The sequence below is a fragment of the Muscardinus avellanarius genome (genome assembly GCF_963383645.1).
Source record: "Muscardinus avellanarius genome assembly, chromosome: 11".
NCBI lineage: Eukaryota > Metazoa > Chordata > Mammalia > Rodentia > Gliridae > Muscardinus > Muscardinus avellanarius.
This window is the reverse complement of record NC_137797.1, coordinates 837,911-907,217: the sequence shown is the minus strand read 5'-3', so window position 1 is coordinate 907,217 and position 69,307 is coordinate 837,911. Positions and strand designations below refer to the sequence as shown.

The following is a 69,307-nucleotide window of genomic DNA, read 5'->3' as shown; positions in this document are numbered from 1 at the left end:
AAGACCAGCACCTCTCACCAGCACCCTGACTCAGCCCTCTGTGCCACCCATCTGTCTATGCAGGAGACTTAAGTGAATCCTTCCCTTGTGTGCTCAGAACCCTCCCGGCTCCCTTCTCTCTCAGAATGAAAGCCAGGGTCTCAACACCAAGAACCAAACAACCTGACTAAAAACCAGGCAAAGGACACAAATAGACACTTCTCCAAAGATGTACAAACGGCCAGCAAGCACTTGGAAGGATGCCCTGCATCATCAGCCAGCAGGGACTCGCAGATGAGAGACGCAGTGAGGTACAGTGCACGCTCCGGGATGACAAGACCCACCCAAAGGCCGGAGAGCAAGAGTGGACAGGAGCCACTGCAGCCCGCGGGCGCTGCTGGGGAGGGCAGGCAGGTGCTCAAAACGCCAAGTGCGGACTTAACAGATGATGGGGCCGTTTCACCCTAGCTACACACTCAGGGAAAGGGGGGCATAGATCTGGGGTGAGAGGTGTACCTAAGGATTCAGAACTGTGTGACTCACAACAGCCAACAAGTGGAAACACAGTAAAGTCCGGTATATCTGTAAGCGGATTGTGACTGGCACCCAAGGGAACCGCTGACATCTGCCAGGTCTGGGGACCCTGGAGAGCAGCGCGCAGGGAGGCCAGCCACAGAGGCCAGGCTCCCGAGGAGGCCACGCGTGAAGACGCCAGGCTCAGGGCGGGGCTGGGGCGGAGGTGGGAGTGCGGGCGTCTTCGTGGATGATGAGACTTTCCTAAAGCTGACTGCGGAAAGGGTTGCCGACCGCTCAAGAGCACAGAGGCGCTGAGCTGTGCATTGCAATGGGTGAGCTGTGAGTGTGCAAGGAGGGCCTCAGTGAAGCTATTTAAAAATACACAGTGGGGGTTTTCCCCCTCGGGGACCCCCTCCCCATTGGGGAGCTTTGAGAGAAGGTGGAGTGCAATGAAGGCATTTGGCCCGGGATGCTCTCGGGTAGTGACCTGAAGGCCTCTGCTGGACATCAAGGCCGACCAGGGCCCTTAGGGGTGACCTGCACTTTTCTGGCAGATTGCGTGGACCCTGGGAGAAAGTAGTTTGCAATTGACAGCCGGCCACTTTTCCCTATTCTCTGCTGCTTCCAATAAACCATTTACTCCCCTTAAAAAATAAAAATAAAAATAAATAACTAAAAAAAAAAAAATACACAACGGCCGGGCATGGTGGGCACGCTTGTAAGCCCAGCATGCGGGAGGCTGAGACTGGAAAATCGCAGTTCGAGGACAGCCTCAGCTACTTGGGGAGGCACTCCGTAACTTAGTGAGACCCTGTTTCAAAATAAAGAATAAAAGCTGAGCATGGTGATACACGCTTGTAATCCCAGCATTCGGGAGGCTGAGACCAGAGGATTGCAGTTCGTGGCCAACCTCAGCTACATAGTGAAGCCCTTTGCAACTCAGTGAGACCCGGTTTCAAAATAAAGAATAAAAAATAGGCCAGGGAGTGTAGCTCGGAGGTCGAATGCCCCTGGGTTCCATCCCCAGAGTTGCAAAAATAAATAAATAAATAAATAAATAAATAAATAAATAAATAAATAAAAATACACAGTGTAGCTGAGAGCAGTGACACTCACCTGTCACCCCAGAAACTCAGGGGCCAGGGCAGGAGGATCTAAGGTGGAGGCCAGCTTGGGCCACCTAGCAAGACCCTCTCAAGATAGGACTGATCAGTCAAAGTCACGCTTTGCTTGAAGAGCCCAAAAAGACTAGTCCACACCATCTACTCCTAAAATAGAGGTCCCTGGTGATGCTTTGAAATTTGTATTTATGTAATTATTTATTTAGCTTATTTATTTATTTACTTATTTATTTGGGTGCTAGGGATTGAACCCAGGGACATTCTACCTTTGAGCTACATCCCCAGTCCTTTTTATTTTTTGTTCTGAAGCAGAGTCTCACTAAATTGCTGAGGCTGGCTTCAACCCTGTGATCCTCCTGTCTCAGCCTCCCAAGTACTGGGATTACAGGCATGTGCCACCAGGCCCGGCTTAAACACAGCTTTTAAATGATACAGCTGGAGCTGGGAAGTAATTCAGTGGAAAGCACACCCTGGGTTTGATCCCCAGTACAAAAAAAGAATGCCAAAATAAAAGTTAAGCTCAAAAACCATTTTTAATGATGCATCAGAACCTAGAGCTGAGATAGGAGGGAAGCAGGCTGTTCCCGATTCTAGGATCGGAGCCTCCACCCGGCACCGAGAAGTCAAAGGCAGGGCAGGCCAACACCTCCTGACTTTCCAACCAGTGGAGGCCCCTCAGGAGAAGAGGAGCCCAAGTGCCCTCCCCTGCAAAGTCAGCAGGGGAGGCCTGTCCGCACCAGGCCTCTTGCTGCTGCTGCCGCTTCCCAGACAGCAGCCCTCCCTGGGCAGCCTGACAAGCACCTCCGCCCCTACAGGCAGCGCCTGCAGAAGTAAGCAGGTGTCTCAGCAACACCAGCCAAAAGAAACAGGCCAGGATAGGAATGCTAGAGCTCTGGGAACTGGGTCACCTCAGAACCGCAGCCCACACACGCGGGCTGGGATGTACTTCTCCACAGAGTGCCGCTCCTGGTTAATGACAGGGAAGGCCTAGGTAGGACTCCGAGTCTCCTAACGTACATCCAGCTCTGGAAAACTGGAAGATGACTCGCCAAACCAAGAGCCAGGAGCCTCATAGCTTAAAGAGAAAAGACCAATAAAAGATGTCAACGTGGAGGTGAATCAGATGTCGGAATTAGCATACAAGGCCTTGAAGCAACCATCACAAGAATACTTTAACAAGCAATTATAAATTATCTTGAAACAAATGAAAAAATCTTTAAAAATTGAGAAAAAAAAATTCAATGTAATCCAATGAAAACCCTAGACGTTTTTTTTTAAGAACCAAATGGAAATTATGGAACTGAAAAATACAATAAACCAAAACTTAAAAATATTAAAAAGCCGTATGAATATCACAGAGGAACCACAACAACACAATCCATGGCCTGGGAAAGCAGAACAGGTCACTAACGCAAACAACAGAGAGAAAGAAAAATTGAACACAGCCTCACGAACTTAGGGAGCTTTTTCCTTTTTTGGTGGTACTGGGGTTCCCGGAAGCCCTTCTAACCCCGGGCTACACTCCCAGGCCTATTTATACTTTTTCTTATTTGGAAACAGGGTCTCTTAAGCCAGCGAGGCTGGCTTCGAACCTGCGCGATCCTCCTGTCTCCGCCTCCCAAGCGCGGGGATGACGCGCGCGCCACTGCGCCCGGCCTTATGGAACTCTTTTTTAAGTCCAACTTTTGTTCCATTGGAGTCCAAGTAGAGAAGAAGCTAAGTGCAGGCTGAAAAAGAGTTTAAGAAGTAATTACAGAAACTTCCAATATGTGGTGAAAAACATAAGCCTACTCATTGAGAAGCTTAGGAGCCCAACAACATAAACCTGATGAAACATGTTACACACATAATAATTAAAGTCCTGAAAACCAATGGCAAAGCAAAAGCATTGAACGTGGATGTAGGGAAACACGGGGTTGCACGAAGGGAAGAACCGTCGGAAAGAGCAAACCATGAAGGCCGGGGTGGTGCACGCCTGGAATCTCAGCACTTGGGAGGTGGAGATAGGAACCACAGGCTTGTGGCCAGCCTCGGCAACTAAGCAAAGCTCTCAGCAACTTAGCGAGACTGTTTCAGAGATGGCCAGGGCGGGGTGTGGTGGTGCACACCTGTACTCCCTGTACTTGGGAGGCCGAGACAGGAGGACTGCAGGTCGGCCAGCCTCAGCTACTCAGTGAGGCCCTCCGCAAATTACTGAGACTCTGTTTCAAACTAAAGAATGAAAAATAGGTCTGGGGGTGTATCTTGGAGGTAGAATGCCCCTGGGGATATACCTGAGAAGTAGAACACCCCTGAGTTTCACCCCCAGTATCAAAAAAGCAGAGCCACAGATTGTTCAGAGTGATTTTTTCAAGAAACTGACCCAACTTTATGTTGTCTAAAGGAAGCTCACTAGCCTGATGCTAGAAGTAAGTTAAAAATTAAAAGAAGGGCGGGCATGGTGGGCATACTGCAACCCCAGCATTCGGAGGTGAGACCGGAGGACCACGGTTCGTGGACAGCCTCAGCTACTTAGGCCCTCCGCAACTCAGTGAGACCCTGTTTCAAAATAAAGAATAAGCCGGGCGTGGTGGCGCACGCTTGTAATCCCAGCGCTTGGGAGGCTGAGACAGGAGGATCGCACAGGTTTGAAGCCAGCCTCGGCTACTGAGTGAGGCCCTGTTTCTAAATAAAATATAAAATAGGTCTGAGAGTATAGCCCAGAGGTAGAAAGCCTCTGGGTTCCACCCCCAGTACCACCAAAAAAATAAATAAATAAATAAATAAAAAAGAATAAAAAATAGGGCTGGGGGTGTGGCTCAGAGGTAAAATGCCCCTGGGTTCCATCCCCAATACCACAAAAAAAAGAAATAAAAAAAGAAAGAAAGAAGAAAGAAGGAAAGAAGAAAGAAAGAAAGAAGGAAGAAAAGAAAAGAAAGGAAAAGAAAAGAAAAGAAAAAAGAAAGGAAAGGGTATGGTGGCTCATGCTTGTAATCCCAGCATTCAGGAGGCTGAGACAGGAGGATCACAGGTTTGCAGCCAGGCTCAGCAACTTAGCAAACCCCTCCACAGTTTAGTGACACCCTGTTTCAAAATAAGATGGTTGAGCCGGGCCTGGTGGTGCACGTTTGTAGTCCCAGCACTTGGGAGGCTGAGACAGGAGGATCACACAGGTTGGAAGCCAGCCTCAGCTACTGCGTGAGGCTCTCAGCAACTTAGTGAGACCCTGTTTCCAAATAAAGTATAAAAATGGTTGGGGGTGTAGCTCAGAGGTAGAATGCCCCGGTGTTTGATCCCAATAGCACAAGAAAAAAAAAAATCTCTTTGGCTATTGTAGTTCAGCATTTACAAGCCCCAGCGCACGCGTGCACGCGCACACACACACGCACACGCGCACACACAGGCGCACACACGCGCGCACACGCACGTACACACACACGCACGCGCACACACACACGTACGCGCACACACACACACACACACACACCCCTCTGTATTTTATCTCTATAAAGAAAAATAGAAGCTGGGCGTGGTGGCACACACTTGTCATCCCAGTATTCCGGAGGCTGAGAGAGGAGGATCCTAGTTCTCGGCCAGCCTCAGCTACTTAATGAGGCCCTTTGCAACTCAGTGGGATCCTGTTTCAAAATAAAAAATAAAAAATAGGGCTGGGGGTGTGGCTTGGAGGTAGGATGCCCCTGGGTTCCATCCCCAGTACCTTAAAAAAAAAAAAAAGAAAAATAGAGACCCACATACATATATACCTATATACTGGCTCCTATTGGTTCTGTTTCTGTAAAGAAGCCTGACACATATGCCGGGCTTGGTTGCACACACTTGTAATCCCCCGCGCTTGGGAGGCGGAGACAGGAGGATCGCACAGGTTCGAAGCCAGCCTTGCTGGCTTAAGAGACCCTGTTTCTAAATTTAGCCGGGCGTGGTGGCGCACACTTGTAATCCCCCGCGCTTGGGAGGCAGAGACAGGAGGATCGCGCAGGTTCGAAGCCAGCCGCGCGCGCTGGCTTAGGAGACCCTGTTTCCAAATAAAAAATGTAAAAATGGGTCTGGGAGTGTAGCCCGGAGGTAGAATGGCTTCCAGGAACCCCAGTACCACCAAAAAAAAAAAAAAAATTTAAAAATGCAAAAATAGGTCTGGGAATGTAGCCCGGAGGTAGAAGGGTTCTAGCCCAGAGGTAGAAGGATTCCATCCCCAGTACCACCCAAAAAAAAAGAATCCTGACACATACAAAGAAGAGAGACAGAGAGGAGATGGATATCCAATCGTCCTGTCAGCACTATCACAGCTATAACCTAAAAGATCGACTATGTAACTTAGAGAAGATTTATTTTCTTATGGTTTCGGGCTCAGTCCATGGAGCCTGGGGCCTGGGGATCTCAGGGCATGGCAGTGGGGGTTGGAGAAAGAGCACACGGGCTGTTCTCCTCACATCATGGAGGCTGAAAGCGAGAGGGGGGCCGTGGAAGGGGGAACTCTGTATGTGATTTCCAAGGCCGCACCCCCAGGGGCCACCCCCCCAGCCACACCCTATGGCCCACCACCACCCAGGGAGTCCATCACAACTGACTTATCCGCTTCTGGGATTACAACCCTCATGACTCAATTACATCAGCTCCAAACAGAAGTGAGCTCTTGTGGACGTTTTATATCTAACTAACATTCTGCCCCTGGTCCCGAAAGAGCTCCCAGCTCAGAATGCAAATGCATTTCGCCCTCTGCGAGAGTTCCCAAAGTCTTAACAGTTCCAGCATTGCTGAAAAGTCCCCAAGTCCAAAGCTCCTCTGAGATTCAAGGTGAACTCTTGTGTGCCCAGCTCCGCTTCTGGCATCCATGCACATGGTGGTGAGACGTGATCTCCAAGGGCCATGGCAGGCCTAGTCCATGACCTGGCTGACTGCAACGGGCCGTTATTGCCTGCCTCTTCCAGCCCGGCTCCATGCTCCCAGAGAGCAGCCTTTCCTCATGGTTGTTCCAAGTTTCCGGTGTTTCTAAATCTTGGATAGTTTTTCTTGCAACATTGGCTTCACCCTCGTAGCTTCACAAAGTGCCCCATCTGCGCCTGCTTGCAGGGATTCCAAGCCCGCCACACGTTGGCTTCTGGGGCCCTCCTCTGAAATCGGAGGGGAAGCCTCCATGGCTCCTATTTTCTAGCAAAGCTAGCACTATGTGGGCTCTGAGATGGACTGCCAACAGAAAAAGTAACACCCTCCTTAATCATTGCTGCCGGCCTTTCCAATACCAACCCCTAAGTCTGCCACCACTGGCCCCAAGTCCATCTGGACTGCCCCTCGCTCCAAGTCCCCTTGCCGCCTCCATCATGGCCACACTCTCTCCTTCCTTCCAGCCATCTTCCTTTCTTCCATGACATCACGTCTCTGAGCTCCATCTTACACATGCGTTTCTGGCCAGACAGCCAATCTATGAAGTCTCTCTGCTTCACTTTCCGCTTTAGAAATTCAGTGTTCAGTTTGCTGAATGCTGACATCAATATCCATAATGCAGCTTAGGTGTTTTGCTATTTGGATATTTCCTCTGCCATTTTACGTAGCCCACCATTTTTAAATTTGGCCTCACACAAAGTTTCAGGCCACAGGCAAAATACAGATACATTATTTGCCAAAATTGTAATACACATGATGTGTACTCCAGGTCCTTTTGGAGTCATCTTTGCCCTCTATAATCTGAGCACAAACTCCACCTTTCTAGCCACATTCTAGTTCTTCCAATTTCCTCTCACAAACCAGTTCCAAAAACTCACAATCCATGTGGTCAGACTTATATACAGCAGCACCCCCACTCCTGGTACCATTGTTTGTTCTAGTCAGCATTCTTGCAGCTATAATCTAAAAGGCTGAGCCTGTAATTTAGAGTAAAAAAGATTTACGTTCTTATAGTTTTAGACTCAGCCTGTGTTAGGCTGGGGATTGCAAATTTCAGGGCACAGTAGCAGCAGCTGAAGGAGCACAGGGGCCATGTTCTTACATCATGGAGGCTGGAGCAAGCGAGTGAACTGGAGGAAAACGAACCATTTATATAATCTCCAAGGCCACATCCCCGGGGACCACCTCCTACAGCTGCACGCTACTGGGAGTACAGCCCGAAGGTAAGAAGCCTTGGGTTTCATTCCTAGTACCACAAAAATAAAATAAAAAATAGGGCAGGGTGTATAGGTCAGAGGTAGAATGCCCCTGGGTTCCATTCCCAGACCCGCAAAAAAAAAAAAGTGAATTCATAATTTTAAGAATAAAAGAAAGAATGAAGGAAAAGAAAGAACAAAGGAAACAATAAAAGAAAAGAAACCTTCAGGTCTAGATGACCTCACTTGAGAAAATTTCCAGACATTTGAATAAGAATTGTTTGATGAGTTCTACAAAGTCTTCTTTAGAAAATTGGAAAGAAGGGAATCGATCTCAACTCATTTCATGAAGCTACTCATACAATAACAAGACCAAAGACAGCAGCAAAAGTAAGACGACAAATCACTGCCACTTGTGAATACAGGCACCAACCCCTGAACAAGTACTAGGAAATATATATCAACATTATATTAAAAATTACACACTATAACCAAATACGAGTATTCTAGGGCTGCAAATCTGGTTCAATAGTAAAAAATAAATTAATGTAATGCTGGGTGTGGTGGCACATGCTTGTAAGCCCAGCATTTGGGGGGGCTTTTGCAACTCAGTGAGACCCTGTTTCAAAAATAAAAAGGACTAAAAAAAAATGGGGCTGGGGGTGTAGCTCAGACATAGAATGCCCCTGGGTTCCATCCCCAGTACCATAAAAAAATTAATCAATTAATTAGCTAATTAATGTAACCCACCATTTTAACAGTCAAAAACAGTTCAAAATAGAAAAATGATATGGTTGTATCAATTGATGTAGAAAAGACACCTGACAGAATCCAACACTCATTCATGAAAACAGCTCTGAGAAAAATGAGAATAAAGGGAATTGGAAAACCAGGTATGGTGGCACATGGCTTGTAATCCCAGTACTTAGGGGACTGAGACTGTAGGATCACAGCTTCAAAGCCAGCTTCAGCCACTTAGCAGGCCTTCCCCAACTCTGTGATCCTGTTTCAAAACAAAAATAAAATATGGCTGGGGGTGTAGCTCAGAGGTATAATGCCCCTGGGTTCAATCCCCAGTACCACAATAAATAAATAAATAAACAAAAAATAGTGGCTACATAAATAGTCCAGGAAAGCTGCTAGCAAAATTTGTAGAACTAATAAGTGAGTTCAACAAGTTCTCAGGACACAAACATTTTCTAAAAATCAATTGTATTTATACCCACTAGCAATTTTTAATTCCAGGGACACTGGAATTAAAAATACACCACCATTCACAATAGATTAAAATAAAATGAAATACTAGAAGTAAATTCAACGGAACATGTATACAACTCTGTATGGTAAAAACTGTAAAATACCAATGAAAGAAACCACAGATCTAGCTAGAGATGATGGCATACACCTGTAATGCCCATACTTGGGAGATTGAAACAGGAGGATCACAGGTTCCAAGCCAGCCTCAGCAACTTAGTGAGGCTCTTAGCAACTCAGGGAGACTGTGCTTCAAAATAAAAAGGGCTAGGAGTATAGCTCAGAGGTAGAACATCCCTAGGATCAATCCCCAGTATATTAAAAAGAAATTTCAATTTTAAAAGGGGAAAATAAGCGGGGTGTGGCGGCACACACTTGTAATCCCTGCTCTTGAGAGGCTGAGACAGGAGGATCGTGCAGGTTCGAAGCCAGCCTCAGCTACTTAGTGAGGCTCTCAGCAACTTAGTGAGACCCTGTTTCCAAATAAAACATAAAATAGGTCTGGGAGTGCAGCCTGGAGGTAGAAAGGCCCTGGGGAGAATAAATGAAGAGACGATTCATTGAAGAGGATGTGCAGAACACACACACAGCAGCGTTTGGCATCATTGCCACGAGAGAGGGGCAAAGAAGAGCACGGTGACGTATTGCAGCTATTAAAGTGACTAAAACAAGAAGGAATGACAACGTTAGCAAAGAGAAACTGGACCACTCACTCATGGCTGGTGGAAATGCAGCGGCACAGCTTAGGAAGACAGTTCGGCAGTTTCTTCAAAACCAGAGAGCAACTATCACATGACCAGCAGGTGTACTCATGAGACTCATCTCAGAAGTGAAGACTTCTCATCATAATTGTGCTTGGATTTGTGTGTGTGTGTGTTTGTGGGTCTGGGGATGGAACCCAGGGGCATTTGACCTCCAAGCTATACCCCCTGCCCTATTTTTTACTCTTTATTTTAAAACCGGGTCTCACTGAGTTGCAGAGGGCCTAAGTACCTGAGGCTGTCTGCAACCTGCGATCCTCCGGTCTCAGCCTCCCGGATGCTGGGGTTACAAGCGTGCCCACCACGCCCGGCTGTGCTTGGATGCTGAAGGCAGCAGTTTATAATGACTCAAACTGAAATACACCCGTATGTCCTTGGACAGGAGAATGGCTAAACAAATTCCATTCCATGGGCCACTACTAAGTATTAAAAAGGATCAAACTGAGCCAGGGAAGGTGGTGAGACTTTGTTTTCAAATAAAATGCTTGTAATCTCAGTACTTTGGAAGATGAGACAGGAAAATCACAGGTTCAAGGACAGCCTCTTGCTGGGCATGGTGGCACACACTTGCAATCCCAGCATTTGGGAGGCTGAGACTGGTGGATCGTGGTTCGTGGGCAGCCTCAGCTACTTAGCAAGGCCCTTCGCAATGCAGTGAGACCCTGTTTCAAAACCAAAAAGACTAAAAAATAGGGCTGGAGTAGCTCAGAGATACAATGCCCTTGGGTTCCATCACCAGTACTGGAAAAAAGAAAAGAAATAGACTCTCATCAACCTAGGGAAAATCATTTCAAAATAAAGATAAAATCAGGCTGGGGATGTAACTTGAATGCCCCTGGGTTCAGTCTTCAGTTAGGAGGAGGAGGAGGAGGAGGAGGAGGAGGAGGAGGAGGAGGAGGAGAGGGAGGGAGGGAGGGGGAGGGGAAGGAGGAAGAGGAGAAGGAGGAGGAGGAGGAGGAGGAGGGAGGAGGGGAAGGAGGAGGAAGAGAAGGAGAAGGAGGAGGAGACAGGAGGGGAAGGAGGAGGAGGAGGGGAAGGAGAAGAAGGAGGAAGAAGAGGAGGAGGAGGAGGAGAAGGAGGAGGAGGAGAAGAAGGAGGAGGAGGAGGAATAAGAGGAGGAGGAGAAGGAGGAGAAGAAGGAGGAGGAGGAGGCTGAGAATGGAGGGCCACAGTGTGGTGCGCAACCACACCTGCCTGACAACCTAAGACTTCTTAAATGAGAATTTTGGAGACAAAGAATAGGTTAGTGGAAGGCCACGGTTCCTGACAGGCCAGGGGACAGGAGGGGTGAGGGTGGCTGCAAAAGGACAACTGAGCAACCCTCATGGTATCAGAGCACTCGGCATCTTGCCTGTGGGCACATGCACCTGTCTGGGTGACCCAACTGTGCAGACTTTTTTTTAAACTGGTGATGGAACCCAGGGGCATTCTACCCCTGGGCTACACTCCCAGATTTATTTTATATTTTATTTGGAAACAGGGTCTCACTAAGTTTCTGAGAGCCTCACTAAGTAGCTGAGGCTGGCTTTGAACCTGTGCGATCCTACTGTCTCAGCCTCCCAAGCGCTGGGATTACAAGTGTGCGCCACCACGCCCGGCTAAGATCAAAGTTTTGAAGCAACTTAGTGAGACCTTGTTTGAAATAAAAATTAAATAGGGCTTGGAGTGTAGCCCAGAGGTAGAAGGTCCCTGGGTTTCATCCCCAGTAACACACACACACACACACACACACACACACACACAGAGAAAATAATAATAAAATAAAATCAGAATGAGGGTATAGTATGGAGGTAGAATGCCTCTGAGTTTCATCCCCAGTACCAAGAAATAAGAGAAAGAAGGAAAGGAAGGAAGGAAGGGAGGGATGGAGGGAGGGGTCCAGAAGCCACATGTAATACATTCTAGCAAAACAAAACAAAACAAAACAACTTATCCACATTTGCTCATGTCTTTGGAATTTCTGTGAAGCTAAATTTAAAGTTGATAACTTATTTGGATGTGGTGGTACATGCCTGTAATCCCTAGTACTTGGGAGCTGGAGACAGGAGGATCACAGGTTCAAGAACAGTCTTAGAAAATAGTGAGACTCTCATCAATCTAGCGAAACATTGTTTCAAAACAAAAAAATTAATCCTGGCATGGTGGTGCACGCCTGTAATCCCTGAATTTGGAAGGTTGAGACAGGAGGATTGCAGGTTTGTGGCCAGCCTGAGCTACTTAGTGAGGCTCTCTGCAATTTAGCAAGACCCTATTTCAAAATAAAGAATTAAGCCGGGCGTGGCGCACGCTTGTAATCCCAGCATTTGGGAGGCTGAGACCTGGAGGATTGCGGTTCACGGACAGCCTCAGCTACTTAGTGAGACCCTCTGCAACTCAGTGTGACCCGGTTTCAAAATAAAGAATAAAAAATAGGGCAGGGGGTGTAGCTCGGAGGTCAAATGTCCCTGGGTTCCATCCCCAGACCCGCAAAAAAAAAAAAAAAAAAAAAAAAAAATTGGGCTGGAGGTATAGCTCAGAGGTAGAATGCCACGAGTTCCATCCCCAGTACTGCAAAAAAAAAAAAAAAAAAAAAAAATATATATATATATATATATATATATAAAATTAAAAAGGCCTGGGAGTGTAGGTCAGAGATAGAATGCCCTGGTTTCAATCCCCAGTCTGGTGGAGTACATTTTAACCAGGTAGAACATTCAGGTAGTAGCGTGGTGATTGCTAGTGGCTTTAACCAAGGTCTACAGACACTCAGAAGAAAAAGAGGAGAAAGATTTAAACATTTTGCAGTTTAGCCAGAAAGGTGTGTATAACATTGGGTCCAAGGAAGGTTCAGTTACTAAAGAGAGTAACATCAACCAAGACACATTAGAGCCAGGCATGAGGCGCACAGCTGTAATCCCAGTACTTGAGAGGCTGAGAATGGAGGGCCACAGGTTCAAGGCCAGTCTAAGCAACTTAGCCCTTGTTTCTGAATAATACATAAAGTAGAGCTAGGAATCGCTCAGAGTCAGAATGTCCCTGGGTTCAATCTCCACTGGAGGAGAGAGAGGAGAGAGGAAGATAGGGAGAGGGGAGAGGGATGAGGCTGGTAGGCCTCTGGGGAAGAGGTAGTGAAACTGCAAGCTCAAGGCCCTGAGGTGGGGCATCCCCCAGACAGGGCAGCCGTGGATCTCTGGCTTCTGCCCCTACCGACGCAGTGCCGGAGAGACCGGGAGCAAAGTTTCTCTGCACAGGCCCCGGGTGATGTGTTGTGTGGCCTTCCCCTGGAAGGCGGGGCCAGGGGTAGAAGCCCCGCCAGAGCAGGCATAGCTGCATTCCAGTGAAACCCCATGTAGGGCAATTACAACTTTATGCTCACGTGTTATGAAATTTTGATTCCCCCATCAACCGTTTAAAAAGGAGGAAACACGCCAGGCGTGGTGATGCACGCTTGTAATCCCAGCATTCGCTGTTTGCGGACAGCCTCAGCTACTTAGTGAGGCCCTCCGCAACTCAGTGAGACCCGGTTTCAAAATAAAGAATAAAAAATAGGGCAGGAGGTGTAGCTCGGAGGTAGAATGCCCCTGGGTTCCACCCCCAGACCCGCAAAAAATAAAAATAAAATAAAAATAAAGGAGGAAACAATTCTCTGCTCAGGGCTGTACAAACACATGCAGCAGGCTGGATTTGGACTTGGGACAGTCTGGTCCCTGGGCCAGCAACAGTAGGGTGGGCTGGCGGGAGGGAGTCTGGAGGACATGGCGGAGGCGGGTTTGCCCTGACAGAACCCCGCAGGGAGCCAGCAGTTGTCGAGTCTTCCAAGGCGAACAAACTTGTCTCGTTAAACCGCGTCACCAAGGAGGGACCTCTCTCCCGACCAAAGTCGACCTGCAGTGTATTTGTTCTGCACGGGAACTCGAGTTGGGAAATTCTACATTCAAAGTCCAGATTCCAGGCCCTGCGTGCTCAGCACCTGCAGTCGCGGCGCACCTGGGCGCGCGCCCCCCGCTCCAGGGCAGCCCGGCTGGGGTCCCCGCCGCCCCCAGGCCGCTCGCGGCGTCCCGGGCTGGGGATCGCGCGCGCCCTCCAGCCCACCAGCCCGGAAGCCCGCGGCCGGACGTTGGGGGGACGCCGACAGCGCCAACGGCCGGCCCCGAAGAGAAACCGCGGGGACCGCGCCCTCGGCACCTACACCACCCAGCCCGGCCTGCCCCGCCCAGAGGGCGCCTGCGCGGAAGGACGGTCGAGCTCGGAGGCGTGGCGCGGCAGGGGGACGGCGCCTGCGCGGGCTGCCTGCCGGACTCGGGGGCGGGGCGAGCGCGCCGGACTGCGCCTGCGTGACCCGCCCCGCCCCCCGGGCCCGGGCGGGGCCGTGCGCGGGGAGTGCGCCTGCGCGCGCCCGCCCTCCCGCCCCGCCCCCGCGCCGCGCGGGGCCCTGGGAGGGGCGCAGCGTCCGGCGGCGTCGCAGGCGGCGGGGCCGGGGCGGCTGAGGGGCGGCGGGGCAGACAAAGCGGCTAATGAATGGGCGCGCCCGCTGTGCGGTCCGCCTTCCGCAGCCCGCGCGCCGCGCCGCGCCGCCGTCCAGGTGAGTGCGCCCGCAGCGCGGGCCGCCGGTGCGCGCCGCGCGGGGCGGGCGACAGCGCCATTGTCCGCGCGGGCGGCGGCCTCCCCTGCGGGCGCCGTCGGCTGACAGCCGCCCCGCCGCGGAGGCCGGGGCCGCCGGGGCCCGCCCCGCCCCGTCCCGCGCGCGCCCGGAGGAGCGCGGCGGAGCCCCGGCCTCGCACCGCACCTCCCGCCCGGCCCCGGGGCGCCTGCCTCCGGCGCCTTTTGTCCGGCCTGCGCGCCCGCTCGCCGCTCGCCGCTGGCCCCGCCGCGCGGGAAAGGGAAGTTTGTTTTGAAGTTAACGCTGATCAGATTAAGTGCATGGTTAAAAAAAAAATCCACCCGCGGCCTCGCAGTGAGGCCAGTTGGCTTAAGCCAGGGCATCCCTGTGACTGTTTGCGGGGAAGTACTAATTTTTGGAGTTTTTTTAAGTGCTGTGAATAAGCCGTTTCAGCTGTGAGTTAATTCCAGATAACAGTTATCTTGGAAGGGGAGACTTGACCACAGTTTGCGCGCCCTGAGGGTTTCCAGTGGGCTGACTGGAGGGTGCTCACTTCCTGTAAGCCTTAAGCAAGACATCTGCTCTTTAGGATTCGCCTTTTTTCAGGAAAAGATCTGGGGCACGTTAAGAGAGATTCTTTGAATCTTCAAAAGGTTCTAGAGTCTCTGTGGCAGAGGACACAGTTTGCCTCCTATAGAGAAAGAAAGCGTAAACTCGGGCCTCTGGACGGGCGGCTGCTGCCTCCCAACCTTTGTTCCAGTTAACTCCATAACTGATGATGGCTGATGTTTGGGGCGTGAAGTCCTTACATCCGATGTCCACCGGTGCACACACGGTGTTCCCTGACACCGCGGAGAAGTGGCCGAATTCTGCGTTCGTGCAGTGGGGTTGATATGCAGTATTTACTGAAGAAGCTGTGTCCATTCCAGATCCTTGGTGGGCCTAGAGTGGAGAGGGACGAGAACCGGGAACTCTGGAAGCATGCCCACAGTAAGTGGCCCTGGTCAGAGCCTCCTCTTCACGGTGTCTCTGCATTTCCTCTGCGCCTGGCTTTGCCTTGGCTTTTACTTCTGGTCTGATTTTCTTCTCCTTTGGGGCAGTAAGCGGCCTGGAAAGGGGAGGGAGCAGGAGAATGACTGTTGGACTTGGTACCTGGTACTTAACCCTCTGGTGGAGGCTGCCCTGAATTAGAGGCCAAGCTAGTAGAGGCCGCCCTGGGTTAGAGGACAGGCAAGCAGTTACTTCTACTAGCATCCTGTTATTCTCTCTCCCTCTTTTTTTGTACTAGGGTTTGAACCCAGGGGTAGTCTGCCTCCAAACTATACCCTTACCCTTTTATATTTTGAAACAGGGTCTCATTATGTTGTTGAGTCTGGCCTGAACCTATTGTCTCAGCCTCCCAAGTACTGGGATTACAGGTGTGCACCATATGCCAGGCTGCATTCTGTTTCCTTCTGAGGAGCAATTGAGCCACTGACTGTCATTCTTTGACTTTTGTCCCTCTTTGATTTTAAGTTTAAGGCCTGAGGACATAAGCTGCAAGAATCTGTTGTGACTTCATCTGCACAGACTGGTGGTGTGCCCTTAGCCCGTACCATCCCCACTGTCTGGTCTGGCCTCCCTCTTGGCTCTGTGCAGTGCAGCGACTGCAGGCTCACCACCCTCTCCAGGGCTCCACCCTCTCTGCACCCTAATCTCCGTGCCCTTCTCTCCTCCCGCTTTCCCTGCCTGGGGCTTTCTTCAGCTGGGAATGCCCAGGATGTATTGAATGTGTGTTTGGTAGTTCAGATTCTGGAAGGCATTGCTAGGAATAACTCTTTCCTATTTTTGAGGCAGAAGGCACCGGGAGAGACAGAGGAGCTTCACTTTGTGTGGGGTGTCCATACCTCTCTTCTCTGCGCCTGGCACTCACCCAGCTGTTGGGGCAGCTGTAAGAAGGACCCGTCCTCAGAGCACATGGTAATGGTGGTGTGAATCATGTAAAACGGAAGAAAACTCAACAGCCAGGTGCACCTGTAGTCCCAGCTACTCAGGAGGCTAAGGCAAGTCCAAGGAATTCTCCAGAAAAGCTCAGTAAGTGCTCTAGGAAAATACAGCAAGAGGATGGCATGCTTGGTGTGTCCGAGCGTGTGCTCTGGAAGACCTCCGGGAGGGACGCGGTCCGGTCCTGGGAGGCCTGTGGGCACAGGGAGCCTCCCATTCCCTGTGGCAAGCTCAGTGTGTGCAGCCCCTCCCCAGCTCCTCAGGAGGAGCTTTGGGGATTTAGCTTAAAATGACATGGGGTGAAATGCCGGGCCCGGTGCCAGCAAGGTGTGAGTTCTGCTTCCCCGCGCTGCATCCTTCCCTGTTGCAGTCTGTAGGGTCGCCGCAGCTGAGGCGGTGGTGGGCCTGGCCCGGGAGGGTGCTTGGTGTGACTGCTGAGGCCTGCCCCTTGACCTGGGGTGGTGGCTGCTAATTGAGGCTCCGCCTGCTTGCCACGCAGAGAGGAGGGTGGGGGCACCGTGAGGCTTGAGCTCTCTGGTTATATGCCACATCCTGTAAGTAAGAGGACATTCAAAGGTTTCCCGCAGCCTTCAGCCACAACTGAGGCAGGCCTGTCCCTGGCGGGCCTTTCCGGAGGAAGGGTCAGGAGGAGGGTGTGGTGGTAGTCAGGGGACCCACACGGAGAGCAGGCAGGTCTGTCCACGCGCCGGTATGTGACTGGAACATTTCTGGGGCAGAACAAGAACCGGCTGACCTTAACACGGGCTGTCTGCTTGCTGTGGAATGCGCTTTGTCTCCAAGGTAGCCTTATCAGGGTTTCTGACCACATCTTGTTGGATGTAGTACTGATTCTGGGTTTCTGAAGTTTAACCCTGCGCAGCTGTCTTGCCTTTTTTTTTTTTTTTTTTTTTTTGCGGGTCTGGGGTTGAAACCCAGGGGCATTCGACCTCCGAGCTACACCCCCCTCCCTATATTTTATTATTTATTTTGAAACAGGGTCTCACTGAGTTGCAGAGGGCCTCACTAAGTAGCTAAGGCTGTCTGCGAACCGCGATCCTCCGCTCTCAGCCCCTTCAATGCTGGGATGACAAGCGTGCCCACCACGCCCGGCTCCTCTGCCTTTGTTTTTAGCTGAGGGTTCTCTGTTGCAAATTGGCCCGGACCATGGGTTTTCACTGTGTGGACATAGCGGCTCTGTGTTGTTGCTGGCTCTCGGGCTTGACGCTGTGTGCCACCTGGAATGAGCAGTTCCACAGCACACCTTCAGAGTCGGTTAGGGTTTCCTTGAGGGGTGACCAGGCCTTACTCTAGGCCTCTAGAAGGGAAGGCTGCTCTTCCAGACTTAACTCCAGGAACCCCCAGTATGCATGGCAGTTTCTTGAGAGCGCACTAACTCCTAGCTGAAACAAATATTTAGAAAGTTTCTAATCTATAGGGAAAGTTGCTCCCAGACGGGGTCCCCACAGCTGCCACCTGTCTCCATTGGATAGACGATTTCAGATCTTTTTGAAGGAAATTGCAGATCTCAGGACACTTAAATCTTTTTTTTAAAATTTTAATATTTATTTATTTATTTTGTGGTACTGGGGGTTGAACCCAGGGGCTTTTCTACCTCCAGGCTATACTCCCAGACCTATTTTATACTTGATTTGGAAACAGGGTCTCACAAAGTTGCTGAGAGCCTTACTACGTAGCTGAGGCTGGCTTCGAACCTGTGGGATCCTCCTGTCTCAGCATCTCAAGCCATGGGATTACGAGCGAGTGTGTGCCACCACGCCTGGCTCACTTAACTCTTAAAGTCCTTTTCTCCTAAGAAAAGGAAAGGAGCATTCTATGCACAGCTCCATCCCAGAGGGCTCTACGAGGTGGAAGAACCAGCTTTGGTGCCACCCAGGAGCCAGCCCAGTCTCACTGCCCAGTGGCCCCACTTGTCCAAGTAGCTGTTTTCCCGGCCCAGATCGTGCAGCACGGGTGTTGGGTCTGTCCCTCCACCTGCGCACCTGTCACCTGCAGTAGACGGCTCAGCTGGCTCCGGGTGACACATTTTTGGGTGCGATCACATGATGCCTTGTGCTCCAGGGCTCTTCCACGGGGACCGACAGGACTTGCTCACAGGCCTCCCTGCCCCGCTGTGCGCATCATCTGTGGGCTGCCTGGTCCTTCTGGGACCACGGGCAGCCGCGTGTGGACTCTGGTGCACTCTCTTCCTCCTGTTCTTCCTGGCTCCTCACTGCCACCTCAGGAAACAGGACAGATGCTTAATTCTTTCCCTTCGTTGCCAGAGGGAGGGGAAGCACTTGGTGTACTAGAGCCCTCCACGTGGCAGGTGTCTCTGCTTCCCCTGTTCTGCGGTCTGTTGAGTGTTTTACTGTTGTGCCATGCTCAGATGGCTTGGGATGTGGCCAGTGGGAGCCCTTTGCGAGCTGGCTCCTGTGTTTTCTTAGACACTTGCTTTGTGATCTCGCCTCCCGGCTCCTCTTCACTTTCTTTTCCAGGCCTGCAACCAGCCACTTCTTGAGTGCTTTGGTGTCTTCTAGTGAAGAAAGGTGTCTCTTGTTTGTATATTGTTAATATGCTGCTGTTGCTGCTGCTGCTGTTGTTACAGTGCTGAGGATTGAACCCAGGACCTCATGCCTGCCAGGCACAGACTCTACCACTGAGCTACACCTGTTTGCATTTAGGTACTATTGCATTTAACTCTTTTGGTGGACAAATGCATTTTTTATTTTTTATTGTGTGGTACTGGAGATTGAAGCCAGGGGCATTCTACCTCTGAGATACAGCCCCACCCCTTTTTTCATTTTTTATTTTGAAATAGGGCTTTGCTAAGATGCTGAGACTGGACTCAAACCCATGATCCTCTTGTCTCAGCCTCCCAAGTACTGGGATTACAGGCCTATGCCACCACACCCAGCTGGAAAAAAATTAGAAGTGTTATTTTTTGTTTTGTTTTGCAGGTCTGGGGATGGAACCCAGGGGCATTTGACCTCCAAGCTCACCTCCTGCCTGATTTTTTTATTTTTTATTTTTATTTTTTTTTTTGCGGGTCTGGGGATGGAACCCAGGGGCATTTGACCTCCGAGCTTCACCCTCTGCCCTGTTTTTTATTCTTTATTTTGAAACCAGGTCTCACTGAGTTGTGGAGGGCCTCACTCTTAGCTGAGGCTGTCCCTTGAACCACAATCCTCCAGTCTCAGCCTTCAAAATGCTGGGATTACAAGCATGCGCCACCATGCCTGGCTTGGAAGTGTATTTTTAAAACATCATAAGCTGAGCATGGTGGCACATGCCTATATTCCCAGTACTTGGGAGGCTGAGAGGAGGATCACAGTTTGAGGCCAGCATGCAATGACTTCGTGAGACACTGTTTCAAAATAAAAACATATGGTATAGCTCAAAGATAGAATGAATACCCCTGAGTTCAATCCCAAATACCATACACAAATATTTTTTCAGGAAAACAATAGGTATGGCATATTGATTACATATGGGATTTTTTCTTGAACAATACAATGTAATTGCTACGTACATTATATTCGGTATTGTAGGTACTGTAGAGATGTATTAGATATTATAAGTACTGTAGAGATGACAAAGTATACAGAGGGTGTGTGCAGGTCATGTACAATTATTATGGTCCCTCTGGGGACAGAAGTGGTGTCCTGGTCCCCAGATACTGAGGAAGACTATATCAGTATAATTACTTGCTTTATGTAATACATATGTGTCATATATGTATATAATGTGTGTATTATTACAAAATAATATGCTATTATATCACTATTGATAAAACTACTTAGCAAATTTATGTTTTTAATGAAAAGTTCTTTTGGTCCTTAGTGTACAGTCCGCTTGATTGAGTACAGTGTTTTAAATTCCTAGACAGGTGTTCTCTGATTATATTGCCCATTTATATAAAACTTAAGTTTTGGTTTTTGCAGTCCTGGGGACGGAATCTAGGGACATTGTACCTCTGAGCTACATCCCCGGCCCTATTTTTTTAGTCTCTTTTTTTTTTTTCTTTTTTTTTTCTTTTGGTGGCACTGGGGATGGAACCCTTCTACCTCCGGGCTGCAACTCCCAGACCTATTTTTTATATTTTATTTGGAAACAGGGTCTCACAAAGTTACTGAGAGCTTCACTAAGTAGCTGAGGCTGGCTTCGAACCCGTGCGATCCTCCTGTCTCAGCCTCCCAAGCGCAGGGATTACAAGCGTGCGCCACCACGCCCGGCTAGTCTCTATGTTTGAAAAGGTCTCACTGAGTTGCGAAGGGCCTCACTAAGTAGCTGAGGCTGTCTGTGAACTGCAATCATCCAGTCTCCACCTCCCGAAAGCTGGGATTACACGTGTGTACCACCATGCCTGGCCTAAAACTAAGTTTATTATGAGATTTGGATTTTTTTTTTTTTTTTTTTTTTTTTTTTTTTTTTTTTTTTTGGTGGTATGGGGGTTCCTGGAAACCTTCTACCTCCGGGCTAACTCCCAGACCTATTTTTATACTTTTTTTTAATGTGGAAACAGTGTCTCTTAAGCCAGTGCGGCTGGCTTCAAACCTGCGCGATCCTTCTGTCTCTGCCTCCCAAGCATGGGGATTACAAGCGTGTGTCACCACGCCCGGCGAGATTTGGAGTTTTTAAATTTATTTTTATGTACAAAATAAGTGCATGGTTCAAAAGTCAAAACTATACAGACTATATAACAGAACACCTATCCTAATCCCTTCCCTCTTTTAGGCAGCTATTTTTACTTCTACTTTTTCTGTAAAAATAAGGAAACACACACCTACTCTACTTTTTTCTTCTCCTTCCTTCACAGAAGGGAGCAAGCACTGTTAACACTTGTGGTTTTATCTCGCTTGACTGCTGTTTGGGGGTTTCTTGATGTGGCACTGGGGATTGCGCTCAGGGACGTTCTACCTCTGAGCTACACCTCCGGTCCTAATTTTTGTTCTTTATTTTGAAACAGGGTCTCAGTTGTGGTGGGCCTCACTAAGTAGCTGCAAACCGAAATCCTCCTGTCTTAGCCTCCCAAGTACTGGGATTTCAAGTGTGTGCCACTGCGCCCAGCTCTGTGACTGTGTTTGACGAGCATGGACTGCTGGGTGAACGGTAGGTGACATTTTGAAGTATCCAGCGTCCCTTCTCTAAGCCTGCTGGCACCACTTTAGAGGGCAGAGGTGTTCATTTATGGTTAAATTTCAGGGGTTTTGTCAGGAGAAGGTAAGAAATGGAATCTTAGAGTAGTTTTCATCTGCGCCAATTTCAGTGTGAAAAATGAGAAAAAGCTGGGCATGGTGGGCACGCTTATAATCCCAACATTCGGGAGGCTGAGACCGGAGGATCACAGTTCGTAGCCAGCCTCAGCTACTTAGTGAGGCTCTCTGCAACTTAGTGAGACCCTGTTTCAAAATAAAGAATAAAAATCAGGGCAGGGGAGTGGAGCTCGGAGGCCGAATGCCCCAGGGTTTCATCCCCAGACCCACAAAAAAAAGAGAGAAAATGCTGAATGGGACTTAGGTAGAGTATTTGGGTCGTACACTGATCAGTAGTCTTCAGCGAGTCATTGAGGTGGGGCCACTGCAGCCTGAAGACACAGAAACGGCTGTGAGACCCCAGTGATTCTTCTGCATCTCAGGAGTTGGGAAGATGGATCCTGGGTTAGCTACCTTTAATTTTAAGTGTTTTTGTCTTTGAAACTACAAAAATGTAAGACCAGAAGCGTTGACTGCTTCCTTTCTGCCTCTCCCCTCCTCTCTCTTGGGTCTGTACTTAAAGAGCATAGGATTGCCAACTCAGTCCCTGGCCCAAGGGCAGCACTCTAGCTGTGGAGGTGGGCAAGGAGGCCAGGGGCTGAGGTGTGTCTGGAAGGAACTTGCTTGTGCCGGTACAGGAGGTGAGTCCTTGGGAAGGTGACCAGGCTGTGTGAGCCGAGCCTCCCGACGGGGAGTGCCCTCGTCCCTTCCTAGAGTGAGAAAGCGCCCCGGGCAAACCAGGAAGCGGGCCCTTACCGGGCACCGATACCCTGCTGGCCCCGACCGAGGTCTTGGACTTGTAGAAGTGTGAGAAGCAAGCAGCACGATGTGCTAGGGTGCCACTTGGGCTGTGGTCTTCTGTTGCAGCAGCCTGAGCAGACCCAGGTAATGGGTGGCATGTGCGACTTCAGGTTAGCAGGTAGTGGCAAACTTCCCGAGGGTGGCCGTGCGGTGTGCAGGGCTCCACAGGCATTTGGCATGGCGGTCAGTGCATGTGTGTGTTGGCTTGGGCGTGGGCATCTGTGTGTGCGGCTGTGCAGGAGTGAGTGCTGCGGTGCTCCCGTCTGCAACCTTGTTTTGTTTTCCTAGTGCCAGAGATGAACCCGGGGCCGGCACATGCCAAGTGAGTGTTCTGCCGGCGCGCTGCGTCCCCGGCGCTTGATCTCTTGATTTTTAATTAGTCAAGGTGCTTTTCCGCAGATAATTGGCGTTTGGAGAGATCCTTATTTGAGCCCACTTGTGCCTGTTGGACTCTTGCCCTTTTCCTAAGTCTTCTCTTCCTCCGCTTGTTCTAGTCTCCCTCTCTGCACAGCGCTGCTGGTCCTGTTTTATTCTCTTAATGTTTCTTTCTTCTTTGCAGTACTGGGGATTGAGCCCAGGGCCGTTCTTCTAAGCTGGGAGTCTAGGTATGTGTCGCCACTCCTGGCAGTTCTCTTAATGTTTCTTGGGGGAGGGGTTCTGGGTATTGAATCCAAGGTCATTTTCTCTCTAAGCCACATTCCTAGCCCTTTTTGTCTAATTTTTTATTTTTTTTGGTGGTAGTGTGGATGGAACCCAGGGGCATTCTACCTCTGAGCTACACCCCCAGCCCTATTTTTTTTTAATTTTATTTTGAAACAGGGTCTCACTAAGTTGCAAGAGTCTCACTAAGTAGCTGAGACTGGCTACAAACCTGCGATCCTCCTGTCTCAGCCTCCCAAGTACTGGGATTACAAGTTTGCGCCACCACTCCAGGCTCTAATTTTTAATTTTGAAACAGGGTCTCGCTAAGTTGCTGAGGCTGGCCTTGAATCTGTGATCCTCCCGTTTGAGTCTACAAAGTACTGGGATTACAAGTGTGCACCACCATGCCCAGCTCTTATGTTTCTTGAAGGACAGAGTCTCTTAATTTTATTTTTTTAAAGTATGATTTTTTTGTGTGTGTATGGTACTGGGAATTAAACCATATGCATTCTACCTCCAAGCTGCATCCCAGCCCTATTTTTATTCTTTTGATTTTGAAACAGGGTCTCACTAAGTTCTGGAGGGCCTCATTAAGTAGCTGGGGCTGGCCATGAACCTGGATCCTGTTGTCAGCCTCTCAGATACTGGGATTACAAGCATGCCCACCACACCGGACTGAGTCTCTTAATTTTAATGTTGCTGATTTATCCATCTGCCAGTAGCATTTCTGTTTTGCCCTAACTCAAGTTTGGAAGGAGTTTTTCCTATTTTGTATCCTTTACTATTTTGCCTTCAGCTCAGCTATCTACCAGGAATTGATCTGAGGGGTAGTGTGCACTGGAGAGTAAAGGGCATGTCTTCCACAGAGAGAGCTAACTGTCTTAGTCCCTTTTAGGTGTCTTCTTGTTTTTCTTTTAAGACGGGGTCTGTGTTGCCCAGGCTGGCTTCAAACTCCTGACTTCAAGCAGTACTCAGTCTTCTGAATAGCTAGCCTACAGATGTGTACACTGTGCCTGGAAAAGGGATTGTTTTGGCTTGTGGCTCTGGTCCCAGGTCAGGGGCTATAGCAGGAGTGGCATTCTATTTAGAAGAGACCCTGGCAGCACAGAGCATCACTTGGTGAGAGGCGGGAGTGCCAGCCCGGCCAGGCGCTCCTCTAGCAGATGCCTCGAGATGACCCGTTAATCCCCTAATCACGAAAATGGATTAGCTCATTCATGAGGGCAGAGCCCTGATCACCTCCCAGAGGCGCCACCTGGCCCACCTGGTCCTAACTCACGTGGGGATGAGCGGCAGAGGGAGCAGACTGTTGAAGCCCTGGCCTTGTCCTAGCGTGCTCATTTGAAAGCACCTGCTTTCTCAGCACTCTGCAGCATCACCATTACAGAATCGAAGGGTGTGCAGCCTCACGCCGGCTCCGACCTGAACTCTAACTGGTGTCAGTCTCAGCCCCAGGACTACTGGGCCTTAGTTATTATAGTCTTATAGATGTTTGTTTTTTAATTTGTGATACTGGAGCCGAGCATGGTGGCGCACACTTGTAATCCCAGCATTTGGGAGGCTGAAACCGGAGGATCGTGGTTTGCGGACAGCCTCAGCTACTTAGTGAGGTCCTCTGCAACTCAGTGAGAACCAGTTTCAAAATAAAGAATAAAAAATAGGGCAGGGGTGTAGCTCGGAGGTCAAATGTCCCTGGGTTCCATCCCCAGACCCGCAAAAAAAAAAAAAAAAAAAAGTTGTGATACTGGGGATGGAACCCAGGGGCTACCTCCAACTACACCCCAGCCTATTTTTTTTTTTTTTATTCTTATTGAACCCTTCACCGGGCTACACTCCCAGACCTATTTTATATTTTTATTTGAAAACAGGGTCTCTTAAGCCAGCAAGGCTGGCTTCGAACCTGCACGATCCTCCTGTCTCTGCCTCCCAAGCATGGGGATTACAAGCATGCGCCACCATGCCTGGCTTATTCTTTATTTTGAAACAAGGTCTTACTAAGTTGCGGAGGGCCTCACTCAGTAGCTGAGGCTGTCCGCAAACCGTGATCCCCCTGACTCAGCCTCCCACATGCTGGGATTAGATGTGTGCACCACCACGCTTGGCTTGTCTTATGTTTTTAAACCTTTTTTATTTTGAAGTATAGCACAGATGTTGAAACTGCATACAACAAATATATATCAGTGAGTTACCATACGGTGAACATGTATAACTGGTTCTTGGGTCCAAAGACAAGACACTGCCCTCACCCCGGGTGCCTCTGTGTGCCTGGCCAGCCTCGGTGAGAGACACAGCGTGAAGCCCTCAGATGCTGAGTCTTTCTGCTAGCTACGCTTGGCCTCTGTGTGGGGGAAGGCTGTGGGGATGGAACCCCGGGCATCCTCCGCCGAGGCCTACCCCTAGCCCTGTTTTATAATTATCTTGAAATGGTCTTGTTAGGTTGATGAGCGTCTCGCTACTTGCCGATGTTGCCCTTGAACCTGTGATCTTCCCCTCTCAGCTTCCCGAGTCCCAACCCACCTGGATTACAGGTGTGCGCCACCCCGCCTGGCTGTTCTGTTTGTTACCCTTCAGCCGCCTCTTCTGCGGGCTTTGTCCAGCTGCTCCTGTGGCAGTGTGTGAAGGACACGCGGTCGCGCTCGGGCTTCCTGTTGTGTAGAGCGGCTCGCAGCACCCTCTGGGAGCTGCCGGGTTCCTTGTCCTCTTGATCCTGTAAGTTAGTAACTGGACCTGGGGACCTGAGGCGGCTCCAGCTTGACCCCGGTGAAATTCCTCTTCGGGTGTGTTGTGTTACTCCATCGGGAAGCACGGTGTCTGCGTCTGCTGCTCAGTGTGGCGGCAGGTGCAGGGATCCGCGTGCTTTCGTGCACAGACGTGGCACAGCTGAGATGCTCTGCTCATAGTCGCTGCTTCGTCGTGTCTTAGACGGGCTTCTAGGAAAAGAAACCTCTTTACCTACTAATGGGCTGTCTACTGTCAGGCCATCAAAAACAAGAGACAAATGTTTGATTTTCTTTATCAATTCAAAAATCATTTTTTCGCCAGGCCTGGTGGCCCATGCTTGTAATCCCAGCATACAGGAGGCTGAGATCGGAGGATCACGGTTTGAGGACAGCCTCAGCTACTTAGTGAGGCCCACCACAACTCAGTGAGACCCGGTTTCAAAATAAAGAATAAAAAATAGGGCAGGGGGGGGGGTAGCTCGGAGGTCGAATGCCCCTGGGTTCCATCCCCAGACCCGCAAAAAAAATAATAATTTTTCGATCATCCGCCAAAGGTGACTGTTAGCTTTGTGTTACTATAGAAACATACCTGAGTGTGGGGAGGTTCGGGCTTGGGATTGGGTGGCCCATTGGAGTGGCCTTCTGTGAGTACTGGCTTGGTACGTGGCCCGCCTGGGTGAATGTGTGGGCATGAGCCATCATAGCTCAAGCTGGAACTTAGAGAAATGAGAGCACAGGACTCAGCCCTCCATCATGGGACCTCCCTGTGGGTCTTACCCCTCAAAGGCCCACAGCTCCTCCCAGCACTGCTGCAGTGGGACCACACTTGCCCCTGGACCTTTGCAGGACACTCAAATTGTACCCAATCATAGCAGTGGCCAGGTTGAGATTTCTTTGGTCTTGTGAACACAGAGGTTTAGGTATTTGTTGTGTGTTGGTGTGCTGCCCCTGTGATCCCAGCTCCTGTTCAGATCATCTCATCCTCGGACAGTTGGTTCTTGGCTCTTGGATGCCGTCCTGGCTCTGTCCTGGGCTCACCTTGTCTTCGTCCTCCCCAGCCACTCTTTCACCCAGTAAAGGGGACAGTAGAGGTGCTGCATGTGCTCAGGCTTTTGCACGAGCAGAGCCAGCAGGTGGAATCTCACTGATTGCAGGATGTTTATTTTTATTTTACGTATTTATTTCTTTTTCATTTTAGTACTGGGGATGGAACCCAGGGGCATTCGACCTCCGAGCTACACCCCTGCCCTATTTTTTATTCTTTATTTTGAAACAGGGTCTCACTGAGTTGCAAAGGACCTCACTAAGTAGCTGAGACTGTCCCTGATTTGTGATCCTCCTGTCTCAGCCTCCTGAAAGCTGGGATTACAAGCATGTGCCACCTTGCCCAGCTTTACTGATTTATTTATTTATTTGCGGGTCTGGGGATGGAACCCAGGGGCATTCGACCTCCGAGCTATACCCCTCTGCCCTATTTTTTATTTTTTATTTTGAAACCGGGTCTCACTGAGTTACGGAGAGCCTCACTAAGTAGTTGAGGCTGTCCGCGAACCGCGATCCTCCTGTCTCAGCCTCACAAATGCTGGGATTACAAGCGTGCGCCACCATGTCCGGCTCTGATTTTTTTTTTTTTTTTTTTTTTGTGGTACTGGGGTTCCTGGAAGCCCTTCTACCTCCTGGCTACACTCCCAGACCTATTTTATACTTTCTTTTTTGGAAACAGGGTCTCCTAAGCCAGCGCGGCTGACTTCGAACCAGCGCGATCCTCCTGTCTCCGATTATAAGCATGCGCCACCACGCCCGGCCTGACTTTTTTTTTTTGATACTGTGGCTTTAACTCAGGGCTTCTCTATCACTGAGCAATACTCCCGGCCCTTTTACTATTTTTGAGACAAGGTTTTGCTAAGTTGTCCAAGCTGGCCTTGAAACTATGATCCTCCTATCTCAGCTTTCCAAGTGCTGGGATTATAGGCATGCATTGCCATACCTTGCATGGGAGTTTACTGTTAATCTTATGTCTTTATGCCCCCCCAATACTGGGCTTGAACCCAAGGGCACTCTGCCTCTGAGCTATATTCCCATCCCTATTTTGTTTTTTATTTTGAAACAGGGTCTCACTAAATTGCTGAGTCTGTCCTTGAACCTGGGCTCCTCCTGTCTCAGCCTCCCAAGCACTGGGATCACATGTGTGGACCACTGTGCCCGGCTTGTCTGTGTCCTTTTACCCGCCAGTCCTGGTTCTCAGAGACCTGGGAGGTGAGAGGAGCAACGTATTCAGTGATCGCTCCTTTGCTTCCTCTCCCTGCACACTCCACAGTCTCAGAACAGTAATAGCAATAACACTACTTCTCTCGCTACTGAAAACCACTCGCCAGGCATGGCGCACGCCTACAACCTCAGCACTTGGGAGGCTGACACGGGAGGTTTGTGGTATGCAGGCAGCCTCTGCAAATCAGTGAGACCATGTTTCAAATAAAGAATAAAAAATAGGCCGGGCGTGGTGGCGCACACTTGTAATCCCAGCATTCGGGAGGCTGAGACCTGAGGATCGCAGTTGGCGGACAGCCTCAGCTACTTAGTGAAGCCCTCCACAACTCAGTGAGATCCTGTTTCAAAATAAAGAATAAAGCCGGGCGTGGTGGCGCACGCTTGTAAACCCCGCGCTTGGGAGGCAGAGACAGGAGGATCGCGCAGGTTCGAAGCCAGCTGCGCGCGCTGCCTTAGGAGACCCTGTTTCCAAATGAAAATGTAAAAATAGGTCTGGGAGTGTAGCGTGTAGCCCGGAGGTAGAAGGGCTTCTAGGAACCCCAGTACCACAAAAAAAAAAAAAAAAAAAAGAATAAAAAATAGGGCAGGGGGTCTAGCCTGGAGATAGAATGCCCCTGGGTTCCATCCGCAGTACTGCCAAAAGAAAATAAAAACTGTTGAAGTATCTTTTTTTATTGGTGCATCGTAGTCATACATCTTAGGTGTATAAGATGGTAGAGGCATTAGCTGGGCGTGGTGGGCACGCTTGTAATCCCAGTATTTGGGAGGCAGAGACCAGAGGATCATGGTTCACCGGACAGCCTCAGGTACTCAGTGAGGCCCTCTGCAACTTAGTGAGACCCTATTTCAAAATAAAGAATAAAAAATAGGATAGGGGGTGTAGCTCAGAGGTCGAATGCCCCTGGGTTGCAATAAATAAATAAAAAGACTAAAAACTAGGGTGGGGGTAAAATTCGGGGGCACAATGCCCTTGGGTTCCATCCCTGGTACTGCAAAAAATAAAAAGATGGTAGAGGGATACATTTAGCCCTTCCTCGATTCCTGCTCCATTCCGTCCGCCTTTTTCTCATGTTTGGCTTACAGTTGACTTTGATATGTCTGTGAATATGCATCATGTACATTAGGGAATTTCCCTCCTACCCCTTCCATCCCCTTCAGGTCACCTTGTTTGCTTATCTGTGGTTTCTGCTTCTTCGTCTAGAGTTTTTCCTATGACCTTTTTTTTTTGTGTGTGTGGGTCTGGGGATGGAACCCAGGGGCATTTGACCTCTGAGCTATACCCCCTGCCCTGTATTTTATTCTTTATTTTGAAACGGTCTTGCTACGTTGCAGAGGGCCCACTAAGTAGCTGAGGCTGTCCATGAACCACGATCCTTGGTCTCAGCCTCCTGAGACCACTGGGATTACAAGCGTGCGCCACCACACCCGGCCCTTTGATCATTTTTCTCCCCAGCTTCTGCATATTAGGAAGAGCATCTGATTTCTTACTTTTTGTGACTGACTAATCTCACCTAGCATAATGTCCTCCAGTTCCATCCATTTCCCTGCAAATGACATAATTTTGATCTTTACGGCTGAGTAAAATTCACTTGTGTACGTATCCCGTAGTTTTGTAGTCCATTCATCTATTGATGGACATCTTGGCTGGTTCCATAGTTTGGCATGTTGAAGTATTTTCTGCAAAGATCTTCCCTCCTTTTTCGCTGGTTGGTTGGTTGGCTGGTTGGTTGGTTGGTTGGTTGGTTGGCTGGCTGGCTGGCTGGTTGGCTGGCTGGCTGGCTGGCTGGCTGGCTGGTTGGTTGGTTGGTTGGTTGGCTGGCTGGCTGGCTGGTTGGCTGGTTGGTTGGTTGGTTAGTTGGTTGGTTGGTTGGTTAGTTGGTTGGCTGGCTGGCTGGTTGGTTGGCTGGCTGGTTGGTTGGTTGGCTGGCTGGTTGGCTGGCTGGCTGGCTGGCTGGCTGGTTGGTTGGCTGGCTGGCTGGTTGGTTGGTTGGTTGGTTGGTTGGTTGGCTGGCTGGTTGGTTAGTTGGTTGGCTGGTTGGTTGGTTGGCTGGCTGGTTGGTTGGCTGGTTGGCTGGCTGGTTGGTTGGCTGGCTGGTTGGTTGGTTGGCTGGTTGGCTGGCTGGTTGGTTGGCTGGCTGGTTGGTTGGCTGGCTGATTGGTTGGCTGGCTGGTTGGTTGGCTGGTTGGCTGGTTGGCTGGCTGATTGGTTGGCTGGCTGGTTGGCTGGTTGGTTGGCTGGTTGGCTGGTTGGTTTTTGCAGTAGTAGACTAGGGTCTTGTGCATGCTGGGTGAATGCTCTGCCACTGAGCTGCGTCCTCAGCTCCCCATCCTCTTTATAGTTAATGTGGTGTCTACCCTGTGCAGTGTAAGAGTCACTGCCTACTGTATTCTCTCCCATAAACTATTCCATCCTCATTCTGCAGGTAACTGCCAAATGCTGGCACCCAGTTCTCAGAGCGTGTTTCTCTTCATTGAGGTTTGTTGTTGCGCGCACAAGTGCGCGCACACATACACACACACACACGCATGCATGAACGCACACATTGGGGATTACCCGCTGAGCTGCATCCCCAGCCTCTGTTTGGAGACAGGCTCTCATTGGTTGTTACGCTGGCTTTGGACTTGGGGTCCTCCTGCTGCAGCCTCCCAAGTGGTGTGATTACGAGTGCGCTGCCATGCCTAGATGGTGGCAGTTTTCTGCATCCTTTATGCTTAGAAGTCAGTTTGGGTATAAAACTCTTGGTTTGCATTTTTTCTTTAAATATCTCTGGGGCAGGGGGTACTGGGAATTGAACTCGGGGTTATCTTATCTCAAGCTACATCCAGCCCTTTGTTTATTTTGAAACAGGGTCTCTATGTTGCAAAGGGTCTTTTTAGGTTGCTCAGAATTGTGATTCTCCTATCTTAGCCTCCCAGATTCTAGGGTCACAGGATGTGCCACCATACTTGACTTTCCCTTGAATGTCTTGAATATGCAATGCCATTGTTTTCTAGCATGGAGCATTATTGTTGTACATGTTTTTGTTTTCTTTCCTTTTAAGTGACTTTTGCTTAAGAGCCCAAAGGAAGTTTTCTCTCCTCCTTCCCTCTTTGTTTGTAGTACTGGGGATTAGACCTAGGGGCCTTCTCCTTGTGAGCTGTACCCCTAGCCCTGTTTTTAAAATTTTGAAACAGAATTTCACTAAGTTGCTGAGGCTGGTCTCCACCTCAGCTACTGGGGTTACAGACGTGCTACCATCCCCAGCTTCCTGCGTGGTGTTTTGTGTGTGTGCCCTTTGTGATCCTGCCCTTCTGCCCCATGTCCCTGGTAACTACTTTTCTGTGATTTGGTCTGGCTTCTTCTCAGCATAATTGTTGTGAGATTCATTCGTGTTGTGTCCGTAGTGTTTAATTTCTGGCTGTGTAGTAATCCATTGTATGGATCTATCCCAGTTTCTTTTCAAGTCTGGGAATTTCACATAACATCTGCTATCAAATTTGTAAGCGCAGTGTTTCATTTTTCTTAAGCCAGTAACTGGAAGTGGGATGCCTGGGTAAAGAAAGATGAGTGGGATAAATGGCGTTTGGTAATAGACCCACATGTATATGGGCTGATGAGTTTCAACGAAGTCATGAGGTGCTTGTCAACAAGTGGTGTTTGAGGGAATTAGATCTCCATATGCAAAAAAGTGAGTGTGAGCCTTCAGTGGTGTAAATGTAAGATATCATACCTCTAAAGAAAGCATCTCTGTCCTAGGTTAGACAGAGATGTCTTAGATCCACTCCCAAAATCCATGATCCAGGCTGGGCGTGGTGGCGCACACTTGTAATCCCTGCGCTTGGGAGGCTGAGACAGGAGGATCACGCACGTTCAAAGCCAGCCTCAGCTACTGAGTAAGGCTCTCAGCAACTTAGTGAGACCCTGTTTCCAAATAGGTCTGGAAGTGTAGCAGTGTAGCCTGGAGGTAGAAAGCCCCTGGGTTCCACCCCCAGTACCACAGGAAAAAAACAACCATGATCCATAAGAAAACATAAACATGGGCAAAATATTTGAATAGATACTTCACCAAGACAAGATCCCCGTGGCAGATGAGTATGTGGGTTGCTCGTTACTAGGCATTGCAAGGGGCACAGAGTGAGAAGACAGTACGATCACTACATGCTGCTAGAAATCAAAGCCATCTTCCTTGCCAAGTATGAGCTAAATGTTTCTCAAGCCTGGCGTGGGGGCGCACGCTTGTAACCCAGCATTCGGGAGGCAAAGACTCGAGGATCACAGTTCACGGACACCTCAGCTACTTAGTGAGGCCCTTTGCAACTCAGTGAGACCCTGTTTAAAAAAAAAAAAAAAAAAAAAAAAGCCAGGGGCCGGGATGTAGCTCAGTGGCAAAGCGCCTGCTTTGCAGGTGTGGCACTCTGGGTTCGATCCCCGGTTCCAAAAAAGACAAAAAAAAGAACCCCTTTAAAAAAAAAAATAAGCTAAGAACAAACAAACAAAAACCTTGAGCCAGGCATGGTGGCGCACGCTTGTAATCCCACACTTTACTTGGGAGGCTGAGACAGGAGGATCACACGGGTTCAAAGCCAGCCTCAGCTACTTAGTGAGGCTCTCAACAACTTAGTGAGACCCTGTTTCCAAAAATATATATATTTAAAAAAAGGTCTGGGAGTAGAGCCTGGAGGTAGAAAGCCTCTGGGTTCCACCCCCAGCACCACACACACACACACACACACACACACACACACACACACAAGCCAGGCGTGGTGGTGCAGGCTTGTAATCCCTGCGCTTGGGAGGCTGAAACAGGAGGATCATGCAAGTTCGAAGCCAGCCTGAGCTGGCTTAAGAGACCCTGTTTCCAAATAAAATATAAAAATAGGTCTGGGAGTGTAGCCCAGAGGTAGAAGGCCCTTGGGTTCCATCCCAAATACCACTGAAAAAAATTAAAAGAAAATAGGACTGGAGTGTAGCTCGGAGGTAGAATGCCTCTGGGTTCCATCTCAGTACCGGAAAAAAAAAAAAAAAAGAAGGAGAATAAGAAGAAGAGGAATTGTTTCTCACCAACTCTGTCATTTCTCTCTTCTTTGTGTGCATGGTATTGGGGATTGAACTCAGGGCCATCCTTCCTCCAAGCTACACCCCCAAGACTTATTTTATTTTTATTTGTGAAATAGGTTCTTGCTAGGTTGATGAAAGTCTCACTGTATGCTGAGACCATCTTCCAACCTGTGGTCGTCCTGGGATTACAGACATGTGGCACCACGCTTGGCTGAGGTGTTTTGTTTGTTTTTTGTTTTTCTTTTGTTTTTGTTTGTTTGTTTGTTTTTGCCGGTCTGCGGATGGAACCCGGGGCATCGACCTCCGAGCTACAGCCCCTGCCCTATTTTTATTCTTTATTTTTGAAACAGGGTCTCACTAAGTTGCAGACAGCCTCACTAAGTAGCTGAGGCTGTCCGCGAACCGCGATCCTCTGGTCTCAGCCTCCCGAGTGCTGGGCTCACAAGTGTGCCCACCACGCCCGGCTTGTTTGTTTGTTTTTAATATAGCGCTGTGGCTGGGATTTAAAGCTAGGACCTTATACCAAGCATGCGCTCTACCTCCGAGCTGCATCCCACCCTTATTTCAGGTTTCCGTTTGGCCGATCTCTTCTGTGCCATCCATTATTGGAAATGCTTGCTTTCAGAAAGAGCCCACCTTGTTTCTGGCGAAGCTAGTAGTTGTTATTAACCTGTGGACGCTCAGAGTGATCAGGGGTCCTGCTCTGCCCACCCAGGTTGGCCTGAGCCTGCCATCCAGCATGTGGTTCCTGCACTCTGGCTTCTTCCCAGGGGCACCGTCAGGCTGGCCCCTCGTCTCCCTGCGGCCGGCCGTGGCCTTGGAGAGGTCCCTTCCCTGTGTGCCATGCCTGTCAGGGAGAGCCCTCCCTGGCGTGCGCCGCCACGTTGCCAGCCTCGGGCTTTGTGGCTGCTCTTTAATCCTCCGTTCCTGCCCCTCACGTCTTCATTATTTGGGTGTCAGCCTCCGTTACTCTGAGTTGATTACTTCCTCGCCATTGTGTGTGTTGACAGCATGGTGGAATGAGCCCATTCTGGGAACTTGGCTCCTGTGTCTTATGAGGGAGTAAAGTCTAGGTGGAAACGACTTCACAGGTGGCACTTTTTACTCGGGTTCCTTCAAGGCTTTCCTAACAGGTTCTCTGAATTTTAGTTCCTATCTTTTACTTTCTGCTTATTTTTCAGTGTTAGGGTATTTTTATTATGTCAAATGGATTACAGAATGTCAGAGAATAAGGTTTTTATTTCAATAGGATTTTCCCTATATATTCTGGCTAATGTATCCGTGACAATGTAGATTGGAATGTGTGATTTTTATCCTGTGCTTAATTTGATGTCCTTTTTTATAGGACATGCAAAAATACCGTGTGTGTGCTGTCAAGGTGGTGGGGATCGTGTCTTCAAGAACAGAAGTGAGTCTGCAGTGCACAGATGTGTGTGCACAGCCTGAGGCACGCAGCAGCAGAGCTGGGCGCGGTGCTGGGGCCCAGCACAGCCCTCGAGCGGGCCGCACCTCTGACTCCCAGTGATGCCGGGGCCTGGCCGTGCTTCTAGAAGCGCCCCGAGCGGTGGAACGGCTCTGGAGAGGTGAGGGCAGCCTGTGCTTGAGGGCACAGATGAACATTTGGACCGTTTGTTGATGAGCCAAGATGCTAACGTGATGGAGGAGCCAGGGTAGCTATGGTGGGCCATGGAGAACAGCCAGGACACTGGTCCCCGGAGGGGCCGTGATTCTGTGTCAGATAGAATAAATCTCAAAATAGAGGAGGAAGATGATGATCCGGTCCCTAGTCACTGTGTGCAAAGAATGGACTTCCAGAGTGAGCAGGAAGAGAGGACACAGACGGACAGCGGCGAGGAGCCCGCGGAGAGCAGAGCGGCGCCAGGGAGGCGCGCACCTGCCGAGAGCGAGGATGACTGCGGGGCTCTGTTCTCGCAGTACAGCAGCGCCCTGTACAGCGCGGCCGTGGAGGCGGCGGCCCAGAGCCTTCTCTCCAGCCGGCACGTGAGCTCCAGGAAGAAGTCTCCGGCTTGGAAGCACTTCTTCATTTCTCCTCGAGACAGCACGAAAGCGATATGCAGGTACTGCATGAAGGAGTTCAGCAGGGGCAAGAACGAGAAGGACCTGAGCACCAGCTGCCTGGTGAGGCACGTGCGGCGGGCGCACCCCGCCAGGCTCGCACTGCAGGAGGGCGGGGGCCTGCCAGCCGGCCCCTCCCTGCCCCCGCCCCCGCCCCCACCGCAGCCCGCGCTCTCCCCCATCAGATTTGTCCAGAAAATGGCCCCGAAAATCCCGTCCCCCGACCGAGTAAAGGAGGACTCTGTGTCCCTGGGCTCTTCCGAGGGCCCCTCCGAGGTGGCTGTCGCTGAGAAGTACAGCAGCGAAGAGGCCCTGGCGGGGTCGTCCCCCCACCTCCCCGCGCTGCATTATGACGAAAGTGCGGAGAGTGGGGCCGAGCGCAGCCTCGCGCTCCCTAAGAGCACGCCAGGGTCCAGGAGGAGGTCGGCGGTCTGGAAGCACTTCTACCTGTCGCCCCTCGACAGCTCCAAGGCCGTCTGCGTGCACTGCATGAACGAGTTCAGCCGCGGGAAGAATGGGAAGGACCTGGGCACGAGCTGCCTCATCAGGCACATGTGGAGAGCACACCGCTCCATCGTGCTGCAGGAGAATGGGGGCGGCTCCAGCATCCCGCCCCTCTACCCCAGCCTGCCCACCCTGCTGCCTGCCCTGCTGCCTCCGGAGGGGGATCCCAGCTCCGTGTCGTCCTCCCCAGGGAAGCTCGTCAAAGAGTGCGCTTCTGCCGCCTCGTCCCCAGACAGGTTGGCCGAGGACTTGCCGCTGCACCTGAGCCCTGGAGATGCGCTCCAGGAAGATGCGTTGTCATCCTCGGAAGATGCGGGCGAGGCCTCGGCGTCCTCCTCTCCTGAGAAGCAGCAGGCTGGCGGGCTGAGCCCCGGCAGGTCTGAGTCTGGCGCTGTCTTCCAACAGAACAAGAAGGTCATGAAAAGGCTGAAGTCGGAGGTCTGGCACCATTTCTCCCTGGCCCCCATGGACAGTCTCAAAGCAGTGTGTCGGCACTGCAGCTGTGTCATCAGCCGGGGGAAGAAAGGGGACGTGGGCACCAGCTGTTTGATGCGGCATCTGTACAGACGCCACCCTGAAGTTGTGGGGAACCAGAAGGGCTTTCTGGGTGCAAGCTTGGCAAACTCTCCGTATGCCACTTTGGCATCTGCAGAAACTTCTTCCTCCAAATTAACTGGCTTGCCAGCGATGGTCAGAAAAAATCATCAAGCTGCGTTTCCTGTTAACAGCAAGAAGACCTCGAAGCTGTGGAACCACTTTGCCATTTGCTCTGCAGACTCCACTAAAGTGGTGTGCCTGCACTGCGGCCGGACCATCAGCAGGGGCAAGAAGCCCACCAACCTGGGCACCAGCTGCCTCCTGAGGCACCTGCAGAGGTTCCACGGCCACGTGCTCAAGACCGACAGCTCGGAGGCCGCCCTGCCCTGCTCTCCCGGCGCCCGGGGCCCGCCGGGCGCCGAGCTGTCGGGGGCTTCCTCCTTGGATGGCTCCAGCGAGAAGCTGTATGACTGTCACCCAGTTGCCAAAAAAATCACAAGTCTCATAGCAGAGATGCTTGCACTGGATCTCCAGCCATGCTCTTTTGTAGACAACGTTGGCTTTAACAGGCTGCTCGGATACTTGAAACCTCAGTACTCCTTACCCTCCCCTTCCTACTTCTCCAGGACAGCTATCCCAGGCATGTATGACAATGTGAAGCAGATGATCATGGCACATCTGAAGGAAGCGGAGAGTGGGGTGGTCCACTTCACATCAGGAATATGGATGGGCAGCCAGACGCGGGAGTACCTGACGCTCACGGCCCACTGGGTCACCTTCGCGTCGTCGGCCCGGCCGCGCTGTGAGGACCACCACTGCTCAGCACTTCTGGACGTGTCACAGATCGACTGCGACTACAGCGGCATCAGCATCCAGAAGCAGCTGGAGAGTTGGTGGGAGGCCTGGGTGACCTCCCTCGGCCTCCAGGTGGGCATCACGGTCACCGACAACCCGAGCATCGGGAAGACGCTCAACGAGGGGGAGCACGCGAGCGTGCAGTGCTTCAGCCACACGGTGAGCCTGATCGTGAGCGAGGCCATCAAGAGCCAGCGCATGGTGCAGAACCTGCTGAGCCTGGCGCGGAAGCTGTGTGAGCGCGTGCAGCGCTCGCCCCGGGCCAGGGAGAAGCTGGCCGAGCTGCAGCGGGAGTACGCCCTGCCGCAGCACCACCTCATCCAGGACGTGCCTTCCAGGTGGAGCACGTCCTTCCGCATGCTGGAGCGACTCATCGAGCAGAAGAGGGCCATTAACGAGATGTCCGTCGAGTGTAACTTCAGAGAGCTGATCAGCTGCGACCAGTGGGAGGTCATGCAGTCTGTGTGCCACGCGCTGAGGCCCTTCGAAGCTGCGAGCCGGGAGATGAGCGCCCACGTGTCCACCCTGAGCCAGGTCATCCCCATGGTCCACATCCTCAGCAGGAAGGTCGAGATGCTGTTTGGGGAGACGATGGGCATCGACACCATGCTGAAGGCGCTGAAGGAGGCCATGGCCAGCCGCCTGTCTGCCACCCTCCACGACTCCAGGTACGTCTTCGCCACCCTGCTGGACCCTCGCTACAAAGCCTCCCTGTTTACAGAGGAGGAGGCAGAGCGGTACAGGCAGGATCTGATCAGGGAGCTGGAAATACTGCATTCTACCTCAGAGGACGCAGCCGTCGCCGAAGGCTGTGGCTCAGGGTCCCCGTCTGCAGACTCTGGTGGAGGGGACAGCCTGTGGTCGCTCGTGGCCAAGGTGAAGAGGAGAGAGCGGAGGGAGAAGCTGCCTGAAGACATGGTGCTCGCCTACTTGGCGGAGGAGGTGCTGGAGCACAGCTGTGACCCGCTCACCTACTGGAACCTGAAGAGGTCATCCTGGCCCGGGCTGTCCACCTTGGCCGTCAGATTCTTGGGCTGTCCCCCAAGCACTGTCCCTTCTGAAAAGCTGTTCAGCACACCCACAGAGAATGGCAGCTTTGGCCAGCCCAGGCTCATGATGGAGCATTTTGAAAAACTCATATTTTTAAAAGTGAATCTTCCCTTGATATACTTTCAGTATTGATCTTGCAACGGAGCCACCAGACTGGAGACGCCCTCTGTGGCCCCGGCTGTTGTAGAAGGGCTGTGATTCCCAGAGCAGGCGTCTGGGGCCACGCGCCCGCTCTCACCGTAATGTCCACGCGTGCCTTACTCCTCCAGGCCAGGTGTCACGGTGTGTGTGTGTTGAGGCCACTAGAAACAGCCTGTCTTGTCAATTATGAAATAGGATGATCAGGTTTTAATTCATAACTGTAAAGTTTTTTAAAAGTTAGGGATTAGCAATTTGTTCTACTAGAATGGAAAGAAGGTGTAAACAATTTTATTCTGTAGGCTTTTTATTCGGTTGTGTAAAAACCACAAATCAGGTACTGTATTTTAGTTACACATTGCTTTAATTGCAGCAAAACAGCTTTCGTGGCTGTCAAAAGAAAGACGTAGATGGAGGTGGAGGTAAGCCATCCTGACTGAGCTCCAGAGAGTCGAGTACGGAGAGCATTCTGGAAGCCAGCTGTCTACGGTGACAGCCAAGGCCTTCGAAAGCAAAACTGAACTTGGGTGTGTCGTGGAGTGTGCGTTTAGTGGTTCCTCGGTCATGAGAACTTTCCCGTTTCAGGTTTCTGCATTCAGGTTTTACATGGTCAGTAAACTCAGAGATACCCCAAGTATTTATGTGAGCTCCTTGAAGTCGGATCCCAGTTTGTGAGTTCACTCTTGTGATTTACCCGTGCATAACATGCACGTTTACAGCAGATGCCTGTGGGTCCAATCTCCACACCTCTGCTTTAGTGTTCGTACACCATGACGCGCTCAAAATGTGTGTTTTGCCAGGTTGTACACAGCAAAGAGTCTTGATAGAGGAGATGGCTTATTAGCAGGGAAGGCATTTGTTACATTACAGATGTGGGGATAGCCTTAGGTGTTTAGACTTTTTTATGATAGGGAAGATTCAGCCATCATGACTGGGGTGTTTTATCATCCCAAGGACACCAGAATGAAGTAGCAGTTGTCAGATTCTTTCTACGATTTGTCTTCAGAGTTTTTGCTTTAATATGTAAAAAAATTTTTTTTTCATTTTCTCATTTCAAATCAATTAAGTATTCTGGGTGAGACAAAAAACTCATGTGCCCATGACCTTTGAGAAAGTTTGTCATTTTGTTAAATTACTGTACCTATACTTACCTAATTTGAGTGGACTATGCTTTAGTGTATTTATAAATGGTGAACTCAGTTTCTGAAATTAAACTTTTTATTTGCAATTTTCTAGTGCTGGTGGACACTGGCTTTTTATTTTTAGGATAATAAGCATGCCCTTTGGGCTACCACACAGAAACCCTTTTCATGTGTGCATTTGAAATTTCTCCATGGCTCCATCGAGCACACTGGGGTATGGAAATGGGATTCTTACAGCAGCATTTTTTCTCTTTGTTTGTTTATTTACATATTTACTTATTTTTTAATCTTTTGTCGTGCTGGAGATGGAGCCCAGGGGCTTATCTACCTCCAGGCTATACTCCCAGACCTATTTTATACTTTTTTTTTTTTTTGTGGTACTGGGGGTGGAACCCAGAGGCTTTCTACCTCCGGGCTATACTCCCAGACCTATTTTTGGAAACAGGGTCTCACTAAGTTGCTGAGGCTGGCCTCGAACCTATGTGATCCTCCTGTCTCAGCCTCCCAAGTGCGGGGATTACAAGTGTGCACCACCACGCCGGCTTTATTTCATTTATTTATTTACTTTGTGGTATTGGGGACTGATCCCAGGGGCATTCTACCTCCAATCCATACCCCCAGCCCTTTTTACATTTTTTTATTTGAAAGAGGGTCATGCTACATTGCCGAGGCTGTCCTAGAACCTGTGATCCTCCTGTCTCAGCCTCCCAAATGCTGGGATCACAAGCGGGTGCTACCATGCCGGACTTGGAAAGTTTTATTATATGGAATACCTAATAAAAAGAGACAATGTTCAAAGCATGCATCACAGAAAATGATAGCCCTGTTGGAAAATAGGTTGGGTGAGAGAGCGCCATGGGAAGACAAAACGATAGAAAAATCCTTAGGAATAAGCTGTGTGCGCATCAAGGACTTGTATGAGGAAGGACAGACACCGGCCGGAACACCTAAAAGATGCCTGAGCAAACAAGAGACTCCCTTCTTCAGGGTGGAGCTTGCCAGCAGCTCGGGAGAGAAGTCAGGCCACCCCCGAGGCAGGTACCTCGAGCTGCTTTATGGAGCCAGGTAAGCTTGTATGATAGAATGCCCCTGGGTTCTAGATCCAAAACAAAACAAAAAATGGACCAGAATAAGTCAGGCATGGTGGCACATGCCTGTAATCCCAGCACTTGTGAGGCTGAAATAGGATTGTAGGTTTGAAGCCAGCCTCAGCAACTTGGTAAAACCCTGTTTCCAAATGAAAATAGTAAAATGGGCTGGGTGTATGAGGTAGAATAGCCCTAGGTTTAATCCCCAACACCACAAATAAATAAATTTTTAAACATGAACAAGAATAGCCAGGAAAACACCATAAAGGAAATGGAGGTAGGGACCGGGCTCAGCAGACACCAGCCCCGCACGCAGCCAGGCTGAGGCGGCTGGGGGCAGCAGGTGGGGCCGACCTGCCCGCACGCAGAGTCTAAGGATGTGACCCCACTGGTGGGAGGAGACGGTGGGCCCAGCCCTGCCCCCACAGTTATGGCGTCCAGATCCCAGGGCCCACGATGGCCCTGGGTCTGATGGGGGCACCGACAAAGGAAGGAGCCGAGCCACTGAAACGGGACCCAAAACTAGCCCAGTCAGGCCCAGGTCCAAGGCGCTCTCCAGCCCTGGACCCCACGTCAGAGGAGCCACCAGTCCACGTGAGTCAGCCTCCCGGGGCCAGCGGCAGAGTGGTGGCGGCGGCTGCCAGCTGGAGGCAGCGATGCCTACATGAGGTCCTCCGCAGGCAACTTCCTGGCCCTCCCTGCTCCGCGCCTCTGTGCCTCCATCTATTAAGTGACGCACTCCGATCTCTGTGTCTCCTGAGCTCTCGAAAACAAGAACTGAGGTAAATAAGCGTCAGGTCCAAGGCTTAGAGGTCCTCACCAGGCTCCCATCTCCGCGTCGCCGGGCTGGCCCGGGCCTTTACTACTGATGCAGGGACACGTTTCGGGACATCTGGGAAGACGCACAGTTAGACCCGCGCCTCACGCCATCCTAGCCTCGTCAGAATGTCCACAGACAGGCACAGGGAGAAGCCGCTGCTGAACACGGGCAGTGAAGAGTGAATCACCATGTAGCCGTTACAGAGTGAGGGAAAACAGACCGGCCCGGTGGCCCAGGCCTGTGATCCTAGCCCTAGAGACGCTGAGACGGGAGGACCGCAGGTTCACAGCCAGCCTCAGCAACTCAGCAATAGCTTGTTTCAAAAAAAAAAAAGGGCCAGGTGTGGTGGCGCACACTTGTAATCCCCGCACTTAGGAGGCTGAGACAGGAGGATCGCACGGGTTCAAACCCAGCCTCAGCTACTTAGTGAAGATCTCAGCAACTTAGTGAGACCCTGTTTCCAAATAAAATATAAAATAGGTCTGGGAGTATAGCCCGGAGGTAGAAAGCCTCTGGGTTCCACCCCCAGTACCACCAACAAACAAACAAACAAAATAAAAAAAGAACATAGGGTAGTGGGGGGTGTAGCTCAGAGGTAGAAAGCCCCTGGGTTCAATTCCCAGTACCCCAAATAAACAAAGCACACATGTGCATGCAGCAGCTGATGGCTGTGCAAACAAAGGATAACAGGCAGGGAGGGCCAGCCCCCCAGTGGAGACAGCGAGAAGGGGAGGGAAGCCACCGCTCCAGGAGAGGCCCGCCCGCTCGGGCCATGGCCCCGCAGCCTGCTCTCAACAGGCTGCAAGGTGCGGGGAGGTGAACGGTGGTGCCCACGGCAGTGTTGTTCATGTGCACAGCAGTGTGTCCTCCATGTCTCACCAGCGCTTGGCACAGACGTGTCTCGCTCCACAGACGCGTGCTCATTAAGGCACAGCAAAGCCAGACCGCTCCTAACATGACAGCTCCGTATGGCGGTGTCCAAAAGTAACCACGGATCACAGGCACCATGTAAGAGAAACACTAGGAAATTTATTGTTCCTTTTCAAATGTTTATCTCCTAAAACTTAACCTGAAACACCTCAGTTTGGAGAAGTCGCTCCTGGGAATACCCCTGTAGTGGCGGGGTGATGGGTGCGTCTGCGGGGCCGAGGTCCTGGGTTTACGCCATGGCTGCCACAGGCCATGGTATGGCCAGGATGACTCATGGTGGGGCCACACAGCAAGGGCCACCACGCAACCGGGGTTCCCCAGCCCGCCCTGGTGGTGTGTTCCCAGGCGCAGTGCCCAGCCCTGCTTCATGGGTGGGTGCGGGGCACGTCCTGGACCCTTTGAATCATTCTCTCATACTGTCACCGCCAGGGCCACAGACCCTCCGTGGGGCTGGGGCTGGAGGTGGCCCGGGCCTGTCCCCTCAGGACGGCTGGAGGAGTCGTTCTAGAAGCACCAGCCTCGTCTGCAGGCTGACGTCAAAAGGAGGCAGTCTGGTCAGGTTTAGACTCACGCCGGTGGTGCCCGCGACACTGGCCAGGATCCGATGTGTGTCCCTGTAGAGGGCCAGGGGCCCAGGGGCTGCCTCCATGAGGACATGCGTGTAGGCCAGCATGCCTGCCGCCCCCGGCTGCAGGTCCTCCCTCTTGTCGTACCTGGGAGAGAAGGCCGGGCAGTCCCACCCGCGGCCACCCCCCCACGGGCCCCCTGCTGCCCGGCATTCTGGAAACATACCTCCAGGCGCTGTTGACCTGAAGAAACCGCGACACGCCAGTCTGGGCAGCAGCCGCGTCGATATGGACAAGGACATCTAGAAAGACACTCGCTAGGACCTGGCTTCATGCCGCCAGGGCGCAGCCACCCGCAGCACCCCGCACCCACCTGTCCAGGGGGGCACGAGCTCGTGCAGCCGCTGCATGGCGAGGCCGCCCGGGTAGTTGAAGTGGGACACGTAGAGCGCCATGGCCGCGTGGGCGGCGTTCACCACCAGATGTCCCAGCACAAGCAGGGCGCCCACCTTGCACAGCCAGGACTTCTTATAGTTATTCAGCCTGGAAAAAGAGGGACCACCTTCCATGAAAAGAATTCAGTGGCAAGAAAACGGACGTATTGATGACACCTAGGAGCCGGGGCACGGCGGGCAGAGGTGTTGCCAAACACGCACAAAAACCCAGCAGTGTTTAAACACCTAGCGTGCGTGGCTCCACCCAGAGGCCAGCTTAGAACCATCAGATTTCCAAGGAGGTACTGTCAAGGCCGCCCAAGCGATGGTCAGGGCAGAGGGCCACCTGCGGCCATGCCAGCCACTGCTGCTTCTGCGGTGGAAGATTAAAATCAAATAGACAAGCAGACAGAGGAGCTCAGAGGAGTGGGGCAGACTCGACCCCTGCTGACACACATCAGGACCCACCGGGAAGGCCCAGCCTGGGCGCCACGAGAGCATGGCTTCCCGAGGCCTCCCCTGCCCCACCCCGTCCTCTCCCAAGAAGGTCGCTGTTCTTCTCGTCCCTCTCTGAGCTGCGTGCTGTGCGCTCTTTAAGCTACCCAACCCTTTCTTACAGGGCAGCTCTCTACCCAGCCACACTGATCTAAAGTCCAGACCAAGGACGTTTCTGTGACTCGAGCCAGGGTCCACCCCAGCCCTTGGAGCTCTGAGCCAACCGAGATGGAGGGCCCCCAGTGGAAGAGCACAGGGCAGACAGTGAGGATTCACATCACTTGGCCAGAGCTGCAGCGACAGGCGGCTGCGGGCTAGGCTGTGAGCTACAGGCAGGTCTGGGGCAGCAGTGTGGGGCGCTAGCCCTGCCCTCTGCCGGGATCTAGGAGGCCAGGAGACTGGGGCACCTGTCTGTGCTGGGCTCACAGGACCCACTGAGAGGCCGCACCACGGGCTTCTACCCCCCACCAGAGGGAGCACCTCTGTGGCCCCTGGAGCCTCACAGCACCCAGCCCAAGGTGAGCTCAAATGAACCGAAGACAGGCCAACCAAGCAGAGGCCGTCGTGGTGCAGAGAGGACCGCGGCTGCCCAATTCTACACTGCACATTTACCTTCGGAAACAAGTACCGAGAGTGGGGTGCAGAACGGTGCGGTAGCACCTACAACGCATGAGCCCTGGGTTCCATCCCAGCACAACAAAACAAAGATAAACGTGAAATAAAACAGCACAAGGGTGTGTACTCACACGCGGGCACAGCCTCTGGCGGCCACGACGTTGAGCGCAGGGAAGGTGTAGATGATGAAGCGCAGCTCCTTGTGCGGGAGGAGGGAATACAAGGCCACGAAGCCCAGGGACGGCAGGGTCAGCACGTGCATCCTTCTGTCCACCGCGCCCAGGGGCACAAAGAGGAGGCTGCAGCCCAGGCCGCGGGGCAGGGCCGAGTAGAAATACCACAGGAGCGGGGAGGTCTTCAAGCCGGGGTTAAGGAGCCATGAAGTTTCACAGACAGGGTCACTTTCCACCCAATAGCACCACAGCCAGGTGGCGGGATCAAGGATGAAGAGGCCCCGAAGACGGCCGTGCTAGAGACGTGGCCAGGGCCTCCGCTGCGTGGGAACCACCCGTGGCCGAGTGCCGGGCTCTGCCCACCGCCCGGCAACAGGGCAGCTGAGGGTCCTCACAGAGCACTGGGGGCAAGTGTTTTACCTTGCTTTTTTCACTCTAAAAACAGTTACACGGGTGCTGAGAGCGCCAGGGAGTCGTTAAGCTGTCCTTCCTGTCCTCCGCCAAGCCCCCACCCTAGGCAGGGAGGGTCCACACCCACCACTCTGGCAGAGATGCAGAAGGATACACCCCAGTTGGAACTTTTGTTCAGGACGGTGTTGTACCAAAACACCTTTCCTTCTGGCCACAGGAGCTGTCGCCAGAAATAGGAGTCCACGGCAACCGTCAGTCCTAACAAAGGAAAGAGTCTCTTGGTATCGAACACAACCATCAAAAAAGCCCGAGCTTTGACTCAAGTCCCACACTGCGGCAACAGCCACAAAGCAGCCTGCACGGCACAGGCACTGTGAGCTGCTTCACAGGACAGCAGGTGACCCGCCAGGGCCCGCCTCCCAAACAGGCCCCTTCCCAGCGTGCAGGACCAGCGCCCCTTCCTCCAGGGCCTCCCCCTGCCCAGCAAGCACAGGGCGGGCAGGCAGCAAGGTGGGGCAGCCGCTGCACATGACAGTTTAGGGGTGGCTGGGCTAAGACCTTTAATACTGCTCAAAGTCAAGGTAACTTCATTTAATGTGCTTTTTAATTTTTTTTATTCTTTTTGCGAGTCTAGGGATGGAACCCAGGTGCATTGGACCTCCGAGCTATACCCCCTGCCCTATTTTTTATTCTTTATTTTGAAACTGGGTCTTGCTGAGTTGCAGGTGTTTTTTGTTTTTTGTTTTTTTTGAAAGCCAATTGCTCTCCATCTTTGAAAAAAAAGGGGTAAAGTAAAATGTACTTAGCAGGACCCCAGGAAGCTGACTCACCTAGAAAGAGCACCCCTGCTGGGACGGCATGCCGAAGCAGTGTGGCCACTGACATCCTTCTGCCATACATGGCCAGCAGCAGCATGAGGCCCAGGAAGAGGCAGAGCTCAGCCCTGAAGACGATGATGGCGAAAGCCGAGAGCCAGACGAAGCGGGCCCAGCGGTGCTGCAGCCAGGCCGCGAGGGCCGGCAGGGCTACGAGGGACAGGGCAGTCGCCCACCCAGCTCAGCGCGGAAGCGCTGTGCGAGGGGTGGGCCCGTTTTCCCTTTACAAAAGTCAAGTTGCCGTGGGGGCGCCAATGGGGGCGTCGGCCAGAAAGAGGGCCTGAACCCAGCGCCGGAAAGAGAGAAGGCCGGTGTGGAGCTCCAGCCACCCGAGCCAGCCTTCCGAGGGGCCCAGCGTCGGGCGAGGGGTACGTACCCACGGCCAGCGCCAGCACGTTGGGGAGCGTCCGTGTGCAGTAGAACATCAGATGGAACTGAGTGGCCGTCACCCAGCAGAACGTGGTGGCCACCGTGCTCCCAAACTGCCGTCTCACTTCTTCTTGTAACGTCCAGAGTCCCCAGATCACGCCGAGCCCGAGGATTCCTCTGACTAAACAAATAAGCAAAGACAGCAGTGCACAAGTGTCCCTGGGGGGGGGCGGAGGCCGAGTCAGCAGTGCACAAGTGTCCCTGGGGGGGGCGGAGGCCGAGTCAGCAGTGCACAAGTGTCCCTGAGGGGGGAGGCGCCACGGCTCCTGCAGTGAGGCGGAGGCCGAGTCAGCGCAGGCACAGGAGAACAGTCGAGGGGTCTCTGGTCCCAGACCTCTGGGAGGCAGTGCTGGCAATGCCTTAGTCCCTTCAGGCCCACGCTGGATGAGCCTGGCATCTGCGCCCTGGCCCCCCTCTTCCATCTTCGTGAATTCAACCATCTCTAATCGAGTGCCAGGCAAATATGATACAACCTCAGTCCCAGGGTGTTAGGACACCATCCCAAGAGGAGCTACCGTGGCCTCAGCACGGCCAGGAGCATCGTATGGCAGTCAGGAAGGAGGGGCACCCACAGAGCCTGGCAGGAATGCATGGCAGCCGCGGGCCCCATCTGCGCACCCCGACGCCTCCGGCATGCAACTGACACAGCTTACTGGGATTACAAGCTGCCCCGTCCTAAGGTACCCCCAGGAAGCAGAATCGTGTGGCCTGGACTCCACTCTCTAAGCTCTGTGTAGGCTCACAAACTGGCTGCGGGATCATACTTGAGTCAGTTGGAGAAACTGGAATATGGTCTGTACTAGACACAACAAAAACTTATTGATGAGCTGGGCGTGGTGGCGCACGCTTGTAATCCCAGTGCTTAGGAGGCCGAGACAGGAGGATTCCAGGTTTGAGGCCAGCCTAAGAAACCTACCAAATCCTCATTTCAAAGGAAATAATAAAATAAAAAAGGGCAGGTGATGTAGCTCGGAGGTAGAATGACCCTGGGCTCAATCCCCAGTGTCACGATATAAACAAACAAATAAGTACCCTGAAGAGCCTCAGGGCTGAGCAGGTGGGAATGCTCTTACCCAAACTCAACCGTTACATGTTGTGTTGGGGTGTTGAATTCTCATGCTGTACCCCGTGAACAGGCACAAAGGTGGTGTGTTCATTACAAATTCTATGGCTACAAGAAAAGCCTAGAGGATCTGCACACAGGCCAGCCTGGTGGCCCCTGGGAACGAGACGGTTGTCCTGTTCCCCGAAGCAGATGTGCTGCCCCAGAGCAGTAAAGGCCCTGAGATTTGCCTCTTCAGCTGCGGTGGGACAGACACCACCTCTCCCACACCAGCCCTGCAGTGGAAAACACAGGGACACAGAGCATGCCTGCATGTCCCAGGTCCAGCCTGCCCACGAGGCTGCGCTCTGAGCCCAAGTTAATACGACTGAGGGCAGGCAAGAGTGTGAGACAGACATCCCCAGCCGAGAGGAAGCCCAACCTGACCGACAGGCCACGGGCGACGTCACAGTCCTAGGGCCCATTGGAAGCCTCCTTACCTATCAGCTGAGAGTAAAACTTGGACACTTCCAACAGCGAAAGCATGTACACCGCAGGGCTGGAAACCACTGCGATCAACAGCGGCCCGAGGAAGGTCCTGGGGACGACACCGGGGAACTCATGGTGGTCATACTGCAAGGAGAAGGGTGTCAGCAGAGGCCTGGAGGGAGCAAACCTAGGGGCTTGCCAAGGGCGCCGGCGTACCTTGTCCACCTCCAGCCGGTGGTAGAGCAGGTCGTGCGTGGCCTGCAGGTTGAAGCTCTCCTCCACCTTGGTGTAGGGACAGGTGACCAGGTGGATGGCGGCTACCACAATCAACAGCCCCAGCAGCAGCGGCCGCCTGCGGGCTGCCCTCTTCCCAGCCATGTGTGGCTTTACACTCGGGCACCTTCAAGAACCAGAGGTGAGGAGCCAACCGTTAGCGGTGCCACCTGTGACACCAGGCCTGGGGTCACCCTTGCAGGGTCAGGGCGGAGGTGCAGCGTCCACTGAAGTGCTCCCCAAGCTCCTGCAAACCTGAAGCTGTGTTGGGGAGTTAGGACTTAGAAGGAAAACCACGCCAGAGGCGCTTCCTGGTCCCAACCCGCTCTCACATTTGGAGCTCTGCCAAGACCTGTCTGCAGACATGGCGGCAGGACCTGAGTCCAGCCACTGGGCTCTGGAAGGCAGTGGGGCCTCGCCTGCCCTGGAGAAGATCAACCGTCCTGGAGAGGCAGGAGGAGCCAGCCAAGAGATGGATCAGTGGCTGCAGATGGGGACATGGCGAGGGCGGCGGAGGAACCACAGGGCCAGCGGGCTGGACGCAGGGCTCCTGCTCCCAGGAGCAGGGGGACGGCTATGGACGCCACCCTGCTGTGCTCTGACCTTCAGGCAAGTCCTGGGGCGCAGGCCAGGCTTCCCAAGGCGGCACCACGCTGGCCACGGACCTGAACGCGTACCTGGAAATGGCCTGCCTGCGGTCACCCGATACTAGCAGACAGCTTTGGGGATGTGTGGAAGATCTAGGGAGGGGAGAGGGCAAATACTTCTCCAATTTCTAGATTCTTTAGGAACACGTTTGGTTTTATTCTGTCAAAACCAAAAAGGCCAGAAACAAAGGGAGGATGTCATTGCTGGTGTCTGTCAACACCACTTTTAATTAGGTGGAGAGTTAAAAAAAAATTGGTGCTTGTCGGGCGTGGTGGCGCACCCTTGTAATCCCTGCACTTGGGAGGCTGAGACAGGAGGTTCACACAGGTTCGAACCCAACCTCAGCAACTTAGTGAGACCCTGTTTCCAAATAAAAATATAATATAGATCTGGGAGTGTAGCCCAGAGGCAGAAAGCCTCTGGGTTCCACCCCCAGTACCACCAAAAAAAAAAAAAAAAATTGGTGCTTTCCAAAGAGCAAGCAACGAATCATCAAGCAAGGGGCACCTGCAATCTGGGCGTGGTGGTACACACACTCCTGCAATCCCAGTGGTACACACACTTCTGCAATCCCAGGGCTTGGGAGGCTGAGATAAGGATCTCAAGTTCAAGGCTAGCCTCAACAACGTGGCAAGACACTGTTTCAAAAATAGAGCTGGGCGCAGTGGCACACGTTTGTAAGCCCAGCATTTGGGAGGCTGAGACAGGAGGATCACAGTTCACGGCCCTTTGAACTCAGTGAGACTCTGTTTCAAAATAAAGAATAAAAAATAGGGCTGGGGGTGTAGCTTGGAGGTGGAACACCTCTGGGTTCCATCTCTAGTACCACACACACACACACACAAAAAAAAAATAGGGCTGGGGATGTAGTCTGGAGGTAGAATGCTTCTGGGTTCCATCCCCAGTACCACCAAAAAATTAAAACTTAAAAAAAATTTTAATTAAAAATAAGGGTGGAAGCCGGGCGTGGTGGCGCACACTTGTAATCCCCGCGCTTGGGAGGCGGAGACAGGAGGATCGCACAGGTTCGAAGCCAGCCGTGCTGGCGTAAGAGACCCTGTTTCAAAAATATAAAATAGGTCTGGGAGTATAGCCTGGAGGAAGGAGGGCTTCCAGGAACCCCAGTACCACCAAAAAAAAATAAATAAATAAGGGTGGGGGTGTAGCCTGGAGGTAGAATATCCCTAGGTTCAATCTCCAGCACCAAAAAAGAAAAAAAAAGCTGGGCGTGGTGGTACACACTTGTAATACCAGTGCTTGGGAGGCAGAGACAGGAGGATCACACAGGTTCAAAGCCAGCCTCAGCTACTTAGTGAGGCTCTCAGCAACTTAGACCCTGTTTCTAAATAAAGTATAAAATAGGTCTGGGAGTATAGCCCGGAGGTAGAAAAGCCCCTGGGTTCCACCTCCAGTACCACAAAAAAAAGAAAAAGAAAAAAAGTGGACATCTGCAGGCAAGAAGCAACAGGGGCCACTCTAGGGGGGATCCCAGAGATGGAGGGTGGGGAGAGGTTTTAGTAATTTTAGAATGACCAAAATGGCATGCAATTCCCATTAGAAATGACACGCCTTTTGTCCTTTCGCAAATATAAAAATTGGATACGAAGCAAGGAATGGGGGGGGCACATACCTGGAATCCTAGCTACTCAGGAGGACTGCAAGTTGAAGGCCTTCCTGGACAACTTGATGAGCCCCTGTCTCAAAATAAAAATTTTAAGAAGGGCCGGGGATGTAGCATGGTGGTAGGGCATCCCTGGGTTCAATGCCACACACACAAAAAAGGTACCAAAGAGAAAGACGGGCAAGTTAGAACTTCCACTGGATGGTGGAAGGGGGTATGCTTTATCTGTCCCTCTTTTTTTTTTTTTTTTTTTTTTTCCAGTACTGGGGATTGAACTTGGTGGGAGCATCCTACCTCCAAGCTACACCCCCAGCCCTATTTTTTATTCGGTGTGTGTGTTATTGAGGATGAAACCCAGAGGCTTTCTACCTCTGGTCTGTACTCCCAGACTTACTTTATATTTTGTTTGTAAGAATCTCACTAAATTGCTGAGAGCCTCACTAAGTAGCTGAAGCTGGCTTAGAACCTACGCAATCCTCCCAAGTACTGGGATTACAAGCGTGCGCCACCATGCTCGGTTCTGTCCCTTTAAGTTCCTTGAGCCTACGTTTTTACTGGGAATATCCTAATGCTTCAATTTCTTTTTTTTTTTTTTTATGGTGGGGGTGGAACCCAGAGGCTTTCTACCTCCGGGCTATACTCCCAGACCTATTTTATACTTTATTTGGAAACAGGGTCTCACTAAGTTGCTGAGAGCCTCACTCAGTAGCCGAGGCTGGCTTCGAACCTGCGCGATCCTCCTGTCTCAGCCTCCCAAGCGTGGGGATTACAAGCGTGCGCCACCACGCCCGGCAGTATGCTTCAATTTCTAGGAAAGCAGGGGAGATTCGCATTCCTAACATCACCATGAGAAAAAACAAAAACATAAACAGGCCTTGCCACTGAGGCCACTGTGCACGCCGCTGCTTGGTGGTGACAGCTGCCCAGCAGCCCGCTCTGCACCCTGCAAGGAAACCCACGCCGTGGGTGAACTGTCATGCGCGACTCAGCGGCCCGCCTGGCCTGCGCCTCCTCACTCCCTGATGATTGTGCTTTCTGCTGAGGACCCAGGGCAGGAGTTTTGGAAGGCGCCACAAGACAGAACGATCAACAGGACAGCAGCGGTGCCGAAAGGTACAGAAACACCGTCGCACCCCACTGGGGAGGCCAGGGGCCGCCTCTTCTGCAGCTCAGGGGCACGCCAGGCTCACACAGGCCCAGGACCGAGCCAGGGCATCTCAGGGTGGGAGCTGGCCTCCAAAGGCCCTCCTCCCTTGTCCATTCGGATTCCAAAGCCTCCACTGACACCGGTCAGATCGCAAGTTCTAATTATTAGTGTCTCGGCTGGAAAAACACCAATGATGTGGTGCAAATCAAAGACCAGATAAAACTGTGTTACTCCTTTGGCAGTTCTTCCCTGCCTCACCAGCAGGCGTTCTCTAGGACCCACAAAATGCATCTTTAGTTCCTGGGAGTCGTGTGGACGCGCAGCTTTCTGGGCCCAAGGACACAGAGGAGCAGGTCCCGGGAGGAGCCCCGCCCCCAGGTAAGGGTCCAGCCCACGCGAGGGGCCGGCGGCGGTCGCGCGAGCGCACGCGCGGTGAGGCGGAGGGAGCCCCGCGACACGCCGGCCCCGAGTCCCCGCCGCCCGCCCCGACAGCGGCGGCCTCGCTGCGCCCTGGCTCCCTAGCCCCCGCCGCGCAAGCTCACCTCTCAGCCGCCGCAGCAATCCCTCGGAGCTCCGCGGCCGGGGGCGCCCTCGGCCGGAAGCCGCGGAAACCCGGCCCGAGTCGAGGCCCTGCCCACACCTCACAGGGCCATCCGGCGGCGGCGGCGCGGCGCCCCTTCCGCCCGGAGTAAAGATGGCCTCCGCGGGCCGCGCGAGGGGCGGGGCGCGAGGGGCGGGGCTCCGCGGTCCCGCCCCCTTCCGCGGGTCGCTGACCCGGGGCCTTCCCATTGGTGGCCGCTCGTGGCGAGCTCGGATTGGGCCACATCAGGCCGGGGCGGACCCTGCCCACCAATAGCAGAGCGCGGGCTGCGGGCGGGGCGGGGCCCCGGCGGCGCCGTCAAGTAGCCCCGGGAACCGCCGGCGCTCGGGCCGGGTGGGCGGAGGCCGCAGCTCGCAGTGCGTCGCCCGCCCGCCATGCGCCCGCCGCCCGCTGCCGCACTTGGGCTGCTGCTGCTGCTGCTGCTGCCGCCCGCGCCCCTCGCCTCCCGCAAGCCGGCGCCCTGCCAGCGGTGCCGGACGCTGGTGGACAAGTTCAACCAGGTGGGTCGGGCGGCCGGCCCGGGGGCGGGGGCCGGGAATCGGGCGGGATCGGGTCTTGACGGACGGCAAGGCTGGGGCCGCCGCGGGCAGCCGAGCCGGTGCCACCTCCTCCTCAGGGAATGGCCAGCACCGCCAAGAAGAACTTCGGAGGTGGGAACACGGCGTGGGAGGAGAAGACGCTGTCCAAGTACGAATTCAGGTGCGCGCACCGCCGGGTTGGGGGAGGGCCGCCCTGCGAGGCCAGGGTCCGCCTTGGAAACGGGGCTGCCAACCGGCGCGTCGAAGGGTCCCTCAAGTGCCCGCCGCCCGTCCCTGGTCACCAGTGGCCTGAGTCGCCGGCCTTGCTTCCGCGCTGCCCCTGTGGCCCATTCTACACACACAGAGCTGTTTAAAAATGGAACTGAACCCCGTGACCGACCGTGACCGCCTGCTTCCCCTGGAGTGGGACCAGCCCCCGCCCCTCGCAGGAGGCCCCTGCCCACCCCCACAGTCCCCGGTGCTCTGGTTGCTGGGTCGACGTATGGGTTCGGGTCCGCCTAGTTGACTGGTCTGTGTTCCCTCCTGGCTCCAGGGGCCTCGAGATGTGCCTGTCAAGTGAACAGACAGCCGTTTTAGGGTGCTGACTGGTGCCGACTGGTGTGTTTCAGTGAGATCCGGCTCCTGGAGATCATCGAGGGCCTGTGTGAGACCAGTGACTTCGATTGCAACCAGATGGTGGAGCAGCAGGAGGAGCACCTAGAGGCCTGGTGGCTGTGAGTGCGGCTGGGCACCTTTGTTCTTTGACTTACAGCTGAGTCGCTTCAGACTTGGAGAAGTTACCGAAGCAGCAGCCTCCCTTGCCCTGTACAGCTTTTATTACCAGAGCACGGCTCTCCTAGCTAGATGGTGCTGTACGCACCTGATTCTAGATGCCCACAGCAAGTAATCTCAGGTTTACATACAGTGCCCTCGACTCAGGGTAAGTCCCACAGTCAGCAGTGGGCTGCAGATATTAGGTATTGTTAATCTCCTAACACACCTGATTTTATAAGGTAACCTTTACCATGGATGAGTATGTATAGAGGAAAAGAGAACGTGGAGAGTTTGGTACTAGCCGAGGTTTCAGGCATCCACTGATAGCTTTGAAACACGCCCAGGCAGGAGGGGGGAGTTGTTCTCACAATGCATTTTTGTTTTAAAGAAATATGCCAGCCGGGCTGGTGGTGCACGCCTGTAATCACAGGACTTGGGAGGCTGAGACAGGAGGAGCACAGGTTCTAGGCCAGCCTCAGCAACTTGTAAGGCCCTCTGCAACTTAGTGAGACCCTGTTTCAAAGTAAAGAATAAAAATGAGGGTTGAGAGTATAGCTCAAAGGTGGAATGCCCTTGGGTTCCATCCTCAGTACCACACACAAAAGAAAAAGAACTATGTCACATGAGATTAACGAGTGTCCTCATGTTCTCAGGAAGAAGGAGCACCCTGATCTATTTGAGTGGTTCTGTGTACAGACCCTGAAAGTGTGCTGCTCCCCTGGCACTTACGGACCAGACTGTCAGGGTATGTTTCTGTCTCGGAGAAGCTTCAGGTCTACAACGTTCCTGTTGCTTCTCTCTGGTTCCCATGTGTTTAAATCACTGAAGGGCAGTGGTACACACCTGTAATCCCAGTGTGTGGGAGGCTGAGACAGGAGGATTTCAAGTTTGAGGCCATCCTCAGCAATTTTGTGATACCCTCGGGAACTTAGTGAAACCCTGTTTAAAAACTTTTAAAAAGATTAAGTCAGGCATAGTGGCACATGCATGTAATCCCAGTACTTGGGAGGCTGAGACAGGAGGATCGCAGGTTCTAGACCAGCCTCAGCTACTTAGTAAGGCCCTCCACAACTTGGTAAGACTCTGTTTCAAAATAAAGCATAAAAAATAGGGCTGAGGGTATAGCTTAGAGATAGAATACCCCTGGGTCAATCCCTAGTTCCACAAAAATAATAAAAAATTAAAAATATAAGTCAGGCGTAGTGGCACATGCTTGTAATCTCAGCTTTTGAGATTGAGGCTGAGACGGGAGGATCATGGTTTGCACACAGCCTCAGCTACTTAATGAGGCCCTTTGCAACTCAGTGAGATCCTGTTTCAAAATAAAGAATAAAAAAAGGCTAGGGGTGTAGCTCGAAGGTAGGATGTCCCTGGGTTTTATCCCTAACACACACACACACACACACACACACACACACACACACACACACACACACACACACAGGCTTGGAGGTAGAAATGCCCTGAGTTTAATCCCCAGGACCAAAAATAAAAAAGAGCTAAAGCTCAAGAGGGGACCTGGGCCTTGTTGCTGCCCGTGGCGTGTGGAGCCCTGCCTCCCCTCTGACTCCAGGGAGCACGTGCACCCAAGGGCCGAGGCGCAGCTGCTAACTCCAGGCTTCAGGGGACTTCTCTGGGTGTAGAGTACCTGATCCCCGGGTGCCTTCAGTGCAGGACTCAGAGTCCGCCGCTCCCCTGGGCTGCAGAGGAGAGCCAAGGGGGCTGGGCGTGTCCGGCCGGCTCTTCTGTGACGTGGTGACGTGTGCGTGGAGATCGGAGCCATGGCTTACTGCCTGGCCTTGCAGACCTGGTGACCTCACCTGGACCACATGGCAGAAGTTGTGGGTTCATTGCCCACCCCGCCTTCCTCCTGCCCCTTCCGTGTTCCCTGTGCAGTCCCGCCCACCTGACCATAGCGTCCCTGTTGTCTCGCAGCTTCAAGGTCTGTAGAGTTGAGTTGGGGGCCATGGCCCACTCCCACGCAGGCACCTTGCAGCCTGCTTGCCAACGTGCCTTTCCTCAGAAGGAATAGTGCAGGGTTTGGATTTGTGCAAGACCTGAGATGTTTTGGGTACCCTGGCCTTCTGGTGTGAGCACACCTTCCTGACCCCCGGGCTTGGCTCTGAGCGTGGCTTCATGATGTTCCCCAAGCATGCCAGGGCGGCTCTAAGAGGCCCTGCAGCGGGAATGGCCACTGCAGTGGAGACGGCAGCAGACAGGGCGACGGGACCTGCAAGTGTCACCCGGGCTACCAGGGACCGCTGTGCATCGACTGCGCCAACGGCTACTTCAGCTCGCTGAGGAATGAGACCCACAGTGTCTGCACAGGTGGGCGAGGCCACGGGCAGCCCCTCGCCGGGCTGGAGGGTGGCCGGGGGCGCGTGCTGGCCTCTTAGCCCAGACAAGGCGCCTGGGAGGCTGGAGATGTGGCCCTTGTGAACTGTCCCTGAACCGCCCCAGAAGGAAAAACTGCTCCCTCCTTCCCACCCTTCTGGGAAGGACTTAAAGGAGCCTGATGTCAAGTGGCAGGTCCGTCCCCTCTGCCGGGTGCCGCGGTGCTGGGGCCTACACTTGATTGAGTTACTGAGCATGTTCTAGCAGAGGCCCGGCTCCACGCCAGGCGCGGTGGCGCACGCTTGTAATCCCAGCGCTCGGGAGGCTGAGACAGGAGGATCGCAGTTTGCAGACACCTCAGCTGCTTAGTGAGGCCCTCTGCAACTCAGTGAGGTCCTGTTTCAACATAAAGAGTAGAAAATAGGGCTGGAGGTGTCGCTCAGAGGTACAGTGCCCCAGTCTTGCTCCCCCTGCAGCTGCCCCAGGAAGGACAGGCCTGCGGGTCCTCCTGGGCACCCTCGGCTCCCCGTGCAGGGTGCCACAGTCACTTAGCGGCGGCTTGGAGGAGCAGAGGTGTGCTAAGCCTGGCAGCAGGTGGCTGCCTGTGGAGACCAGGAGAACCCTGGAGGCCACCATGGGCTCCCTGGGGACAGTGACCTGCTGGTCACAGCGCCTGGTCCCGGGTAGGCTTCCGGTGCCTCCCTCCAGCGAGGTTTGAGGGCTGGCAGGTGGCACCGGGGAGCAGGAGCCGGGGTACAGGGCCACGTCTCAGCAAGTGCTGGCACCTTGGAGCTGTGCGGACGCACCGGGGAGACTTCCCGGCACTGTGCAGCTCATCTCCTGTCACTGATGTGTGGGGCGGGTGTCTTGGCTTCCTGCCTAGAGCGCGAGGCTGCTCTGAGCCCTACACCTGTGAGTGTCAGCAGTCAGCCCAGACCCCCAGCCTACAGCTCTGCCCCCCGCCCCGGGATACCCACCCAGCCTGCTCTTGGCACCGGAGTTTGAGTAGCTGCCTTCCCAGGTCATGCACACTCCTCTGAAGTCCTGTGGGTGGAGCCGCTGGTCACTAATGTTAGCACAGTGCCACCGTGTTTCTTCCTTCTGCCTGTGGCGTTTTCCCATTTTCTTTTTGCTGCTTCTCTGATGAACTTAAGACGCCTCTGATGAACTTAAGACGCCTCCTTTCTGAAAAGAGCTTGCCTCTGTGTGGCGGAGAATGGAGCCCTTCTAACCCGCTGCCTTTGCCTTCCAGTCTGCGACGAGTCCTGCAAGACCTGCTCAGGTCCAAGCAACAGAGACTGCAGAGAGTGCGAAGTGGGCTGGGTGCGCGTTGAGGACTCCTGCCTAGGTGAGCCGCTTCGCCCCCGCTCGCCCTGGGAAGGTGCTTTCCAGGCCCCTAGGGAGGCTGAGGCTCTAGGCTGGGCAGGCTTCCCCACCACAGCTGTCCTTGCCGTCAGCAGCCCCCGCTTGGTGGCTGCTGGTCCAAACTGCCCTGGGAAGCGGACCACCCAGAGCTCACCCGGCCTGGGCGACCCCAGCTGTGCTCTCCTGAGCCGGCTTCACAGGGAGAACCTCTGTCCTGCTGGTGTGTAGCCAGAGAAGCGAGCACAGCCCTCCTGGAGAGGGTTCTGCGGGGAGGCCCCTGCCTGCGGCAGCCCCGCAGGTAACTGTGCTGGTTCCCACCATTGTCTGCTCCGTGCCTGTCCCCGTGCCGCCGCCTGCCTCTATGGCCTCTTTCATCTTCGTCTGCTGTGTGCGTGCTGCAAACCCGTTCTGTGGCACCTGGGAGGGTGTGGAGTTCCCTCACTGCACAGAGGCAGCGGTGTCCAGGCACCCGCCCAGCCCCAGCATGAGCACTGGTCCGGGACTGGGCCCTGGAGCACTCTACCACGGAGCTACATGTTTGGACACGGCTGGCCTTGAACTCACGGTGCTCCTGCCCCAGCCCCGGTGCCCGTGGCTGTTCCCCCCTCACCTGGCATTGGTGTTGGGCTTAGCTTTCAGAAGCCGCTCAGCCTTGGGCACGTGAGGGCGCAGCCTGGCTGGCACGGCGTGAGGCCACGCAGCACAAGCGCTCGCTCACCAGCTGGCAGCCCCGTGGGCGCGGCGTCTGTACCCTGGCAGGACCCTGAGGACAGCGGCCAAGGCGCAGCCCGTAGAGAGCTTCCTCCACGCCCGCAGCCCGCGGGCGTGCCAGGCAGCAAGCTCTGTGGTGCTGCGCCCTCGGAGCAGCAGGCCCCACGAGCGCCCTTCTGTTCCAGATGTGGACGAGTGTGCAGCAGATACGCCTCCCTGCGCCGACACGCAGTACTGTGAGAACCTCAGTGGCTCCTTCCTGTGTGAAGGTGCGGGGCTCCTCCCGGGGCGGCGGGCCCGCGGGGATCCTGCCAGGGTCCTGCCTCCTCCTCTTCAAACACTTGTGGCTTCTTAGTGTTATTTCTGTGCAGCCCATCTGCTTTAAAAGCATTTAATGTGGCAACGAAAGTACTAGATGTTTGCTGCAAAAAAATCAGAACATTGAGATGGGTTGAAAAGAACCAGAAGCCCCCGGCTGGCTGGCCGGCCGCCTCCGCTCCCGGTTGCAGCACAGGGTCCTGGTCCTGCCTTCTCCGTGCTGCGCATGCGCGGGCTTCTTTGTGCACTTGGTTGCTGGGCGCCCGGTCCTGTTCTTCACCTGCACTCTGACGTCCTCACGGTTGCCTTTGGATTGCCTGGTTGGGAGTGTGCATCTTGGGTGCTCCGTCTCAGGAAGCGCTGAGTTGCACTCCCCCTGCCTCCCCATTTCCCAGCCACCCCAGGCGGGTACCTGCGGCCCAGCACGGCAGCCAGGTGTTGACGCCTCGTGGGTGTCTCCGGTGGGCAAACCACTGTCACCAGGCTCGAGGCTTTGTTCTGAGAGGGCTGCACTGTCCCACTCGCGCAGGAGGGCGCGGCGGGCTTTTTACGCGGCGCCTCTCCTGCCGTGTAAACACAGCTCTGTTCTTGAGGAACGTGTCTGTGGCACATTAAAGCCTGTGCTTCTGCCAGGAGACAGGTGGTCATTGCAGAGTCACCGGTGGTTTGCAGAGAGCACCCCAGGCCCTCCCGGTAGCTCTCACATCCGGGCGGTGTGGTCAGGCCTGATCTGTGACTCTTTCCCTCCCTGCTTCTAGAATGCGATTCCACCTGTGTGGGCTGTACCGGCAAAGGCCCAGCGAAGTGTAAAGAGTGTGTCTCGGGCTACTCGAAAGAGAGCGGGCAGTGTGCAGGTCAGTACCGTTGCTTCTGCTGGAGGAGACGAATCTCCTGGAGGGGCTGAGCCGCAGGGCAGTGGGAGGCCACCCAGCCTGTCCCCCAGCGGCTCCTGCAGCTTTCCTGGGCAGGGACCAGGGTCTGCACCTGCCAGCCCCAGCAGATAAGTGTCACGCTGTTTGTGGCTGTGTGTGCCCAAACCCCTGTGCCCTCCCAGCTCCTGGGGGCTCGCTTAGCCCCGTGGCCCAGGACACCCCAGTGGTGCTGCCAGGGGCTGCTGTCCCTGCCTGACCTCCAAGGCACAGGAAGCCCTCCCCTCCAGCCTGCCTGACCTCTGTCCACTGTTCGGATGTGGCCTTCACGACTTCTGCTTTGTTTTTTGTGGTACTGAGGGTGGAACCCAGGAGCTATCTTCCTCTGGGCTATACCCCCAGACATATTTTATATTTTATTTGGAAATGGGGTCTCACTGAGTTGCTGAGAGCCTCACTGAGTAGCTGAGGCTGGCTTCTAACTCGCACTAGTCTCCTGAATCAACCTCCCAAGCCCTGGGATGACAAGCGTGCCCCCATGCCCGCTGACCTCTGCTTGCTTGCTTGCTTGCTTTCTTTTTTTTTTTTTTTTTTGGTGGTACTGGGGTTCCTGGAAGCTCTTCTACCTCCGGGCTACACTCCCAGACCTATTTTATACTTTTCTTTTTTTTTTGGAAACAGGGTCTCTTAAGCCAGCATGGCTGGCTTTGAACCAGCGTGATCTCCCTGTCTCCGCCTCCCAAGCGCAGGGATTACAAGCATGCGCCACCACGCCCACTGACCTCTGCTTTCTCACATGGACGAGTCGGGTGACTGAGCTTCGCCGCCGTGGTGTGTGTGTTGCTAAGTGAAGTGGTGTACTGAGATGGGGTATTTTTATTTCAGATATAGATGAGTGTTCTCTAACAGAAAAAGTGTGTACGAGGAAAAACGAGAACTGCTACAATACTCCAGGGAGCTTTGTCTGCGTGTGTCCTGAAGGCTTCGAGGAGACCGAAGATGCCTGTGTGCAGACGGCGGAGGGCGGTGCGTGGCCGCACGGCTGTGTTCAGCACGGGCGGGTGGAGGCTCCCACGGGAGGATCAGGCAGGGACAGCAGCCCCGGGAGGGGGAGCGCGGGCTCCTGGAGGCAGGTGTGGGGAACCCTCATGGTTGCACATGCCGCCTGGAGGCCCAGCTTGAGGGGTGAGGTGGGAGGCTCCGTGCAGAGCAGCCAGGGCTATGTGGAGGTCAGCAGGTCAGGCGATGGGTCAGTGAGGTGGAAGCTGGGGCGCAGACCGCTGCTGCGGGGAGGTGGGTGTGGGCAGGGTGGGGAAGTGTGCTGGCCCACAAGGGTCTGTGGCTTAGAAGGGGCTTCAGCGACAGAACTGAGCTCTCAGCTCAGAAGAGCTGAAGCCTGAGGTCACGGCGTGGGCAAGGCTGGCCCCGGGGTCCGCTCAGGGACCCTTCCTGGCCTGCGGCGGCCCTCCTCCATGTCTGCACGTGTCTATCTGTCCAAACCGTAGCACTGGGGCCCATCCCAGCAGCCAGGTCTTGCTGATGGTCTGCAGGGATCCCATTCCCCAAGGCCACGGGCACAGGGGCCCAGGCGGCAACGGAGCGTCTCCAGAAGCCTGGGACATGGAGAGCGGGAGAGGCAGGTTTCAGAGAGCCCGTGGCCAAGGGTTCTGGAAGGCTGGAGACAGGACTTGGGTTCCATGGGCCCAGTCCTTAGCAGGCCAGTGCCAGCGCTTAACACTAGAAGTATCCTCAGAAGCACTTAGTGAGCTGGGCCTGGCGCACGCTGTAACCCAGTACTGGGGGCTGAGACGGGGGTTACAGTTTTGAGGCCATTCTCAAGCAGGTAGCGAGATTCAGCCACCTGGCAAGACCTTGTTACAAAACAAAACCTTGAAAGAGCTAGGAGTGTGTGTAGCTCAGGTAGAAAGCCCCTGGACTCGATCTCCAGGACCCCTCCCCACACACAGTGCTCAGCGGCTGCTGAGCTGCCCGCCCTTCCCGCCTGCGGCAGCAGGGCCACTGACTCTCAGGTGCCCCGCCTGGGCACGCTGCATGCGGGGTCTCCCTGGGTAGCCCATCCCCGGGGCACAGGCCAGTGGAGGAGGTCAGGACATGAGCCCGCAGCCCTCCATGACCCCCAAGCACATGGCGTCCCCCTCAGCTCTGTCCCTCTCCACAGAAGTCACAGAGGAGACCCCCACACAGCCGCCTTCGCGCGAGGATCTGTAACGCACGCACACCGGGGTCGGAAGCCAGACTCGCCCTGTAAGTTGTTCTCAGTGACATCGACAGGAAACGCGGGGCGCTGGATCCGCCCGTTCCTCCCGCGGACAGTTGGCGTGAGAAGCTCCCGTGCGGAAACGGTTGCTCTCATCTGGCCCTTTAAAGGCTGCGTTTCTTGGTTGTTCTTAAACAGATTAGTCTATTTTGATACCATCCTTTATAATAAAATTGACCATTAAGGTACTCATAAACAGTGTGTGTGGGTTTGTTTCATTGAAAAGTGTGAGCCCGGTGCACGCTTGTAATCCCAGTACTTGGGAGGCTGAGACAGGAGGATCTGGGTTTTGGGCCAGCCTCGGACACTTAGGCCCTGCACAACTTAGACCTTGTTTCCAAGGGCCGGGGGTGTAGCTCCGGGGTAGAATGCCCTGGGTTCCGTTCCCAGTACCAGTACCACCAAAAAAAAAAAAGAATGGGCCAGTGGGTGTGGAGGTACACACCCTTAGCCCTAGCTCTAGGGAAGCTGAGGCAGGAGGATCACAGGTTCCAGGACAGCCTCAAGTAGTGAGGCTCACCAGCCTAGGCTCATCAAAAATAAAATGGGGCTGAGGGTGTTGCTCAGTGGTAGAACACCACTGGGTTCACTCCAGCACCACAAAATAAGTCAAAAAAGAAAAACAGTGTGGGCCTTTGACACTCTTCAGTGGGCACCTGCCCTGTGGAGCTGGGAGGCAGCAGGACTGGCCAGCTGCGGACGCAGGCAGAGCCGGGTCCTCCGCGGTGTGGACAGCTGGAGCCCGCCACCCCGGGCGGATGATGCGGCGGCGGGTTTGGGGTGCTGTGGCGACCCCACGGCCACGTGCTGGGGCTTGGCCTTGGGTAGTGTTCTGATCAAGGAAGCACGCCCTCCAGGGCTTGGGGACCCTGGCCCTCCACCTCCCTGCCCCCCGGGGCCAATCCATGGGGTCCTGGAGCCTCCAAAGCCTGAGGCAGAGGAGACTCCTCTGCTGTCGGGTGCCCTGTCTGTGACAAAGCTGTCTGATGTGGGCTCAGCCTGAGGGCCTGCCACCGGTGTATAGCCTGCGCTGTCCACTGTTCTCTGTCCACCGCATACAGCGAAGACAGCGCCCTGGTGGGAAGCACCGCCTTTGGGTCAGCTGGAGAAGAGCTACCCGCCACTCCCAGGCTCCTGAGCCCGGCCCATGTGGAGGTCTGGAGGGAAGGCTCAGGTTCAACATAGGTCACTCTAGCCCCGCCTCGCATGCTGCCCCGCATACAGCCCTGCTGTCCCGCCCCTAGCCCTGCTCGTCCCCCCTGCTGCCCCCCCTCGCCCCACCCCCAGACCTGCTGCCCCGCCCCCAGACCTGCTGCCCGCCCCTTGGCCTCCTGGTGCCCCTCTGGCTGCCCACGTTCTGTCCACACGAGTACTGTGAATGGGTGGCCCTCGCACAGCATGATGTCCTGGCACAATGACCACCATCTGTCCAGGCCCTCAGCGGTCACTTCCACCTGGACGCTGGACAGCGTCTGCAGGCAGGATGCTGTCCCGTGGGTCCCCAGAGGGCAGGGTGGCCACAGCACTGAGCGGCCTGGCCACACCCTGCCTGGGCAGCCTGAAGCTTTGGCCCGGTCTGGGCCACCCACCCCTCCGGCGCCACGGTCACTCTGTCCATCTGCCTGGGAAGGAGCTGGGCTGGCCCAACAGCAGCACAGGCAGCTGCCTCCTCAGGGTAGGGGCTGCAGGCCAGTCGGTCCTGGCGCGGCGTGCTCTCCATGCACTGCGGGGCTGCATGGAGCCAATGGCGACGGTAGTCTGAGGGATAGGAGAGGCTGGGGAGACCATGGGGCCTAGGGCGGGGAGTGGGCGAGGAGGACGTGGGCTGAGTGGGGGGCTGGGGGCCCTGAGGCCCACCCAAGGGCGGCAGGGCGATGGGATCGCGTCAGGGCTGGGGCACCCAGGGTTCGGTGGGTGCAGTGGCTGCTGTTGGCAGAGCTGCTCAGCGGTTCAGGAGAGCCAGGAGGAGCCCTGGGCCGGGGTCTGTGCGGGGACAGGGCAGCGGCCAGGGAAGAGGGCTCCTACGGTGAAGGATCCAGCGGCAGCTTGGAGCAGGGTGCGCCTGGGTGTACACCTGAGTGTGTGCAGGGCCAGCAAGCCCAGCCTCCCGCCAGGTTCCAGTGCTGGCCCAGGGTGCTGCAGGGCTTGGGTCCAGGACTTAGGGGCGGCCTGTGGCCCCAAAGCCAACTCTCAGCGGTGCACCTTGGAACCTTCTTTGACAGTTCCGGTAATCCAGGGTCCCCCAGGTGGCGCTGCGTCCCTGTGCAGAGAGGGCCCCTGCGCCAGGACCCAAGACAAGAGTGGGTTGGGTTGCGGGGGTGGCCCGCTTCCCGTGGGGTGCCGTAGTGTCTGAGGAGCCTGGAAGGGAGGGCTTGCTGAGCTGGCCGCAGCGGGTCCTGCACAGCTGCGAGTGGAGTCCGACCCCTGGAGACACGCCTGAGGCTGAGGTGCAACTCCTCCTCTTGACCCAGCCTCAGCTCTCACCTGTAAACAGGATGCTCCCAGCAGAGGACCTGAGACCAGCCCCGGCAGAGTGCCACAGGGGATGCAGGGGCAAGCTGGACGGGCAGGAAGGATGAACGGGCCGGCAGAGTGGGAGCCGAGGCCAGGGACACAGCGGGGTCTCTGAGCACTGTGGCAGGCCTCTGCCTGCACACGGTCTGCTAGTAGCCAGAGGACTGGCCGGCCCCTCCTCGTGGTGATCGGCTGTGCCTCCCGCCCTGGCCGACTCAGCGATCCCAGCCTGGGCGCTTGGGTTGGCAGCCAGGACCACAGGCACCGCAGGCCAGGGCCTGTCCCCAGGTGGCCTCCCACTAAGGCTCAGGCCGTAGGGCTTGCAGCCAGCAGGTGGCGCTGCAGGACCGCAGGCCACACCATTTGCTTGGCCAGGAGGGGACGCTCTGTCTCAGGGGAGGACTAGGTATGGCCCTATGCTCTCACCCTGCAGTACCCCTGTCTGGTCCCCCAGGCCTGGGTGCAGCGGGAGCCGGGCAAGCCCTGTCCTCCGTGTCTGGGGTGCACCTGGAACTGTACACCAGGGCAGAGGAAGCTGCCGTGCGTGGTAGCTGCCCTGGGCCCTGCTGGGCGGGCCTTCTGAGCTCCTCTGGCCTGAGAGCCTCTGCTGCAGTCCTTCCCGAGGCCCCCAAGCCCAGCCTTCACCTGGGCCGCCTGCCCCACACCTCTCCTCTCCAGGAGAGCAGACGGGGAGCAGAGAGCTCTGCAGGGGCAGGGCGCTCGGCCAGTCCCTTGGGGGTGCCCTGGCCCCAGGAGCCAGCACTGGGGTCTACGGGAGCCCGCAGGCCCTCGGGGGCCTCCACGCACACCGGTTCCCAGCGTGGCCTTCCTTAGCCTTCCGCAGGCCTCCCTGTGAACGCTTCTGGAAGGCCCTGTTGCTGGCTTTGCCTTGAAGTGTGGCCTGTGGCTGCCTCACAAAGATTCAGGTCAGTGTCCCCAACAGGCAGCCAGCCTGTGTCCAGGACAGGGAAGCGTCCGATCTCTTTGGTTGTCCTGATGTAGGGGGCGCTCCAGCAGGGAACAGAAGGGACCAGGGGTGCTGCTTAACACCTTTTTGCACAGAAGGTCCAGCCCTAGTGTCAGCGTGGGAGAGACGAGGGAGACGCCCACAGGCGGCAGGAATGAGTCGCAGCCTCAGCCCAGTGAGTACGCTGCCTCTGTCCAGCCACCTCCACCTGCAGGTCACATGGTCACTCTGCCCACCCCAAGAACAATGAGGACCTGCCAGGCCATCTGGTCAACCCGGTTCTCCAAGGCCTCTTCCAGGTATGCCGGGTATGCTCAAGGGTGCTAAGATGGATTTTATTTTATTTTATCTTGTGTGTGTGTGTGTGTGTGTGTGTGTGTGTGTGTGGTACTGGGGATAGGACTCAGGGGCTTTCTACCTCCAGGCTGTACTCCCAGACCTATTTTATATTTTTTAATTTGGAAACAGGGTCTCACTAGGTTGCTAAGAGCCTCACTAAGTAGCTGAGGCTGGCTTTGAACCTGTGCGATCCCCCTATGTCAGCCTCCCAAGCGTGGAGATTACAAGCATGCGCCACCATGCCTGGCTGAGATGGGATTTTAAATGTCAGCATGCCTGGTCTGTCTGTACGACCTCCCTGACCTCTTGTCTCTGCTGTCTCCATCATTTCCCCCAGCCCCCAGCCAAGCGACTCAACACAAGTCCAGTGGATGGACAGGCCCGCCGCCGCCCCTCCCACACTTGTCCCACCACTGACCAGAGGCCAGCTGGTCACAGGAACCCGGGAGGACGCAGCCTGAGCAGTCAAGCGCGGAGGTGCACAGGCAGTGGGCGCCATGTGGAGGAGCCATGCAGGCAGGGCCACCGAGCGGACAGTGTGCTGTGTTTTGCCTTCCCAGGTGCAGCCCATACACCTGGCGATGGCTGTCCCCGGGCTCACCCACCCTTACCACGGGGCAGGTCTAAATGAGCCTGTGCCAGGGTTGGTCCATCCTGGGGTGCCCTGTGCCTGGGCGTCTCATTGCCACAGGGCCCCAGTTCTCTGCAGCCCAGGGACCGTGCAGGGGCCCTTCCTAGGCACTTGGCTGTGGGCCCTGTGTCCTAGGCAGACCCTCGATGTGCGGGGTTGGATGGTGGGACCCCGCTTGCTCCTACTCCCTACCCCGCAGAGCTGCCTGTTTATGTCCCCGGGGTGGGCTGTGGCAGGCTCCCGGGTGTGAACACGCCATGCCGGTCCAGGCAGCCTTCCAGAGGGAGCGAGGTGCGGCCATGCGCCCTCTGCTTTGGAGGAAGGCTCACCCACGCCATGTTCCACGAGCACCCAGCGTGCCTGCTGCTTCTCAGGCCTCTGATGATAGTAGCACAGGGTAAGACATGAGGCCCTGAAAAGCGTCCCAGGATGGAGGTGGGTGCCACGGCAACTCGGAGGGGCCGGGTGCACACTCCACGTGGACAGGAGCTTGGGAGTTTCCTGCAGGGCAGGATATGCTCTGGCCGGGGTCTGTGTGTGTGTGTGTGTGTGTGTATGTGTGTGTGTGTGTGTGTTACTGGGGATGGAACCCAGGGGTATTCTACCTCTGAGCTACACCCCTAGCCCCATTTTTTATTCTTTATTTTGAAACAGAGTCTCACTGAGTTGCAAAGGGCCTCACTAAGTAGCTGAGGCTGGCCACAAACCGTGATTCTCTTGTCTCAGCCTCCCGAATGCCGAGATTACAAGTGTGTGCCACCACACCCGGCTGGCTTTCATTTGGGGTCTTAAACGTGGCCCTGGTGGGCCCCAGCATATCGGCCTCGCTGCGGTCTTCTGACCTAGGTGGGGACAGTTGCTGAGGCCAGCACATGGCCAGGGACAGGGTCCACCTGCAAGTGTGCCTGCCCCTCTCTGTCCTAGGACTGGTGGCTGTGAGACCCTGTGGGCGGTGGGGTGGCCCAAGTTCCACGTGTCTCCTGGTCCTGCCGACGCCTGGCCTCCACACCCCAGTGCCGGCCTGAGCCCGGTGTCTGGCTGTCCAAATGTCTGTGTCCCCTTGCTCTGACACAGTCCCTGAGGCAGCAGCCCCAGGCTTCGGGGCTGGCATGCCCCTCTGCCTCAGAGATACCCAGCCTCCCCTTGGGCCAGAGGTTTGGGCCTGGAAACTGGGCGAGGAGACCTGCCTCTCTCCTAGGCGGGCGCCTGCCCTCCGTCACGCATCCTTGATTTTTTCCACCCTACTACGTGAGTTTCCTGCTAGGCCACCGGTCCCCAGCCAGGAACACTGTTCTCTTAACCCTCCCACTGCCGTGTGGCTCAGGTCCCCGAGCCCATGCCGACCGCTGCCAGGAGCAGCCACTGCCACCGTCTGCATCACTGTGGCAAGACCAGTCCCATGACAGCTTCTCCTACCTCCAGCCCGGCCTGCCGGGAGCCTCCTGGTGCCAGGGCCTCTCCTGGCAGATCCCGCAGCTGGGGTCCAGGATTGCAACGCCACTCACGGACGTCCACCTTCACGCCCACCCCAGGCCACTGACATCTGCCCTCCTCGTGAGAGTCTCCCAGCTGCTAGGAGCCCCCCTAGGACTCCGTGCCATCTCTTGGAGGCCTTGCCCTCTACCTCAGGAACACGCCATAGCCAGCTGGCCCACCTGCTGCTTATCCTGCCAGGCACAGGCTGCTGGGCTCTGCGGGCCTGTGGGAGCAGTCCTGGCCCCTACTGGGCCAGCGTGTCCCCTGGCAGGATCTGCCGTGGCCTAAGTGCCTCCTGTCGGTGAAGTGGTGAGCGGGGTCCTGCGTCACCCCGGGCCAGGGCAGAGGCTAGCCCACAGGCGGACTGGGGACCCTGGCGGCTCACCCCTTCCCAGCTGCCTACTGGGTACCACTGAGTCCCCACTCCCCTGGCCTCTGTCCCCCTTTCCACGATGGATCAGGAGCCAGCTGCAGCCCCACGGTCTGGTGGGTGCTGTGGGAGGCTGTGAACTGTTAGGAAGCGGGGGCCGGGGAGCCCCTGGGACCCACCCTCCCCTCACTCCTGGCCATGAGGGGAGGCGCTGTGCTCTGCCTCCCACTCCCACCAGGATGTGCTGTCTCACCTCCTGCCCAAAGCGGCCAGGCGGGACCCTCCAAAGCCCTGAGCTAAGTCTCCTTTTTTTTTTCTTGTGGTGGTACGGGGGTTCCTGGAAGCCCTTCTACCTCCGGGCTACACTCCCAGACCTATTTTTATACTTTTTTATTTGGAAACAGGATCTCTTAAGCCAGCGTGGTTGGCTTCGAACCTGCGTGATCCTCCTGTCTCCGCCTCCGCCGCGCGTGCGCCACCACGCCCAGCCAAATCTCCTCTCTGAGGGGATGTCTCCAGCATTTGTTAGTGCTGGAAAGCTGACTGGTACCGGCCATGTTTGTGAATGCTGGAAAGCTGATACCTGCAGGCGACTGTGGGCCTCGTCATCAACCCTCTCTGCCCATCACAGTGACAGTTGCAACTGGACACCCACCCACCCTGCCTGCCAAGGTCCTGGTCCAGGGTTGTCTTCTGGGGCCCCACATCCTGCTGCCCTGGACTCCTGGAGAACCCCCAGGAGGCCGCCCCTTGGCCTCCTCCGGGCCCATGGGAACCCCAAGCCTTTGGTCCTTAGGGCCAGAGACAAACAGGCATGGGTGGGGATCCAGTTCACCTCTTGGGACAGAACAGGGCAGGGTGGGTTGCCTAGGGCTGTGAGCCCATGGCATGTTGGCCTGCCCATGCTGCTCAGCCCCAGGGTCAGTGCAGCTGAGCAAGCCCCTGGCCGCCCCAGGGGTCGGGGCTGATCATCAGCGTTAGGAGGGGACTGGAGGGGGTCCGCGCCGGGCCGTGGCCTCTGCAGGCACAGCCTGCGCCCAGGACACTTGCTCTGTGCCTGGGTGCAGCGAGCTGGGGACCCAGGTCGGGAGGCTCTTCTCCAGACCCCAGGTTCCTTTGAGATAAGCTCCCAGGAGGCAGGACCCGGAGGGAGGGGCGCAGCAGGCCTGCCCCCAACCCCGCCCAGCGGCTTCTGCGCAGGGGCATCCCCGGGCTGCAGACAGGAGCCCCTGAGCCCGGGCTGCGCCACCAGCTGGCCGCAGTGGGCAGGGGCGGGAAGCCAGGCGCTGCCGGGAAGGGGCGGCGCCGGAAGTGGCCACGGGCTTCCCCGGAGGCGGGCACTGGGCCGCGATTCCGCTGCGGGAACCCCCTCTATGGGAGGACGGCGTGGTGCCGGTGCCGGGGAGCACCCGAGCTCTCCACGGGGGCAGAGGCTGTGACCTTCTTGGAAAGCACTTGGCCACAGGTGACCGCCGGGCAGACGCCCTCGCCCCTGGTCAGTCTCAGTGGACGCTGGGCGGGGTTCCCGAAGGAAACGAGCCCTGTGTGTCCGGCCCTGGAGCGCACAGGGCGTCTGCAGCCTGGCCCAGCCCAGCCCAGGGAGACTGGCACCCAACAGCCCTCCGCAGGCTCCTGTCTGACATGTCCACCAGCTCTGCAGCTTCAAGGCAACAGCCTGTGGGAGTGGCCACCAGGGCCCACCCACCAGCCTGGGGCAGCCCAGGGGACACCCGCCACTCTCTCCCCTCCCCGGCCTGGAGGAACCAGGTTGGACCCGCTTCTCAGCATCCTGCCCCACCCCTGTTCCCCGCTGCCGGTGCCCGAGCCCCACCATCAGCACCCCACTGGGGTGCAGTGTAGGGGACAGGGCAGCTCAGCTAGCTGCTGGCCCAGGTG

At 54.4% G+C, this 69,307-nt stretch overlaps 3 protein-coding genes across 5 annotated transcripts; 2 read left to right on the top strand and 1 right to left on the bottom strand.

The window, feature by feature from the left end:
* Positions 1–34,791: 34,791 nt before the first annotated feature.
* Positions 34,792–38,142, top strand: ZBED4 (zinc finger BED-type containing 4; the record flags this gene model as incomplete). The annotated part of the gene is made up of 1 exon (XM_080706124.1): positions 34,792–38,142. The coding sequence occupies one exon, from the start codon at positions 34,792–34,794 to the stop codon at positions 38,140–38,142; it is 3,351 nt and encodes a 1,116-aa protein (XP_080562250.1).
* Positions 38,143–42,609: 4,467 nt separating this feature from the next.
* Positions 42,610–48,035, bottom strand: ALG12 (ALG12 alpha-1,6-mannosyltransferase; the record flags this gene model as incomplete). Its single annotated transcript, XM_080705477.1, has 9 exons — positions 42,610–42,841; positions 42,921–42,996; positions 43,068–43,237; positions 44,370–44,593; positions 44,977–45,080; positions 45,653–45,847; positions 46,074–46,247; positions 47,669–47,801; positions 47,874–48,035. 9 exons carry the CDS (start codon positions 48,033–48,035, stop codon positions 42,610–42,612), a joined length of 1,470 nt encoding a protein of 489 aa, XP_080561603.1.
* A 4,271-nt stretch (positions 48,036–52,306) lies between these two features.
* Positions 52,307–61,162, top strand: CRELD2 (cysteine rich with EGF like domains 2; the record flags this gene model as incomplete). 3 transcript variants are annotated; one of them, XM_080705128.1, is made up of 10 exons in its annotated part: positions 52,307–52,447; positions 52,564–52,646; positions 53,095–53,199; positions 53,893–53,984; positions 55,391–55,567; positions 56,826–56,921; positions 57,835–57,918; positions 58,726–58,821; positions 59,722–59,862; positions 61,016–61,162. In XM_080705128.1, the coding sequence occupies 10 exons, from the start codon at positions 52,322–52,324 to the stop codon at positions 61,063–61,065; spliced, it is 1,050 nt and encodes a 349-aa protein (XP_080561254.1). In that variant the 3' UTR covers positions 61,066–61,162. The 3 variants fall into 3 exon arrangements, with proteins under 3 accessions (XP_080561254.1, XP_080561252.1, XP_080561253.1); XM_080705126.1 differs by lacking the exon at positions 57,835–57,918 and having other exon boundaries at positions 52,322–52,447; XM_080705127.1 differs by lacking the exon at positions 58,726–58,821 and having other exon boundaries at positions 52,322–52,447.
* Between the last annotated feature and the right edge of the window lie 8,145 nt (positions 61,163–69,307).